The sequence below is a fragment of the Eriocheir sinensis genome, unplaced genomic scaffold (assembly GCF_024679095.1).
Source record: "Eriocheir sinensis breed Jianghai 21 unplaced genomic scaffold, ASM2467909v1 Scaffold379, whole genome shotgun sequence".
Lineage (NCBI taxonomy): Eukaryota > Metazoa > Arthropoda > Malacostraca > Decapoda > Varunidae > Eriocheir > Eriocheir sinensis.
In genome coordinates this window covers 70,087-142,175 of record NW_026111697.1, presented here as the reverse complement: position 1 = coordinate 142,175, position 72,089 = coordinate 70,087, and the positions used below count along the sequence as shown (strand labels likewise).

The 72,089-nt window shown below is 41.5% G+C and overlaps 2 long non-coding RNA genes across 2 annotated transcripts; both read left to right on the top strand.

Annotated features, from left to right (window-relative positions):
* The first annotated feature begins 11,674 nt into the window (after positions 1 to 11,674).
* On the top strand, positions 11,675 to 45,526 carry LOC126991989 (uncharacterized). Its single transcript, XR_007746018.1, has 3 exons — positions 11,675 to 11,694; positions 44,268 to 44,331; positions 45,068 to 45,526. It is a non-coding gene; the product is annotated as an uncharacterized LOC126991989 (long non-coding RNA).
* A 19,582-nt stretch (positions 45,527 to 65,108) lies between these two features.
* On the top strand, positions 65,109 to 68,385 carry LOC126991984 (uncharacterized). The gene is made up of 3 exons (XR_007746014.1): positions 65,109 to 65,379; positions 66,748 to 66,863; positions 67,351 to 68,385. It is a non-coding gene; the product is annotated as an uncharacterized LOC126991984 (long non-coding RNA).
* The last annotated feature ends 3,704 nt before the right edge of the window (positions 68,386 to 72,089 follow it).

Genomic DNA, 72,089 nt, shown 5'->3' with positions numbered 1-72,089 from the left:
GAAGAATTAGATTAAAGCAAGGTTTTGGCATTTTCTATCAATGAAGGAGTTTTTGGTAAGTCGGAGAATAGATTTGGCACGATTACGGGCAGAAAAGTAAAGTTCATAATAAGCATTAGTTTGAAGGCTCTGGTACCTTTTGTGAGCTGTCCCTCTATCATTGACAGCGCGAGAACAAGCGTGATTAAACCAAGGCTTTTTAGCGTGAGGAGTAGGGAAAGAACGTGGAATGTATGCCTCCATTCCAGAGACAATCACCTCTGTGATGCGCTGAGCACACACAGACGGGTCTCTATCCTGGAAGCAATAATCATTCCACAGGAAATCGGAAAAGTACATCCTCAGATCGTCCCACCGAGCTGAAGCAAAATGCCAGAAGCATCGCCTCTTCGGTGGGTCCAGAGAGTGTACAGGAGTGATAGGACAGGATGCAGAAATAAGATTGTGATCGGAGGAGCCCAACGGAGAGAACAGTTTGACAGAGTAAGCAGAAGGGTTTGAAGTAAGGAAGAGGTCTAGAATGTTGGGCCGGTCTCCAAGACGGTCGGGAATACGTGTAGGGTGCTGGACCAACTGCTCTAGATCGTTGAGGATAGCAAAGTTGTAGGCTTGTTCACCAGGCTGGTCAGTGAAAGAGGATGAAAGCCAAAGCTGGTGGTGAACATTGAAATCTCCCAAGATGGATATTTCAGCGAAGGGAGAGTGGGTCCAGATGTGTTCCACTTTAAAGTTCAAATAGTCAAAGAATTTTACATAGTTAGTAGAGTTAGGTGAGAGATAAACATCACAGATGTATTTAGTAATAGAATGACAATGAATTCTTAGCCAGATGGTGGAAAATTCTGAAGAATCAAGGTTGCGGGCACGAGAGCAAGTGATGTCGTTGCGCACGTAGGCGCAACATCTAGCTTTGGATTGAAATTTAGGATAGAGATAGTAGGAGGGAACAGAGTAGAGATTGCTGTCAGTAAGCTCAGAAACCTGTGTTTCGGTGAGGAAGAGAAGGTGAGGTTTAGAGGAAGAGAGATGGTGTTCCACAGAATGAAAATTAAAACGAAGACCGCGAATGTTGCAGAAATTGAGAAGAAAGAGGTTCGAGGAGTTATCAAGACACCTCTCGGGTCGGCAGCCAGAAGGGAAGTCCTCCCTGGGGGAATTTGTGGTCCCCCCCCCCCAGGCGGGGACTCCGAGGCATGATGTAGTTGTGCCATTTAGAAATTTGAATTTTGGGAAAAGGTGTATATGTTGTGTGAATGTAGTGTGGTGTGGATAGAGAGAGGATCTGTCTTTAGAGAGCATGCTGAACTACTCCCCGGTGTTGGTGAGACAACAGGAAACGGTTAGTGAGGACATGGGAAGGGTCTTTGGAGGGCTTCAGCTCCCTTCTCACCTCCCATATATACCTCACCGGGAGTGGCTTGCGCCCGTTCGGTAGGTGTCTTCCTACCTACTCCAGACAAGACGAAATCAAATAATGTTCTCATTTCAGGTGTTCTCCCCAGAATGTCGGCTGCTTCGTCCTTTTACAGTAAGGCCTTTAGTCTAAATAACAGACTTCAAACTCTTTGCAGGGAAAGGGACGCCGGCTACGTAAACTTTTGGGATCATTTTTTATGGCATTAGGAGTTTATTTCAGAAAGATGGACTCCATTTGTCTGCAGTCGGATCGGCAAGAGTTGGGAGGCTGCTTCACGGCGCTGTTCGAGACTTTAGAGCAAAAAACGAGTCGCACGTTCACACCCCGTATATATAGATGGTTGCCATGCGGCCATTACTTCACTAAATCGTAAAACAACTAACAACTCCGTTTCTCGAGTCATAACAAAAGACAATTTAAGGGTTCTTAGCTTTAACTCTCGAAGCTTAAGAAATAAGATCGATAAATTGCAGTGCCTAATTTAAACAGAAGACTTTCATGTAATTGCCGTAACTGAAACATTTATTGACACCGCTAATAATGACTTAATATCTGGATATAATATAGATAACTTTATATTTTTCAATAAAGACCGAGTTAATCGTAGTGGTGGGGGAGTGGCTCTTTACGTCAAAAATGGCTTACAGCCCACTGATAAAACACCAAAGGACAGTACTGTAGAACACGTGAGCGTGAGTACAAATACCGATCAATTAAAAATCAACATACCCGTCACTTATAGCCCTCCAGGCCAGTCACGCGAGGATGATGAAATAATGTATAACGTTTTGCAAAGAACTCTCCGAAACAGTGACGCATTGATTTTGGGCGATTTTAATCTACCGCATATAGCCTGGCAGACATTCACGGGATCCGAGGGGAATCGCACAGGATGTTAGACTTCGTTGAAGATAACTGCCTCAGCCAAATGGTTAGTGAACCAACGCGCGATAATAATACTCTTGATCTTGTAATAGTAACCCAAGAGAACGTTGGCGAACACCTCGGATCATGCGATCATAGACTGGTGCATCTCGACATAAGAGCTCAAACAAGGATTGCAGAGAATAAGGTATTGGTTCCCAATTTTAAAAGAGCGGATTTTGAAAGAATAAGACAGTAATTAACGAACTTTCAATTAGTATCCAACATCGACGTTGAAGAATCTTGGCAAGACTTTAAAGCTCGATTACTAACTGAACAAAATAAAACCGTGCAATCTTGTGAAAAGCGCCGAAAAGTTAAAAATCCTTCATGGCTTAATAATGAAATCAAACTTGCTCTCCAAAAGAGGAACTTGTTATATAGGCAAAAAAAAGTCGATAACTCTACCGAAAATAGTACACGGTACTACGAAGCAAGACGACAAGTCAAAAGTTTAATCAAACAGGTGAAACGGAGGTACGAAGTAAACATTGCGGTAAATTGCAAGTCGGATCCTAATTTTTTTTTTAGATATATAAACAACAAAAAAGAGATTCGAAGTGAGATTGGCCCATTAACAGATAATTCGGGCAATATCGTGACAGACAGCCAACGCATAGCGAACACGTTAAATTTTTATTTCGCCCCGGTTTTTAATAGTAATTCTACCGATACTGCTGCTGTTCCTAACACTATTGAAAATCCCAGCCATACCCTCCCTGACTTTGAAATCAGTACAGATGAGGTTCTCAAAGCGTTGCAGTCACTTGAAACTAACAAAAGTCCAGGACCTGATAAAATATATCCAAAATTACTTAAAGAAATATCAAGAGAGATACTCAGACCTTTAACAATGCTCTTTAATATGTCTTTGCACCATGGTATCGTTCCTAGTGATTGGAAAATGGCTAACGTAACACCCATTTTCAAAAAAGGCGACCGAAAATTACCGGATAATTACAGGCCAATCAGCTTAACTTCAATTATTGGTAAATTATTTGAGACAATCATTCGAGATAAAGTAGTTAACTACCTATAGTGTAATTCGCTAATCCTGGACTCGCAACATGGTTTCCGTAACAACAGATCTTGTTTGTCGAATCTATTAACGTTCTATAACGAGTTTTTGGCAGTCTATGATGTTTCTAAATCACTTGATATTATTTATTTGGACTTCCAGAAGGCGTTTGATAGAGTCCCACACCACAAGTTGCATCATAAAATCAAGGAAAGAGGTATCAGGGGTAAGCTTCACGAATGGATCAAGCACTGGCTAAGCAATAGAAAGCAAAGAGTTGTAATAAATGGAGTGACCTCTGAGTGGATTCCAGTCACTAGTGGTGTCCCCCAAGGCTCTGTCCTGGGACCCGTTCTCTTCGTCATTTACATCAACGACATTGACCTTGGTCTCAATAATTTCATTAGTAAATTTGCGACGACACGAAAATCGGTAATGCGGTACTTACGGAATGTGGCAGGCGGAGCCTATATGAAGATTTACGTAAAATATAAGATGCTCAGTAAAATGGGAAATGCCTTTTAATATAAACAAGTCCCAGATTCTGCAGGTTGGATCTAGAAATATAAAGAAGGACTATGAAATGTGCGGCGTTAAAGTTAAAGGCGTTCACTCGGTCAAAGATCTTGGCGTCACAGTCGCGCCTAACCTCAAGTTTTCCCAGCAGTTCAACGAGTCCGTTAAAAAAGCAAACAGGATGATGGGTTTGATTAAGAGAAATTTTTCGTTCACGAATAAAGATGTTATACTACCTTTGTATAATTGTCTCGTCAAACCTCATTTGGAATATGCCGTGCAGTTTTGGTCTCCCCACCATGCGAAAAACATTGCTAAATTAGAAGGTGTTCAGCGTAGAGGAATCAAGATGATGCCTTCATTACGAAACAAACCCTACGAAGAAAGGAAAGAGGAAAGAAAACCTGTTTTCTTTTGAAAACGCCGCCTCAGAGGAAAACTGATCGAGTGTTTTAAAATGCTCAACAGTTTTACCAACGTAGATCCGACCAAGCTGTTTGTGATGGATGATTCGACGCGAACGCGAAATAATGGCGCTAAACTCAAATGTAGACAAGTTCATTCAGAGTGCACAAAATTCTTCTTCACTAATGCTGTCGTTCGAGATTGAAACAGATTACCACCATCAGTGGTGCAGTGTAACTCGATTGCATCGTTTAAGAATAATCTTGACCGCTATCTCCTCCATCTTAATGTTCACTAGGTCAGTTTCAGCACCATGGTGGCCGCATAACAACTGCCACTTAGGTTTTGGACATACCACCTAGTTTGGGCCTTAGGGCCTGTGTGGTCTGGTTATCTATGTAATTTTTTTTTTCTCTCTCTCTCTCTCTCTCTCTCTCTCTCTCTCTCTCTCTCTCTCTCTCTCTCTCTCTCTCTCTCTCTCTCTCTCTCTCTCTCTGCGCATGTCGTTTGCTTATCTAATTTGTATGTTTCTTTTGTGTGTGTGTGTTTGTGTGTGTTATTATTATTATTATTATTATTATTATTATTATTATTATTATTATTATTATTATTATTATTATTATTATTACTATTATTATTATTATTATTATTATTATTATTATTATTATTATTATTATTATTATTATTATTATTATTAATACTATTATTATTATTATTATTATTATTATTATTATTATTATTATTATTATTATTATTATTATTATTATTATTATTATTATTATTATTATTATTATTATTATTATTATTATTATTATTATTATTATTATTATTATTATATTTATTATTATTATTATTATTATTATTATTATTATTATTATTATTATTATTATTATTATTTCTATCATCATCATTATCACCACCACCACCATAACTCCCTCCCACCCCCCATCGCAACCACCACCACCAGCCTCCCCATACCGCCATTAAAACAACTAAATAAATAAATATGTAACTGAGAACGAATCATCTACTTCAAATAACTCACTCACCTGGTCTCTCTCTTTCCTCCAGGTGTGGCGCTCATCCTTCGATCTCCAGGTAAGTCTCGATCTGGTGTTATAATGGGGTATTATTATTATTATTTTTTTTGGCCATCAGCCCTGGCTGGGCTATTAGGCCTATATTATTTGCTTTTTTGTATGTTCAGCTCATTTTGTTGTTTAGTTGTTTATTTTATAATCATCATTCACACAGTAATTTTTATTATCACCAAGCACACAGTCATGTTTATAAGCATCATTTACAGTCATTTTTTATAATCATCATTCACACAGTCATTTTTATAATCATCATTCACACAGTCATTTTATAATCATTCACACAATCATTTTATAAAAATCATCATTCACAGTCATTTTATAAGCATCATTCCATTCACACAGTCATTTTATAATCATCATTCACACAGTCATTTTATAATCATCATTCACACAGTCATTTTATAATCATCATTCACACAGTCATTTTATAATCATCATTCACACAGTCATTTTATTTTATAATCATCATTCACACAGTCATTTTATTTTAATCATCATTCACGCCTCATTTTATAATCACCATTCACACAGTCATTTTATAATCATCATTCACTGATATTTTTATAATCATCATTCACAATCATTTTATAATCACCATTCCACACAGTCATTTTTATAATCATCATTCACACACAGTCATTTTATAATCATCATTCACACAGTCATTTTTATAATCACCATTCACAGTCATTTTTATAATCACCATTCACGCAGTCATTTTTATAATCATCATTCACACAATCATTTTATAATCACCATTCACAGTCATTTTATAATCACATCATTCACGCAGTCATTTTTATAATCACCATTCTTGCAGTCATTTTATAATCATCATTCACACAATCATTTTATAATCACCATTCACGCAGTCATTTTTATAATCATCATTCCACAGTCATTTTATTATCATCATTCACACAGTCATTTTATAATCATCATTCACAGTCATTTTATAATCATCATTCACAGTCATTTTATTATCATCATTCACTGAGTCATTTATATAATCATCATTCCACAGTCATTTTATAATCATCATTCTCACAGTCATTTTTATTATCATCATTCCACAGTCATTTATATAATCATCATTCACACAGTCATTTTATAATCATCATTCACGCAGTCATTTTATAATCATCATTCACACAGTCATTTTTATAATCATCATTCACACAGTCATTTTATAATCATCATTCGTCATTTTATTATCACCATTCACTATCTATTTTATAATCAACATTCACATGGTCATTTTATAATCATCATTCACACAGTCATTTTTATAATCATCATTCACACAATCATTTTATAATCATCATTTACACAGTCATTTTATTATCATCATTCACACAGTCATTTTATAATCATCATTCACACAGTCATTTTATAATCATCATTCACGCAGTCATTTTATAATCATCATTTTTATAATCATCATTCACACAGTCATTTTATAAGCATCATTCACACAGTCATTTTATAATCATCATTCACGCAGTCATTTTTATAATCATCATTGATCATTTTATAATCATCATTCACGCAGTCATTTTATAATCATCATTCACACAGTCATTTTATAATCACCATTCACGCAGTCATTTTATAATCATCATTCACACAGTCATTTTTTATAATCACCATTCCTCACATCATTTTATAATCATCATTCACACAGTCATTTTATAAGCATCATTCACACAGTCATTTTATAATCATCATTCACCATCATTTTTATAATAATCACCATTCACACAGTCATTTTATAATCACCATTCACGCAGTCATTTTATAATCATCATTCACAGTCATTTTATTATCACCATTCACATCATTTTTATAATCATCATTCTCACAGTCATTTTTATTATCACCATTCACAGTCATTTATATAATCATCATTCACACATCATTTATATAATCATCATTCACGCAGTCATTTTATAATCATCATTCACAGTCATTTTATAATCATCATTCACGCAGTCATTTTATAATCATCATTCACAGTCATATATATATATATATATATATATATATATATATATATATATATATATATATATATATATATATATATATATATATATATATATATATATATATATATATATATATATATATATATATATATATATATATATATATATATATATATATATATATATATATATATATATATATATATATATATATATATATATATATATATATATATATATATATATATATATATATATATATATATATATATATATATATATATATATATATATATATATATATATATATATATATATATATATATATATATATATATATATATATATTTATATATATATATATATATATATATATATATATATATAGACTATTTTGTTTTATATCTACATTGTTTTTCTATATTATTTTCTTGGTAGACTATTTTGTTTTATATCTACATTGTTTTTCTATATTATTTTCTTGGTAGACTAATTTGTTTTATATCTACATTGTTTTTCTATATTATTTTCTTGGTAGAGTAATTTGTTTTATATTTACATTGTTTTTCTATATTATTTTCTTGGTAGACTATTTTGTTTTATATCTACATTGTTTTTCTATATTATCTTCTTGGTAGACTATTTTGTTTTATATCTACATTGTTTTTCTATATTATCTTCTTGGTAGACTATTTTCAGAGTGACCTTTTCTTCGCGCTTCGTTTCGTTTAAAAAAATTCTCTCCCTGTTTTGCCTTCGCTATACAAGGAGCGAATGCGCGTACAACGATATTGATAATCTTCCCATTTACTCGAGGAAGGTTTCAATTCTATCTATGGAATTTAATTATTTAAATGACACTAATCTTTTGTATGGTGGAGTAGACTTTTTCCACATTTATTTATTTTTTCTGGGTAACCAATTTTCAGGGGAATTTTGAATATATGTAGTTCAAATGTATATGTATGTATATGTATGTATATGTATGGAAGGTTTAGAGTTTATACGCCTAAGGCGTTAAATATTTTCACGACACTCTTATCTCTTTTATGGTGGAGTTGCCTTTTTGGCCACATCTATTTTTCCAGGTGAGTCATTTTCAGGGGAATTTCGAGTATATGTACCTGTGTATATATATAGTTAAATATTTTCATGGCATCTCTTTCATGGACGTTTCATCTTTTTCCTACATTTTATTTGAAATGAATATAAAGTGTTCTTCGTTCTAGGTTAATAGCTCACTTATTCCCCTCCATTACATTTTATTATCTTTTTATGATGGACTCAACATTTCAACTATGTTTTTCTCCCTGTCCTTGCATATTAATAAGTTATTTTGGGGGTGGAATTTGAAACTTTTTGACTTCAGGATCGAGCATTGGATTTTCTCTCTCATCTGGGGAATAACTAGATTTTTGACATGCCTCTTTTTCCTTGTAGTGTGTATATATATATATATATATATATATATATATATATATATATATATATATATATATATATATATATATATATATATATATATATATATATATATATATATATATATCTATATATATATATATATATATATATGTTATTTTGGAATCCATATGTAGACTTCCTGAACATGATGAACGAGTACTAATTTTTATTACTCGTCGGATGAATAATAATTAGACTCTTTACATGTATTTATTATATATTTATACAGCGAGAAATCGAAATCGTGCCTGCTGCCAGAATAATTAAGACCTGCTTGACACCTGGGTGACACGTGTAGGGTGACAGAGAACGCCACGTCAGCTTATCGTCATCATTATCAAGAAAGAACCGGTTAGGACCCGTGTAGGACATAGGCAGGCCCGGATTAAACTTGCATTGGCCCCCACGCCACCCACACTTTTGGGCCTCCCTCCCTCTTGAATAAATCAGGCAAGATCTAGACAGTTTCATATTTTATTGAACCATCAGAATGAATTAATGATACAATATATTTAATACATATTGTCATCATCTTCATTTTCTTTATATTCTGTATTAGCAGCATACATACCATACATATGAACATAGATTACTATAGCAGCTACACCAATGCCCGTTTTCTTGATTTCTCTTGTGAAAACCGTTCAATTATGGTTTCAAATGTCATTGAGGAGGTGACATCATTTTCAACTGACATAACAGACAAAGCATTCAGTCATTTTTTAGTCATTGTTGAACGAAATCTGTTTTTGATCAAAGACAGTTTGGAAAATGAACGTTCCCCTTCGCAGACTGTGACTGGTAATGTTAAGAACACTCGCAGAGCAGTTGAAACATTGGCAAATGTTGTCTACAACTGGATTCTTCCTTAAGTATTTTAAAAGGACATGAGGATCACGATCCAACTTCAAATGGGCTACAAATTCTGAGAATGTTACAAATTCATCCTCGCAGCGGGGTTCCAAGTCATTGATGTATTTTTTCACCAAGCTGGATACATCAACTCTCAGGTCTGCAGTATCATTCTCCCTCAATGACTTGATAGAGGCAAAGTCGTCAGATATCTTGTGATAAGCCTGGCGACGTTGAGCTAAACTTGCATGTAACTTGTCAATGACGACAACAAAACTCTGTACAGGGAATTTTTGTGCATCTTGAAGATCTGCATCAGGTTCAGCAGAATCATCAGCTTGACGCCGCCGTTTTCTCTTCCGTACCTTTTCTGATACATATACTTGCTGAACATTTTCCACGAGATTTTTTGCATCATTCTCCAGTTCATCAAATTGACCACGAATCTCAGCAACAAAACTTTCAAGTGATAGAAACAATGATACAGCCATGTTGATATCAATATTTGTGCTTTGGAGAAGAGTACTAGCTTTCTGAAAGCGCTGGAGGATCTTGTTCCAAAGAACACACATAAATGCTTTTTCAAGAAGGCACATTTTCTCTGCAAAAACTGATGCAGCTAGTCACGCATCTCCTCTTACTTCCTCTTTGTCTGCAATTTCATTCAACATACCATAGATGCTAGAGTAGTGTAAGTGCAGTGCTTTCACTGATTCATAATGGAAATGCCAACGTGCGGAAGATAATGTTTTTAGGGTTAAAATTCTACCATTTTCATTAGGTGACAATCCCTTTGTTAGTGAATTCCAGCGCTTTGTTGATCCGACTGAATATCCATATAATTCCTGCACAAGTTCAAAGAAATTGCAAGCACTGTTGACTTGTGTTGCCAACACAAACAAGTTTTCGCCATTTTATTTTATCTTTATTTTTTTTTTCGATCAGTAGTCCAATGAAGCATACTCATCTCCCTGAGGTTACAGGCATTTTCGGTATTTCCATTATGTGGGGGCCCAATTATGGGTCGGGTTTATCAGGTTTTGTGGGCCCCTCAGTGCTGGGGGCCTACGCCATGGCGTACTTGGCGTATAGGATAATCCGGCCCTGGACATAGGCAAAAATTGGTTTACTAACAGAGTGGTGGATGAGTGGAATAGGCTTAGCTTAGCAGTCACGTGGTGAGTGCCAATACAATTGTCACATTCAAAAATAGATTAGATAAATTAATGGACAGCGATACTAGGTGGGGTTAGATACACGGGAGCGTAGGTTCAAAGGAGCTGTCTTGTACAGGCCTACCGGCTTCTTGCAGACTCCTGCGTTCTTATGGTCTTATCATCATCATCATCATCATCATCGTACCTGTTGCATTACACGGTACAGCGCAGTGATTAGGGAGAGGAGAGTCAGTCACCTGGGTAGAGTATAGGTGGGGAGGAAGATGATGGGGAGGGAGAGGGGGAGGGGAGGTGGGGGTGAGGTGTTAGAGAGAAGGATAAGAGGGGAAGGTGAGGGTTGTGTTGGGGAGAGGATGGGAGGGGGAAGAGGTGCTGGGGAAGTGGAGGACAAGGGGAGGTGGTAGGGAAGGGGCAGGGGAGGAAGGAGGTGGTAGGCAACCTGCTTGGTAGGAGAGTGGAAAAAGGAGGTATGAGACGTGGTACTGGGAAGAGGGAAAGGTAGGGGAGATAGTAGGTGAGGAGCTGGGAAGGGGGAGAGAAGATGGGAAGGGAAGGGGAGAAAAAGATGGAGGTGATGGATAAGATGCTGGGGAGGGGAGAGGAAAAAAAAAGGAAGTAGCAGGCGTGGAACTGGGGAAAGAGGGAAGGGGAAAAGTAAGGACCGTAGTTGGGAGGGGAAGAGAAGGAGGTGATGGATGTCCTCTCTCTGTGTGTGTTTGTGTGTGTGTGGGTGGGTGGGGGTGGGGGGGGGAGGAGCTACCTCGTGCACTCTGCTTGAGTCCGTCGGAACGAGCGCGTCACCCACTCGCTCTCCTGCCCTCACCCAGGAAAGGTAAGAACCCCAAATTCCCCTTTTCAAGTGTTATATATATGATTCCCTTTCCTGTAATTATCTATGGATACATACATACAATCTTAAGTGTGTCATTACCAACTCAATCAAGGAAGATAGCAATACAAAATCCCTCTGGGAAGAAACAATAGGTAGGAAGGAGAAGCTTGTCATCGGAGTACTTTACAGACCGCCCAACCCCTTTTACAAGAAATTAGTAGGGCGTCAAGATATAGAAATGTGTGTGTAATTGGGGATTTCAATTATAGGAACATAGAGTGGGATACTTTATCCGGAGACCTAGAGGCACAGGATTTGTTAGATGTGATACAGGATAGTTTCCTTAAGCAGTTAATTATAACACCAACGAGGGAAGAAAATAATTTGGATTTGTTGTTAACAAATAGAGAGGACATAATAAGCAACATAGAGGTTGGGGATCCCTTAGGTAACAGTGATCATAAGGAAATCAGATTTAATATTAAATGGGAGGACAGAGTCAGCAGTAACAGCACATTAATACCTGAATGAAGAATAAAGAATGAAGATGCTGGTTAACTCTTGCATAAGGGATTTGGACAGTCTTGGGATGAAAAAATGAAGATGCTGGTTAACTCTTGCATACGGGATGTAGATAGTATACGGATGAAAGAATGAAGATCCTGGTTAACTCTTGCATAAGGGATTTGGACAGTATAGGGATGAATTAAAGTATGAAGCTGCTGGTTAACTCTTGCATAAGGGATTTGGACAGTATAGGGATGAATGAGTGAAAATGCTGGTTAACTCTTGCATAAGGGATTTGGACAGTATAGGGATGAATTAAAGAATGAAGATGCTGGTTAACTCTTGCATAAGGAATTTGGACAACATAGGGATAAATGAGTGATGTTGGTTAACTATTGTGTTAGTATTTCCATGGGTAGTGTTATGAGCCTGGTGATAGTTTGTCAAGGCTTCTGCATCATGAACGTGACAAAAACACGCCTGGGAACCCGACTCTTCTGTGGGCTTGGGAAACAGTGGTTGTGGGAGCCCAAAGCGGCTGAAAATATGGGTCTGTTACCTCACATCCTCTTCCTCCTATCCACCAAGAGTACTATTCAGGAAACCATAAACTCCACTCCTTTTTTATTTTTGTTCACACAGTGGAAAATTTCTCTCTATCACACATTCTTTTACTCTTCTTTTTCTTCTTTTTTCTTTGTTTTCTTCTTTTTCTTTATTTTGGTTCTTCTTCTTCTTCTTGTATGTACTCACCTATTTCATCCCTCCTCCTTCCTCTTCCTCTTCCTCCTCCTCCTCCTCCTGCCCCTCCTTCCTCTTCCTCCTCCTCTTTCATATAATCCTGCTCTTTTTCCCTCACCTCCTCCTCTTCCATATCATCCTGCTCTTTTTCCTTCTCCTCCTCCTCCTCCTCCTCCTCCTCCTCTTCCATTCATCCTGCTCTTTTTCCTTCTCCTCCTCCAGGTATGCGGGTGAATTGTTTTCACCTCAGGGAGCTAGACGTCCCTGCCCTGCATAGTCTCAGGTCACTCTTGGACAAGGTGTAATACCTGATCTGTCTCCCGTGCCAGGGTCACGGTGAAGCCTCTGGGCAGCAGCAGTGGTGGATTGGACTGCAGGCAGAGGATCTCTTTATGAGACAATGGCTGGAGTTCCAGGGTTCTAGTCAGCTGGACCGTGCCTAATTATTTAGGCCTGCGGTGTAGAGGAGTGTGGCGACTTCTACACTAAAAAAAGCCTCCCTGGGAACCAGTTGTCGGTGTGAGCTCCCCGTCCCTCCCCTCTATCGACGGTACTCCCATCCCTATTCTGCATAACAGCTGGTTCTTGTTTTCTCCTGAAAGAGATGTCTTCCGTGGGCCATTTGAGGTTGCACCTCCCGGCTTCTAGTTGGAGTTTCTGAGGGTTTTTCTTATACTCAAGGAATATTTCAGTTTTTTGGTCTCTCAGGAAGGGCGTCTGATACTCTCTAGAGTTGGTGGAGAACACCTGGTGACAGGTACCACTGGCCAGGCCTCGAAAGGGTCGCAGAGTTGGGTAAGACGTTTCGGAAAGTGGGAACGAATTGCTGGTTCCTCTCCTTGCCAGCTCTGCTCTGTGTGACTACGCCATTCTGTTCTATGGGACAAAACTGAGGACAATAGCTGAAAAGCGCCGGGTTGTGAAAGTCTCTCTCGTGACCGAGGCTCAGGACAAGCGATTGGTCTTTGAGGCGTTTTCAAGACCCTGTGGGAGCGAACTCCCAGTGTTGGAGGCATCTAACACAGCAGTATCTAATTTCCATGCACAATTTTTATACAATTCAATTTATGGTCACAATTTAAGTTATTTCGAAAGCGCTTTTAATATTTGCCCAAACTGTTAACTCGCTTCAATTTCTAACAATGCCTTCGAACCTTAAGTGTGACGTGTGTCCCGGACGTTTTGCAGCTCAGTTCTTCCAGCTGAGTAAAACTTGCCGCCTCTGCGTTCAAAGATTACATCTTCAGAAGGCTGTGACTGAATGGAAAGTCAAGCACAATGATCTTGAAAAGAAATTTGTAGCCCTTCAGGAATTTGTTTTAACTAATGTGGCAGTGACTCCACCATCGATGGTGGAGAGGCCCTCCACCGAGACTGTGCCCTCTCCAGACGACCCTCCTGCTTCACGGGAGGACGTGTTACCTGCCTCACAGGTTGACTCCCAGCCTGCCTCACAGGATAACCCCCAGCCTGCCTCACAAGTTAACCCCCAGCCTGCCTCACAGGCTAACCCCCGGCCTGCCTCACAGAAAAACCGCCAGCCTGCCTCACAGGCTGACCCCCAGCCTGCCTCACAGGCTAACCCCCAGCCTGCTTCACAGGCTAACTCCCAGCCTGCCTCACAGGACAACTTCCAGCCTGCCCCACTTAACGCTTCTCCTCCTGCTTCACAGGATGTCGGGTTCCAACCTGTAAGGAATGGAGCCAAACCGAAGCAGGCAACCAAGGATTTACTGACCTCCACTACCTTCAATAGGTTCCAGGTGCTGGCAGACACCATGGAGGATGAGTTTGAGACTCGCCTAGTTGGGGACTCCATGATGCGTGGCCAGCTGGTTGAGTTCTGTGGTCGTTCATCAAACAGCCGCAGAAAACGTTACTGCTATCCAGGTGCCAGACTGGACGACATCACCGCAGCGTGCGATGATGTCACGAGAAATGCCGACCGAAACACCCTCTTTGTCATTCACGCGGGGACAAATGACGTAAAGACAACCCTTTCTGAGGAACTGCTTGAGAAATACCGCCGCATGATCAAACAGTATAAACGTAAAACGGATGCCAGTAACATCATAATCTCAGGAATCCTCCCGAGGGTCGGTGCCGAATCTAACTTTTACAATACGGCCTTCAGCACAAACAACAGACTTCAGTCCCTTTGCTCACAAGAAAACGTCCAGTTCGCTAACTTGTGGAACAATTTTTACTACGATTCAGACTTGTTCCTTCCTGATGGCATTCACTTAAACCCTGTTGGAGCAGCCCGTTTCGGGAGGCTGCTCTGTGACCAAGTGGCTCTTCGAAAGCCAAAAAACGCGGAGGCGAGAACACCAGCAGCTCCACCGTAAGGGTGCACTCAACCCGCAAAACTCCCGACTCGAATCACATTAAAGCTTGCTATGTAAACGCTCGTAGCCTACGTAACAAATTTGAAGACTTAGAAGTCCTCGCAGCTACAAATCATTATCACATCATCGGAGTCACAGAATCTTGGATAGACACTTCAAATAGAGATTTCATTGCGGAATATTGATTACCGGGTTATACCATCTTTAGTCATGAAAGAGAGAACAGACAGGGTGGAGGCGTTATCTTTTATATCCACAACTCTCTCCATCCAGTATCCGTGAAAACAGATATAATAACCAATATAGACACGGTCTTCATTGAAATTAAAAATAAATCTCGTAAAATAGTAATTGGACTTATCTACAGACCGCCAAGGCAGGCTCTTGATATCGACCATGCATTAAGTGAATTATTATTAGAAACAAGTAGCAGTTGCGAGGCAGTAGTTGTTGGGGACTTTAACTTGGCAGTGAAAAGATGGGGTGAACCGTTGAACTGTCATACAGGGCTCGACCTGTACACAAATTTACTAGAAAGTGATTTGCATCATCACGTTCAAGAACCGACTCGGGAAAATAATATACTTGACCTTATCTTTTCAACGACAGCTGATCTAGTTAACGAAGTAAATGTTGGTCCAATTTTTAGTTCTAGCGATCACCGAACAATCACATTCAGCATCAATATGAAAGAAAGTAAAGTAACTCCTAGTAAAGAAAAGGTGCCTGATTATCAGAGAGCGAATTTCGTAGGACTCCGATCAATTCTAAATAATTCTGACTGGACTGAAATCACGGCGGAAACAGATATTAATAAATCTTGGGGGGCCTTCACCACAATATTGAACAATGCCATAAGCATATGCGTACCCTATCGTAACAGACGTTCAGCTTCTAAGAAGAAACCCAAATGGTGGAATAACGAAATTCAAAATAGCCTATCTCTTAAAAAATGCGTATACAATAAATACATATCAACTCTGAGCGAGGCTGACAAACTAGAGTTGGACAGAATTCGCCGCGAAACCAAGAAATTAATAAAACGAAGCAAGAAAAATCTTGAAGAATATATAGTGGAAACAAGTAAATATAATCCTAAAGAATTTTTCAGCTATGTAAATAATAAAAAGTCACTCACTTGTGGTATCGGACCGCTTGCTAATGAAAATGGAAACCACACGAACGATGAAAATGAAATGGCTACAATCCTAAATAACTTTTTCGCATCCGTATTTACCGACGAAGATTGTTTATCACCTCAACCGCCGGAGGTTAGAAGGGCCGAAAAGATGTTAAGTGGCGTGCTCATCGTAGAAAGTGACATTTTACGCACAATTGAAAAGATTAAAGTAAGCAAAGCTCCTGGTCCAGACAAAATTACCCCTAGGGTCTTAAAAGAAATCAAACATCAAATTTGTAAACCGCTCTCCATCATATTCAATAAATCTTTAACAGCTGGAAAAGTTCCGTCGGATTGGAAACTTGCAAATGTCACACCAATTTTCAGGAAACTATCGACCAATTAGCCTGACATCTATTGTTTGTAAGTTAATGGAGACTATCATTCGCGACAATATGGTGAAATTCTTCGAAGAAAATAATATAATAAATAATTCGCAACATGGCTTCCGTAGTAAACGTTCGTGTTTGACTAACTTACTTGATTTTTTTCACTATATTTTGAGGTGTTCGATGAAAGCAGATCAGTAGATATCATATATCTGGATTTTCAAAAGGCATTTGATAAGGTCCCCCACCAACGATTCCTCAGCAAACTATTGGCGCACGGTATCTCGGGTAACATTCACAATTGGCTTGTGGACTGGCTCTCTGAGCGGAAACAGAGAGTAGTTCTAAACGGTGTTACATCTAACTGGCTCGATGTCAAAAGCGGCGTACCTCAAGGATCAGTGCTTGGCCCCATGCTCTTCTTAATTTATGTTAATGATATCGATGATGGGCTCACTTGCAAAGTATCAAAATTTGCTGATGACACAAAAATTGCTAGTAAAGTAACTGCGACACTCGACGAAGAAGCTTTACAATCAGATCTAGATCGACTTGCACGTTGGGCCAATCAATGGCAAATGAAATTTAACGTTGACAAATGTAAAGTGTTGCACATCAGAAAAAATAACAATCGGTTCGATACGTAATGAATGGCCAACAACTTTCTGCAGTAAGTAAAGAAAAGGATCTTGGAATCACTATATCAAGCGATTTAAAGCCCGGTCAGCATTGTTCAGAGGTAGTTAAAGCTGCAAACAAATTGGTTGGCTTCATCGGACGAGTCTTTAATAATAAATCGGAAAAAGTAATATTAAAACTGTATAATTCGTTGGTTCGACCCCGTCTAGAGTACTGTGTACAGTTTTGGTCTCCCTACTACAGAAAAGACAGAAAAGTTGGAACGAGTCCACCGAAGAGTAACAAAGATGATTCCTTGGTTGAGAAATTTGTCATATGAACAAAGGCTTAAAGAAGTAAATTTATTCAGCCTATCAAAACGAAGAATGCGAGGCGATCTAATAGAAGTGTTTAAAATGTTCAAAGGATTCAGTGATATTAATGCGGAAGATTACTTTACAACTGATCGATCAAATAGAACAAGAAGAAATCACAATTTGAAGATAAGTGGTAAAAGATTCTCGTCGCACGAAGCTAAACACTTCTTCTTCAATCGAGTTGTTAATGTTTGGAACTCTCTACCTTGTGATGTCGTTGATAGTACAACAGTTACGGCCTTCAAGAATAGATTAGACAAGTGTTTTGAATCCAACCAGCAACTAAGATATTACTCATTGTCATAATAACGTTAAGTTCTTTCGAATACTGGTGTCCTTGTCCGCTTTTATCGCCCGGTTAGTGGTAGCAGTAATGGTAGTTCTTTCCTCTTTCCTACATAAATTCCATGCAGTTTTTCCATGCTGCATGGTTCTTTTTCCTTTCCTGCCAGCTTTAGCTGGAGGGACGGGGGGGTGGGGAGGAGCCTTCGCCTTTGCTGTTCTTCATCTTCCACCTTTGATTAGATAGTTAGTGTAGCTTGTCACAAACAGCCTCGTAAGGACCAGCAGGTCTGCTGTTGTTTGTTCTTCCTTTGTGTTCCTTTGTGTGACTTCAGGAAGGCGGACTACGAGGGGTTGAGACAGCAGCTGCAAAGGCTTAGGGGAGTGAGATCAGAAGTAGGTCAGGACCCAGAGCAGGGAGGGGCTTTAATCTCTGGTGAGGTCACTATTCAGGTCAGTAGCTTGGAGGATGAGTACAATAGTCTGGTCAGGGAGATTAAACTAGGGCAGAAACACTTTATACCTCACAGGGAAGTCAGGTCAACAGGTAATTACCCGCGATGGATGACAGACAGGTTAAAAACTGAAATAGGAAGGAAAAGAGGACTATATGTTAGAATCAAAAGGGGGGAAACTCACCTAAGGGACAGTTACAACGATTTAGCTAGAACAGTAAAGGAGAACACACGTATGGCAAAACGTAAATATGAGATTAGAATTGCCAGGGAAGCAAAGACCAATCCAAAGGGATTCTTTCAGCTTTATAAGACCAAAGTTAGGGATAAAATAGGGCCGCTTAAAGAATCACTGATTGATTGAGATGAGGAAATGAGCGAGGCGTTAAATAGATATTTCTTATCAAAGAAAGATTAGATGATATACCCCAGGGAGAACAGATCTACAGGGGAGAAGAGGTAGAAGGATTAACCGACATCATCATAAGTAGGGAGCTCGTGATTAGACAGATAAATAGACTTAAAGTCACTAAGGCGCCAGGGCCAGATGAGCTTTTCCTCAGGGTAATAAAGGAATGTGAAACTGAAATAAGTGGGCAGTTAACATAAGTATTTAGGAAGTCGCTAGACACAGGGGTGGTGCCTGTTTCATGGAGGCAGGCACACGTTATTCCAGTATTTAAGAAGGAAGACAAATCTTCTTTGGAGAACTATAGGCCGATTAGTTTGACGTCAGTTATAGGTAAAATGACTGAGTCAATAATAGCTGATAGTATTAGGGACCATATTGACAGACATACTTTAATTCACGACTCACAGCATGGGTTTATAAAAGGAAAGTCGTGCCTCACTGATCTTTTATTCTTTTACCATAAAGTATACGAGGCAGCTGACAATGATGAGAGCTATGATGTAGTTTATCATGATTTTAGTAAGGCCTTCGATAAGGTACTTCACCAGAGACTGTTAAATAAAGTCAGGGCTCATGGTATAAGAGGGAAGGTATTTGATTGGATTAGGGCGTGGATTAGCGACAGGAAACAGAGGGTTCCCATTAACGGTAAAAAATCCTAATGGGTAATGTTACCAGTGGGGTTCCTCAAGGTTCAGTTTTAGGCCCGCTTTTATTCATTATCTACATCAATGACATAGACAATGGGATAGCTAGTGACAAAGGTAAATTTGCAGATGACACCAAAATAGGACGCACTATTAGGACAGGGGAGGATGCTAGAGCACTGCAGGAGGATCTCAACAAACTGTCACCTTGGTCAGAGAAATGTCAGATGAATTTTAACATCACCAAGTGTAGCGTACTTAGTGTAGGAACTCGCAACCCATTACACGGGTATAGTTTAGACTCCACAGCGATAGGAAGGTCTGAGTGTGAAAGGGATTTGGGAGTGTTAGTGAATTCTGACCTAAAACTAAGGAAGCAATGTATTAGTGCATGGAATAGGGCTAACAAGGTAATAGGCTTTATTAACAGGACGGTAACCAACAAGAGTGCAGAGGTCATCCTCAGACTCTATTTAGCGTTAGTTAGGCCACACTTAGATTATGCTGTCCAGTTTTGGTGCCCACACTACAGAATGGACATCAACTTGCTAGAATCAGTTCAGAGTAGGATGACCAAGATGATTCAGGGGCTGAGGAACCTCTCATATCAAAATAGGCTGAAACATCTAAACTTACATTCACTAGAAGACGAAGAGTGCGGGGAGATCTGATAGAAGTATTCAAATGGGTCAAGGGGTACAACAAAGGCGATATAAGTAAAGTACTGAGAATTAGCCAACAGGATAGAACTCGCAGTAATGGATTTAAATTAGAAAAGTATAGATTTAGGAGAGATATTGGCAAGCATTGGTTTAGTAATGGGGTGGTGGGGGAATGGAATAGACTCAGCAATCACAGTTAGTGCAGGGACGATAGCTTGTTTTTTAAGGGGGAGATCCCCCTATGTTTAAGAAATAGCGCGAGTTTCTTCTAATTCACACAGTACATGCATAGCATTATGCTAATCATCATATCCATATTTGGTGTGGATATGACTGAAAAAAAAAATTATGAATTTTTTTGTGTTTTTTCAAAAATTTTGGAATTCGTTTGGAATCGCCAATTCTTCACCAATTTTAATGTGATTTTTACAGTAATATCACATCATCTATGTTACCATATATCCGAACCGAAATTTTTGAAAATCTTCTTTTTTTATTTATTTTTATTTTTTTAATTTTTTTACTAGTCTAGACGTGAAAAAATCACTGAAAAAAATGTTTTTACCTATTTTCAAATTTTGGAATCGGATTCATTTTCTACAACCATTCAATGCTTTTGTCCCAAAATTTCGGCCAAATCGGACAAAAACTAAAGGAGGAGATAGCATTTGTGTGTGAAAATCCATGGTTTTGAGAAAACAGCGATCAAAGTTTGCCTTCCGATTTTTCATGTTCCAAGTGAAGTGAAACTATAATAAGAGATTCCAGTTATATTTGTTTATGCATATGGATACATATGGTGTTTATACCTAATAATCTGGCACCTGGTCCCCCCATAATAAAAATTTATTAGGTATTACATGCTCGAAGGCAAGGGTATCATGATGCGCCACATCACTCATTGTAGCCAGGTTTGATTAGAACGCCCCAGCCTGATATTGTTTGCTAGGGCTGCCTGGTGTTTTCTTTTTCTGACGTCTCTTCCTCTTTCTAGGTGTTAGTCTTCTTTCCTCCTTTCGTTTCAGTATTTTTTCCATTGCAGGGTTCGATCCAAACATACTTGTGAGAAGATGATATTTCTCGTAGGTAACCAAAGTTGTGGTCTAGGATGGTCACTTGGCTGGCACACTTCACCCTAAAATATCCTGCATGCTTTATTTTCAAACACTTCTGCCACACTTTAGAATGCAGTGATTCGTTAGGGTTTTGTGACCTCCCTTTCAAGCATTTTTCCAGTAGTGTTGGGGCAGTCAGGTCCCTGTAAACTTGCTTTATATATTCCAGGCTCTCGTACTCTATCTTAGCAAGGTACAAGTTCTTGGTGGAGTGTGCAGGTGGGACTTCATTTCTTGCTTTGGCTCTGTTGTAAAAAATTCCAAGACTCTTCTCCCTTCGGACATAATGCATGTCCTGGTTTCTCATCAGTCGATGTTAGATGGAAGTAGCTCGACCACACTGCCTCCCTCATGGTCTTCAAGTCACTTCCAGTGTTGTCTCTGATGGCTTTTCCATAGTAAAATTGAAGATGATCTACTATTTCATCAGTCAATTTTCCTTTTCCACCAAGCAAACTCATTTTCCTGGTCTTTCCTGTTTTTGTTTTTGTGATGACACTGGCCTCCTGCTTCATTTTTCGTAAGCGTGTCCCCATGCGTTTGCATACGTGGTTGACGCATTCTTCTTTCTTGACCTTCACGTTTTCGTAGGGTCCCTTTCCGTTGTCCAGTTCAGTCACAGCCGTAAATGCACTCGAGTCACCATCTCCAACAAAGGTAACGTAACGGAGCTTGTGACTTAGGGATCGGCTCCACAATCTTCTTGCTGCCTCTGCCTCCATCGCACCACTTTTTCCATCGAAGTTTTTATGGCACTTGTGGGTTTTGTTTGATGGTTTCATCCTCCTCTTCTCACAAGCAATGCAATAGTTGCAGAGGACTTCAAAATCAAGCACGATTCCTGTGTACACATCAATCACAAACCCAATACCAATGTGTGATTTGTGACCTCGAGTCATCCATGTCCCGTCGTAGGACACCTCCACGTCAAGGATGCCGTCTTCATCAGGTTCTGCCATCTCTCTGAGGTGTAAAATTCCTTGACGGATTCATAGACGATCTCCATCCCTTTCTCGTAGTGACCTTGCATTTTGTTGTAAAGGAAGTGGCAGTGCCTCACGTACGAAGCAGCGGTGAGTTCACGATCAGTACCTAAGAAAGCAGACCTACTTTCAAGGTCTGCTCGACCCTCACCCGTCACAAGGCTGTGGTATACTTGTTGGAGGTTTACTTCAGTATACTTGTTTTCCTCCCCACCTGCTAGCTTGAATGTTCTAGGTGGTGCATGGCAATAATTAGTTCCACATTCCTCGCAATCAACACTGATGGTGGTGTCCCATCTGTTAGCAGCAGGTGTTACTACTACGTTCTTCCTGCATCCTCGCTTCTTGCATTGGAGCTCAGCAACCATAGCACGTAACTGGCTTCCAGTTCCGATATATCTCGTCATACTCTTCAGTAACAGCAGGCAAACGGCTGGATGTAAGGTGAGTCCTTGTCAATGCACGTGGCACGCGAAGCGTGGCAGCAGCAGGTGTTGAAGATGACGATGCAGCAGGTGTGGAAGCAGCAGATGACGATGCAGCTGTTGATGCAGCAGATGATGATCCAGCAGGTGTGGAAGCAGCAGATGATGATGCAGCAGGTGTGGTTGGTGATGGAGGCGGGGGTGGAAGTACCGTGGCAGGCAGCATGTGTGGTGGTGGTGGTGGCTGCAGGCCAGCATCCTCACTCTCACGTTCAGCAGCGATGTTTTCCTTCCTCTCCCTGCCCAATACCCAGGCTCTTCTACTCTGTAGTATTCTCCTCTTCAACTTAGGCATGTCTGTGTTCAGAATTCGGAAGCAGATCTTAAAATAAGGCACGGATCAGTACAAGATAAGCAGGAGGAGCGGCGGCATGTCATACCCCTCTGGCATCTCTTCTCTCTCTGATCGGCGTGATCGCTATACGCGCTGCTGGCTGCTGGCTGGGAGGGTTGGGAAGGATGGTTCAGGATGCCAGAGGTATGAGAATGTGTTTTCACTTCATTATTTCTTCATAAAATAGTTATTTCAAGCGTAAAAAAAAACAAAAAAAACATGCATACTCCTCCCTTACTTGCGCGTCACGGACATTTAATAGACATTTAAAGGGCTGCTCGCTAGGCCCTTTAAAATTGCGGTAGAGAAAAAAGAACTTCACCATTTGATACTAGAGGGATACTAGGTGTTGCCTGGCTGTAGAACAGAAAACCGATATTTTTCACCCGCATCTACAAAAATTAAGGCGAATCTCCCCCTTAAGAGTAGACTGGATAGCTACATGGACGAGGATGACAGGTGGTAGTGAGGTGTGGGTGTAGTAAGGAGACAGGGTACTGGAGGATACGCCCGTACCGAAGGTAAACGAGGATCAAGCCTCTACCTGTAACCCCTGAAACTACACCTCACCCATCGTGAGTAGTGGGGGGGATTCTGGAGCTGCCCTGTGTAGGCCACTCGGCCTCTTGCAGTTTCCCTATGTTCTTATGATTCTCTCTCTCTCTCTCTCTCTCTCTCTCTCTCTCTCTCTCTCTCTCTCTCTCTCTCTCTCTCTCTTGAAATGTACAACGTTCTAAGGCAGTCACTTAATAACAACGACTCACTGATATTAGGAGACTTTAATCTCCCACATATCGACTAGGTGACACTATCAGGTACAGAAGGCGAGTCGCATAGAATGATCGAATTTCTAGAAGAAAATTATCTAAGCCAAATGGTTTCTGAACCCACTCGACAAAATAACATACTCGACCTTGTTATAACGACCCAAGATAACCTAGTCAGTAATGTCACGGTAGGAGAACACCTCGGTTCCTGCGATCATAAATTAGTGCGCGTCGACATTAGAGCTCAAACATCAGTGACAGGGAGGGGAGGGTCGCACTGGGGAGGGGAGAAAAAGGGGAGAGAGAGAGATTGCTGGGGAGTTTGTAGTGTGGCGTAAGCTTATCACGGCACGAAGAGAGGACTCAAGTAATCAGTAAGGGGATGTCGTTATCTTGTTTTTGCTATCAAGTGTTTATTTTTAGCATCCTCCATAACAACACAAAGCAAGGGATATAAATAGATAAAACAGCATCCACCTGTTGTTGACCTCCACCCGAAGTTGACCTCCACCCGAAATTGACCTCCACCCGAAGTTGATCCTCCACCCGAAATTGACCTCCACCCGAAGTTGACCTCCACCCGAGATTGAGTTCCACCCGAAACTGACCTCCGCCCTAAATTGACCTCCACCCGAAATTGAGTTCCACCTGAAATTGACCCCGCCTTTCTCCTTTGCGGAGAGGGGAAAAAATATCTGAGGAATTTAAAAGAACTGCTAGTACGGCTGGGAGGACTCAAATGAAAAAAGAGGGCTTTATTTTGTACAATTTTTATTCCTTTTTTTTAAGAAGAACACCATAGATACCATGCATTAGCTTAGCCAGTATACTATTTGTGCTGCCTTGGAGAATCTTGGAACCATTTGCTGAACTGAGTACAAACCAACTAGTTACGTGGCTCACATGAAGCACTTACGAGACTTGGCAACAGAAAACTCCTCAGTTACCCTCGACGTGTTAATTTCCCTCAGTAACTCGTGCTCAATACTCACTAGAGAGAGATGGTTCAATCTTGTTTGACCCATACTGACTCTTACTTCATTCTTGATTCTATTTAATTTTGAAATGGAGCGTTCGCCACTGCAGTTGGTAACCATAGAGTTAAATAAATCTTCAACGCGATCTCGACATTAGGAGAACAAGACCCAAAAGAATGATCATCTGTCAGACGATACAATGTCAGTTCGTAAAGGTCTTGTTGAGATCCAGCAACAGTACAGCTGGATCAGACCGCAACAGCATTGATCCAATATTTCCCAAAATATTATAAGGTACGTCAAGTTTGCAGTTTATTCACAGGCCAACATTCGCTGCAGATTTATCTTTATTTAATGTTATGATAATCCCTCGAGCGTTGGTCTGTAAATGTGTTGGCAACTTAACGTACACCTATTGAATATACACCAGCACAGCGATCGCTTCTGAAGAAGAAAAAAAAAAAAACTATTTTACCCCTTTGGCTCATCGCATGTCATCACGATATATTATTATACTCAATACCCTACCAACGTACTCCTGGCTTACTCATGAATACGGATACTGTTGATAAGAGGCCCAAAACTACCATTTGACATGTTAAAAACAACAAAACACACGCTAAGATTCAGCCGTGCACCTGTGCCTGTGCCTCGACCGCCATTAAACCGCGTCTTTAGCGTCACTTCACTGATCCACGATCTCAATATTTCTCATCAATATCACCACCCAGCTGATTTGTCCTTTTTTTCTGTTATTGATAATTATTATAAACTATACTAAACTATTATCTGCATTAATAGGTTAAGTATATTATGTATAACACACCCCTAACTTACCCTACAGACAGTCAAGGAAATACACATTTTAAAAGAATCCATCGCCAGGACCTTCATGCTATACATTTTACATGATGTTTATTTCTGCTGGAGCCTTGAGTCCAGCTGCAACACCCACAAGTCCGGATTTGGACCGCGGGCCGCCAGTTGAGTTGAGAAACCCTGTACGCCGTATACGGTGTACTATAACGCCAGACTTACTATACAATGTCTAGTGAAGTTTTCAATATTTTCTTATATATAGTAATATCATAGATAATAATAATATAAAAAATCAGGAAAATTCATAATTATTTTGTCTCGGCCTTCTGTGCCTAAGGGCAAAAACTTTAGTTACTATTTTTTACATCCCCGCGGGGCCCCCTGAAGCGCTGGGCCCGTAGTACGTACGTGCTACATGTGCTACTACTAACGGTTTCAGGGGCCGTGTTCCCCTGTTTTTCGCAAATAAAACTTTAACAAAGAACATAAGAACATAAGAACGCAGGAGTCTACAAGAGGCCGGTAGGCCTGTACGAGGCAGCTCCTTTGACCCTAAGCTCCCGCGCATCTAACCCCACCTAATATCGCTGTCCATGAATTTATCTAGTCTATTTTTGAATGTGACAATTGTATTGGCACTCACCACATGACTGCTAAGCCTATTCCACTCATCCACCACCCTGTTAGTAAACCAATTTTTGCCTATGTCCCTGTTGAATCTGAATTTATCCAGTTTAAACCCGTTACTTCGTGTCCTACCCGGTTCTCTTACCAACAAAACCTTATGAATGTCTCTCTTATTAAAGCCCTTCATCCATTTTTAAACCTCGATCATGTCTCCACGCACCCTTCGCCTTTCTAGAGAATGCAAGTTTAACTGTTTGAGTCTTTCCTCGTATGGCAAGTTTCTCAACCCCTGAATCATCTTAGTCATCCTCCTCTGCACCGATTCTAACATTTTGATATCCATTCTATAGTAAGGTGACCAGAACTGAACCGCATAGTCAAGATGAGGTCTAACTAATGCTAAATATAGTTTGAGGAAGACTTCGGGGCTTCTGTTGCTTACGCTCCTTGAAATAAATCCCAGTAGGTACCCTATTAGCTCGATTTCTAGCTTGAATGCATTGTGCCCTTGGACGGAGATCAGAGCTCACTAAGACCCCTAAATCCCTCTCGCACCCAGACCTGCTTATGAGAGTGTCATTTAAGCAATAGTTATGTGAGGGGTTGTTCTTACCTACACTCAGAATACTGCACTTCCCTACATTGAACTCCATCTGCCATTTATCCGCCCAGTCATACAATCTGTTGAATTCACCTTGGAGAATACTAGCGTCCCGATCCGACTCAATTACTCTACCGATCTTGGTATCATCTGCAAATTTACTAACATCACTACTAATCGTCAAATACTAATCAAAGCGTTGGACAAGGATGTTATTTTGGCAGTGGATATTTGAGTCCCCGACCTAATGGGCAAAAATATGATTTGGTGTCACATGTGGATAATGAAGCACTTATAAAAGTAAATTTAGGGTAAACTTGGCTGAAAGTTAAAGGAACTGTGAGCGAGGCTAGCCCCGTCCCGCTCATCTCGTGACGCCGATGTGACGTTTAGCTCTGACGTATGAGTAATCATCCATCCAACCAGCAATTATGTCTTACTGCTTCACACACACACACACACACACACACCGTAGCAATATTCAATCTACTGTAAATATGGATGTTCCTTATATGGACTATCAATTTAGGAGAAACAGTTTTACTCGAAGGAAATTACTTATCCTTTACATAAAAAATGTGACTCTTGGTAGTACATGCTGCATGTATGTAAGCGAGCAGTAGTTTCTGGTTTCATCCCCATACCCAACCTTTCCTTCCTCACACAATCATTCCCACCCAACTACCCAACAACAATGTCGTTGGCGGGGCTAGCCTCGCTCACAGTTCCTTTAACTTTTAGCCAAGTTTACCCTAAATTTACTCCTATAAGTGCTTCATTATCCACATGTGACACCAAATCATATTTTTTCCCATTAGGTCGGGGTCTCAAACATCCACTGCCAAAATAACATCCTTGTCCGACGCTTTGTTAAAGTTTTATTTGCGAAAAACAGGGGAACACGGCCCCTGAAACCGTTAGTAGGTTAAACCGGCCCTGTCTGTGGGTGCGAATATAGGCAGAGCAAGCCGGCATGGAGACAATGTTGAGGTGTGTGGGTTTCGCGCGTTCAGCCAGTCGGGCAATGTTTTGGGTGGAATTCAGAGCCACGGCCACTTTTTTTTTCTCCCCTCTTACCCTCCCATTTCATTCCTTCCCTTTCCTTTCTATTCTTTCCCATCCCTTTCCTTCCCTTCCCTTCTCTTGCCTTCCCTTCACCTCTCATCCCCTTCGTCTCCTTGCCTTGCCTTCCCATCACTTTCCTTCCCTTCCCATTCCCATACTTTCCTTCTCATTCCATCCCATACTTTCCTTCCTTTCCTATTCCATAATTCCATTCCATCCTACACTTTATTTCCCTTCCAATCTCATCCCATCCCATCCTATCCCTTTCCTTTTCCCTTTCATTGCCTTCTTTTCCCTTCCCTTTCCTTTCCATTCTTTTCTATCCCTTTCCTTCCCTTCCTTTCTCTTCCCATCCCATACCACCCTTTCCTTTCCTTTAGTTCTGTTTCGTTTCCTTCCTCTACCCTTCCCATCCCATCCCATCCCATGCTTCCTTTCCCTTTCCCTTCCTTTAATTTAGCTTCCTTTCCTAACCTTCCCTTCCCTTCCCTTCCCATTCCGTTCCTTCGCTTACTCTCCCTTCACTTCCCTTTCGTTTCTCTTCCGTTCTTTTCCCTATAAACACTGAATCAGTAGCTCGAGGAATCCAGTTATCTTTCGTTTGAACATGTCAATGATAAGTAAAAGTAATGATTTGTCTTTAAATTGACGGTATGCCACTTCCTTATGATCACAGGTAGGTTGACTAATTGATACATACACACTTGGGTAGAACGATAGACAAGTAGAAAGGTAAACGAACCATCGATACCCAGAAAGGAGCTTCGAAAGTTAAAAACCGCCGTTAGTGACCCACATGCCTTTAGACGGTGAGGGTGGGCTGTCTCTCATTAGTACTGTTGCATTTTCACGCTCATTTCACTCACTAATCACCTGTCACGTCTACCAGGTAACTTGTAACCCTTTGACTTTATTGTGAGAGTGGAAGGAAGAGCGAGTGAGACTGGAAAACCGTTTAAAATTGATAAGAATTGCGACCTGCGAGAGGAAGAGAGTGGATGGGAGGTATAGGAAGAAATGGTGAATCTCATTTTTAGTTATTTTTCCGTGTGTTTACGTGTTTTACGGCGCGTGTTTGTGGCCCACGGGTGTCTTTGGGTACAGGAACACATCTCACTGCCCCTGAGTACCCAGTAACAGCCTGGCATTGAGATGAAGACGAAGGCCCGTACCTACAATACAATCCTAGGGTTGGCTCCTGCGGGTCCTTTCCTCCCCTCTGCTCTTCTTCTTCTTTTAACCTGTAACGCTTTGTATCGCTTCTTAGGTCCTCCTCCTCTCGTTCCTCCTTTCTTATTCACACACCTTCCTTTTCAGTGTTAGGTAATTTTCTAAACTGAAATAAAGTCACTTATCTTCACTTATTCAGACATTCTGCCACACAGCTCCAAAACCTCTCTTCCCCTCATATGTCTGCTCTAGGTAACGTAGGAGAGGAAAAAATAGGCGTTGGGGGACTGTGGCAGAAGGGAAGGGAAGGAAAGGAAAGGGAAAGGAAAGGGAAAGGAGAGGAAGCAATGGGAAGGAATGGGATAGGAAAGGATGAGGAAGGAAACAAAACGAAACTAAAGGAAGGGAAGAATTAATGGACCCACGGGAGTCAGCGCCAAAATGGACTCGCCAATCTAGGACCTATATGATCAAATTTAGTTAACTTATGAAATGGGTTTGGCCTAGGATACGGCCTAGGAACTCCTAAGTGCAAGCAATGGCCGACCTCCAGCAGCACCACAGACACCAGCCCAGGAATTATCGCCCCTAGAAAGATACTCACAGATGATGTTCTGGAAGAGGCCTAAGCCTGTGGCTCCAGTGCAAAAGCCTGGTTCTCAATGTGTTGGCTGCGTGTGGGGGTTATGTGTGCTCTATAGTTAAACTTTAGTTCCTGGCCCTCCCACACTTTATCAAGGTTTGATTCAAATTTCAACACTGTTTCGGCATTTACCGCCCACCCTGGCAAATCATTCCAGGTGTTGACGACCCTGTTTGAAAAAGCATACTTCCTGATGTTGAGTCTAGATCTCGTCTTAAATATCTTCTTGGTGTTTCCTCTGGTTATATCATCCTCCCTCATCTTGAAAATCCCTCTTGTGCATTCCTGATCGTATTTCTGTGTTATAATCTTGTATGCTTCAATCAGGTCGCCCCTGGATCTCCTGTAGGCCAGGGTAGGCAGGTCCAGCTTCTTCAGCTGTTCTTCGTAGGGAAGGTCTTTTAAATGTGGTACCATTTTGGTGGCTCGACGCTGAACATTCTCTAAGGCCTCTATATCCTTTATCAAGTAAGGACACCAAATCTGGTTAGCATACTCTAGATGTGGCCTTACCAGAGCAGTGTACAAAGCCTTGAAGATGGTAGGGTCCAGATGTAAAAATGTTCTCCTAATTAGTCCCACAATTCTGTTGGCCTTGTTAGTCTTCTCGGCTAAATGGTCAGAGAATGTCAGCTTGTTGTCTATTAGTACACCAATATCCTTCTCAGTGTTTGTGGTAGTGATCCTATCAACCATGGTGTACTCCCGATCCCCCGTGTCTGTCCTGCCCAGTCTCATGTGCTTGCTTTTTTCTGGATGGAAACTGAGCATCCATTTTTCAGACCGTGGCATAGTTGATCTATATCTTCTTGGAGCTTGTCACAGTCTTCAGCGCCACCAATCCTCCTGAATATCTTAGTATCGTCTGCATACAGATATGCCTCACTGCCATTGTTTATGGACTCTGGGAGATCATTAATAAACAGGACAAACAACAAGGGACCAAGCACTGAGCCTTGAGGAACCCCGCTCGTTACCTCCCTCCATTCTGAAGCCTCTCCGTTGACCATCACGCATTGTCGTCTACTAGTGAGAAAACTTTTAATCCATCTCAGGATGTTTCCTTCAATTCTGCATCCTTCCACCTTTGACAGTAGTCTCTTGTGAGATACTTTGTCAAAGGCCTTCATGAAGTCACAGTAGACGACATCAACAGCTTCCCCTTCGTCAATGGCCTCAGTCCACTTGACCAGAACCTGAATCAGTTGGAGCACTGTTGATCTGCCAGTGATGAACCCATACTGTTTGTTGCTAATTAAGTTGTGCCTCTTCATGTGGGCCATTATTGCCTCTCTCAAGATTGACTCCATTATTTTACTAAATACACTTGTTAGGCTCACAGGTCTGTAGTTTCCAGGGTCGCTCTTGTTCCCTTTCTTAAAAATTGGTGTGATGTGTGCAATCTTCCAATCTTCTGGGACTATTCCCTCTTCTAACGAGCTGTTGAATATTATTCTCAGTGGAGCAAGTAGCTCCTCGCTCACCTCTTTGATAACTCTCGGGTTTTTATTTTTTATTTTTTTTATTACAGCAAAGGAGACAGCTCAAGGGCACAAAAAAGTAAACATTAATAAAAAAAAGCCCGCTACTCGCTGCTCCTAAAAAGAATCCAAAGAGGTGGCCGAAAGATAGGTCAGTTTCGGGAGGAGAGGTGTCCTGATACCCTCCTCTTGAAAGAGTTCAAGTCGTAGGCAGGAGGAAATACAGATGAAGGAAGATTGTTCCAGAGTTTACCAGCGTGAGGGATGAAAGAGTGAAGATGCTGGTTAACTCTTGCATAAGGGGTTTGGACAGTATAGGGATGAGCATGAGTAGAAAGTCGAGTGCAAGGGGGCTGGGAGGGGAGGCATGCAGTTAGCAAGTTCAGAAGAGCAGTCATGTGGAAATATCGATAGAAGAGAGAACGAGAGGCAACATTGCGGCGGAATTTAAGAGGTAGAAGACTATCAGTATGAGGAGGAGAGCTGATGAGACGAAGAGCCTTTGCCTCCACTCTGTCCAGAAGAGCTGTGTGAGTGGAGCCCCCCCACACATGAGATGCATACTCCATACGAGGGCGGACAAGGCCCTGTATATGGACAGCAACTGTGCAGGGGAGAAGAACTGGCGGAGACGGTACAGAACGCCCAGCCTCGAGGAAGCTGATTTAGTAAGAGATGAGATATGAAGTTTCCAGTTGAGATTTTGAGTTAAGGATAGACCGAGGATGTTTAGTGTTGAGGAAGGTGATAGCTGGGTGTTGTCAAAGAATAGGGGATAGTTGTTTGGAAGATTGTGTCGAGTGGATAGGTGGAGAAACTGTGTTTTTGAGGCGTTGAAGGACACCAGGTTCTTCTTGCCCCAATCGGAAATAATAGTAAGGGCTGAGGCTAAGCGTTCTGCAGCCTCCAGCCTTGAGTCGTTAAGTTCCTGAAGGGTGGGTCTTCTATTAAAGAAGTTGAATAATGCAGAGTGGAATCATCGGCGTAGGAATGGATAGGACAGTTCGTTTTGGAAAGAAGATCATCAATGAACAACATAAAAAGAGTGAGAGATAAGACAGAACCCTGTGGGACACCACTGTTAATAGATTTAGGGGAAGAACAGTGACCGTCTACCACGGCAGAAATAGAACGGTCAGAAAGGAAACTGGAGATAAAGGTACAGAGAGAAGGATAGAAACCGTAGGAGGGTAGTTTAGAAAGCAAAGATTTGTGCCAGACCCTATCAAAAGCTTTTGATATGTCCAGCGCAATAGCAAAAGTTTCACCGAAACGGCTAAGAGAGGATGACCAAGAGTCAGTTAAGAAGGTTAGGAGATCACCAGTAGAACGCCCCTTGCGGAACCCATACTGGCGATCAGATAGAAGGTCAGAAGTGGAAAGGTGCTTTTGAATCTTCCGGTTAAGGATTGATTCAAAAGCTTTAGATAGACAAGAAAGTAAAGCAATAGGACGGTAGTTTGAGGGATTGGAGCGGTCACCCTTCTTAGGTACAGGCTGTATGAAGGCATACTTCCAGCAAGAAGGAAAGGTAGATGTTGACAGGCAGAGGCGAAAGAGTTTGACCAGGCAGGGTGACAGCACGGAGGCACAGTTTTTAAGGACAATAGGAGGCACTCCATCAGGTCCATAAGCCTTCTGAGGATTGAGGCCAGAGAGGGCATAGAAAACATCATTTTGAAGAATCTTTATAACAGGCATAAAGGAGTCAGAGGGGGGATGAGTAGGAGGAATATGCCCAGAATCGTCCAGAGTGGAGTTTTTAGAAAAAGTTTGAGAGAAGAGTTCAGCCTTAGAGATAGATGAGACGGCAGTGTTGCCGTCAGGACTGAGGAGTGGAGAAGTGAAGTTGGAGGAGATGTTTTTGGCTAGATGCCAGAAGTCACGGGAAGAGTTAGAGAAAGCAAGGTTTTGACATTTTCTATTAATGAAAGAATTTTGGTTAGTCGGAGAATAGATTTGGCACGATTTCGGGCAGAAATGTAAAGTTCATAATTAGCATTAGTTTGAAGGCTCTGGTATCTTTTGTGAGCTACCTCTCTATCATTGACAGCACGAGAACAAGCGTGATTAAACCAAGGCTTTTTAGCGTGAGGAGTAGAGAAAGAACGAGGAATGTATGCCTCCATTCCAGAGACAATCACCTCTGTGATGCGCTGAGCACACACAGAGGGGTCTCTATCCTGGAAGCAATAATCATTCCACGGGAAATCGGAAAAGTACATCCTCAGGTCGTCCCACCGAGCTGAAGCAAAATGCCAGAAGCATCGCCTCTTCGGTGGGTCCAGAGGGTGTACAGGAGCGATAGGACAGGATGCAGAAATAAGATTGTGATCGGAGGAGCCCAACGGAGAGAACAGTTTGACAGAATAAGCAGAAAGGTTTGAGGTAAGGAAGAGGTCTAGAATGTTGGGCCGATCTCCAAGACGGTCAGGAATACGTGTAGGGTGCTGGACCAACTGCTCTAGGTCGTTGAGGATAGCAAAGTTGTAGGCTTGTTCACCAGGATGGTCAGTGAAAGAGGATGAAAGCCAAAGCTGGTGGTGAACATTGAAATCTCCTAGGATGGAGATTTCAGCGACGGGAGAGTGGGTCAAGATGTGCTCCACTTTAGAATTCAAATAGTCAAAGAATTTTACATAGTTGGTAGAGTTAGGTGAGAGATAAACAGCACAGATGTATTTATTAATAGAATGACAGTGAAGTCTTAACCAGATGGTGGAAAATTCAGAAGAGTCAAGGTCGTGGGCACGAGAGCAAGTGATGTCGTTGCGCACGTAGGCGCAACATCCAGCTTTGGATTAAAATTTAGGATAGAGATAGTAGGAGGGAACAGAGTAGAGATTGCTGTCAGTAGCCTCAGAAACCTGTGTTTCGGTAAGGAAGAGAAGGTGAGGTTTAGAGGAGGAGAGATGATGTTCCACAGAATGAAAATTAGAGCGAAGACCGCGAATGTTGCAGAAATTGAGAAGAAAGAGGTTCGAAGAGTTATCAAGACACCTCTCGGGTCGGCAGCCAGAAGGAGTCCTCCTGGGGAATTTGTGGTCCCCCCCCCAGACGGGGACTCCGAGGCTTGGTGTATGTGCGCCATTTTGAAATTTTAATTTTGGGAAAAGGTGTATATGTTGTGAGAATGTAGTGTGGTGTGGATAAAGAGAGGATCTGTGGGGTGCACCCCATCCGGGCCCGGAGACTTGTTTCTCTTCAATTTCTGCAAAACCTTCCTTATCATTTCATCGGTGACTTCTGTATGTGTCAAACTTGGTATCTCGTTTGATTCAGTGCTCGGCAGTTCCCCTTCTGGCTCAGTGTCAAAGACTGAAGAAATTGTCAGACAGAACCTTTGCTTTCTCCTTATCATTTGATATTTTTGCCAGCCTGTTGTTATCCATGTAGAGGTCTGCTATTCTTGATTTTGTTCTTGTTTTAGACAACACATACTTCCAGAAGACTTTTTGGTTTTCTTTCACACACCTGGTGATATTTTTCTTTAATCTTGGTGACATTTCGCTTTTCCCACCTTATCTGGTTGTTGAGCCTCCTGTATTGGGTTTCTACTTCTGAATACTCTCCATCACGACCTGCCCCGCCATTTCTCCTCAGCTCTGTCAATCTTCCCCAGAGTTTCTGTTTCTTTTTGATTTTTGCCCAGAGTTTCCTAGTCATTGGTAAACTGTCATTGGTTCTCTTGTGTGGATTTTGCCTCCCTGTAAATTTCCCTTTCGGCACACATTCGTCGATAACCTCTTTAAATTTGTGGGCAAATTTCTCCTACTTTCTCTCAAGGGATAGGTCTGCTGACAAGTACTGGTCCCAGTCAGTGTCAAGACTCCTCTTCATGCGTTGGTAATCAGCCTTCTCGTACTTGTAGTTAGTACTTTTACCCCTGGCTTCCATGTCCCTGAAATCACACAGGCATGGTCGCTTCTTCCTAATGGGCTGCATAAATTTACTTCATCAATAATTGTTTCATCATTACTGAACAGGAGGTCCAAAGTGTTGCCCCTGTTGTCCCCTCTCTGCCTCGTAACTTCCTTTATGTGTTGGCTGAAGAAAGTCTCGTATTTTTTCAATAAACTGGGTAGAAAATCCCTGCGGATCTTCCTCTGTGGTGTATTTTTCCCAATTAATGAGTGGCAGGTTAAAATCTCCAAGCACTATTTTATAGGTGAAGTTTGTTTCACTTACCTATTGCAAAAGCTGTAATAGTCTTAAATTGTTGTCCACATTACTGCTTGGGCTCCTGTACACAGATGTGATGATCAAGCTTTTCCCGCTGCCACATTTCACCTCAACACTGCTGTGCTCACAATAGTTTGTTCTTAGTTCTACAGTATTGCACTTTATATCATCTCTTACATGTAATAGTAATCCTCTTCCTTCTTTGGCACTAAGGTTGTATTCTATAATATCATATCCATCTAATTTGTTCTCTTCTATGGATTTATCATATCTACAATTCTTTGGTTTCACTTCCTGTAATGCAATGATTTGTGGTGTATGCTCCATCAACTTAAGTCTTTCCTTAAGTTCTAGCTGTTTATCTGTGCTAAATGTATCCACATTACTGAACAAAATAAATAGATTATTGCAACCTCCAATATGTACATCATTATTTACATGGCTTCCATTCCTATTACTGTCTACAATGTTGCCTCTTGCTTTGGCCTTGCCTCATTTGCTGGTTCCTCTGCTCTTGGCAGTGTGCTCACCCCTTGCTGTGTTGGTTGTTGAGCCTGCATCCCCTCTCGCTCTGTTGGTTGTTGTTCCATTCTCACTCTGGCTGCTGCCACTTTGGTAACCCTCCTTTTCCATGGGGGGCCCGTCACTCTGTGCTTTCCCTTCCCATTCTCCTCCAGGTTTTTGCCTGCTTCCACAGAGCAGCTTCCAGATCTTTTTCCTTTTTTGTTAAATCATTTGCTACCCTTACATTTGTGTAAGTCTCTATGCCTTGGAGCTTCCTTAGGTTTCTGAAAATTTCTGGTTTAGTATGTGTGTCAGTGAACCTCAAAAGCAAAGGTCTGTGTTTGTTATCTCTTTTCTTACCAAGCCTGAGTACTTTATGAATCATGTCTTGGGCTGAAATACCACATGCCTGCATCAGATGCTCTTGAAGAATACGACGACGACGAACTCATCAGAAAGTTTCGCCTGGACCGTGCGGGAATTCTTTTTGTCACCGATATGGCGCGAGACGTCCTGCAGAGCCCCACGAGGAGGAGCCATGCCCTCACGCCAGAGATGAGTCTTCCATCCAGAAAAATGCAAACAAATGATGAACGGGAGAACTCATGTAGAGGAGCAAGTGTACACCATGAACAACATATTAACTAAGACTGAAAAAGAGAAAGATATAGGTGTGGTAATTGACAATAGGTTAAGTTTTTCTGATCATCTGGCTGAAAAGGTTAATAAGGCAAATAGAATAGTGGGCATTATCAGAACATTAGTTTATCTGGATCTGGATATGTTCAAGACCTTGTATACGGCCCTTGTCAGACCACATCTTGAATACGCCAACCAGATATTGTGTCCATACTTGATTAAAGACATTGACATAATAGAAAAGTTCAAAGAAGAGCCACCAAGCTGGTGCCAGAAATAAAGGATTTGATCTACGAGGAACGACTGAAGAAACTGGATTTACCCACTCTGGCATATCGAAGATCTCGAAGGGACATGACAGAAACATTTTAAATTTTGTGTGGAAAGTATGACGAAGATTGTACGGAAGGACTGTTTACGATGCGAGAGAGTGACACAAGAGGAAACACTAGAAAGATATTCAAGAACCGTGCACGACTAAACATCAGAAAATATGCATTCCCCAACAGAGTTGTAAACAGCTGGAGCAGTATGCCAAAGAGTGTCATTAGTTCAGGAACAGTGGAGACATTTGAGAGAAGATTAGATAAGTTTTGGAAAAATTAAGAACAGAAATTTAGCTATAAGGCTCCACTAGTGTCCATCACCACATATGACCACAACATAAAATAAGTTATGGCCAATGAACTGGAATTACAGGCATAAGCCTCTTCCAGAATCTCATCTGTGAGTATCTGTGAGTAATGGTAGTGAGTGAGTCGTGGTTAAGGGCGGATATGTGTCGCGTTTAGCTCCACATGAAAACTCCTGCGTCGACATGGCTGGCAGGGTGAAAGGGATCTGTGCTACATATGTGAGAATTTCACCGGCGAGAAGTGGATTGGATGCTGTTTGTGTCTTAGGTGGTGTCATGTGGAGTGTGCTACTTTGGCTGGAATCAAGCAGGATAGTATACCTAAAATAAATTGGATATGCACCCCATGCCTCCATAAAGCATCTCTGGCTACCAGCATTGTGGAAAAATTGGATGAATTCAAACAAGAATTATCTAAAGAAATATGAGATTGAATCAAGGGCTGAGAAGGTGCAGGAGGAGCTGGGATCAGTTGTTGACGCGCTGCGTGCTGAAAATGCAAAATCCAGTTGGGTTGAGGAGGTGAAGAGAGGCAGGAAAGTGAAGGAGAATCTCCTAGTTGTGAAAGCTTCTAACCAGGAAAAGAAGGCAACAGATATGAAGGATGAAGTTTTCTAGGCATTGAATGGCATTCACATAACTCACTGAAGATTCACAAATGGAGGTAATACTGTCATGAACTTGATAATGAGAACACAATGGCTGAGGCAACTCAAAAATTGGAGTTTGTTGAGCAAATTAGTACCAAGAGTGTTGGAAAGATGAAACCAAAGATCATGATATGCAATATGCATAAAGAGGAGAGCAAGAAAAAAATAAGGGAGACCATTTTGGACCACAATGAGTTCTTACACACAATTCAGGGTGTTGAGATTAAGATTGAGCTGATTTTTAGTAAGCCTGCAGCTGGCGGTACGATGCAGTACATTTTGAGGTGCGACCCAACTGTGAAAGAGCTGATTTACAAGAATCATGACAGGTTGAAATTAGAATGGGGAATATACACAGTGATGGACAGATATCATGCAATTATATACTATCATTGTCAGAGATACGGCCATCTTGAGGCCAACTGTACTGCCAAGAACAGTAGAGATCTTGAGACCCTAAAGTGTTACAAATACGCTGGCGATCATAAATCAGAGGATTGCTCTATGGCTGTGAAGAAATGCATAAAATTGTATGAGGTACAAGAAGCCTGAAATCTATCACTCAGCGAATGAAAGAATTCGTAACAACTGATCATGGCTATTAATTAGTGTTTGTACTTAGAGATAAATTGTGTGTGATAAGTGTTAAGTGAATTGGAAATAATCATTGGATATTTAATTGTGATACTATTAAGAAAATATCAGACATGAAAACTAAACCAATGGTTATTTGTGATACCATAATAAGGAAAAATATTGTGTTTAGTATGAACCATCAGTAAGCTGTTTATGAAATAAATTAAGACACTCACCACGACGTCTGCGAATAAGTGCATCGAGGATTATTATCGAGGCTAACATTGTAATTGTTGACGGCCCTCGTAGAGCGCTGCACTAGCAGTGGGGCGGGGCTTGAAACCTCATCAACAGTAAGCCATAAACGGTAAACCCTGCTTAAGTTAAACTAATTGGGGGAAGACCAATCTGAGATAACTGAAAATCTACGTTATCCAAAGTTCAAAATACTGTGCCTTCGGTAGTTATTTTTGTCACCCTTGTATCACTAATAAATAATATTGTACAGTACAGTAAACCCGATGAAACTTGAATGCTTGATAAACATGTTGAAAGAAATCTGGGTAGATGGTAAAGATGTGAGGCTAATTGCCAACTTGTAATGGGACCAAAAGGCGGTGGTGAGAGTTGGCTGGGAGAAGACAGACTGGATACAGATAAGAAGAGGAGTCAGACAGGGGTGTGTCCTGTTGCCAGACTTGTTTTCTCTATATGGTCAACGAGTGATAGAAGATTTGGAAGATATGGATGGAATTTTAATTGGAGGTAGAAATGTTAATAATATTAGGTAGGCTATGCAGATGACACTGTGCTTTTGGCTAACTCACAAGAGAAACTACAAGCACTGGTGAACAGGATACAGGAGAGTTGTGAGAGAAAAGGGCTAAAAATCAATGCTAGTAAAACAGAGGCTATGGTGGTTACATAGAAAAAGCAGCGTGTGCGATTGTGGATTCGGATTGGGGAAAGGCTTATTGGTCCGTCCAGTGTCCTGGGGCAGAACAAGACACTCACCGCCTTTCTGATGGTATCTTGCTGAGGCAGAGTGATGGTTTCAAAAGTATTTTACAACATGAAGCACATGTTGTTCTATGTTGCCAATTTCCAAACCATGAGCCAATACATCTAGAATGTATGCAACCATATGGGTTAGCAACTTCAGTTCATTTGCTTGTTGTAACTGTTTTCTCATCTTGTTGACATTGGCTACATTAGATGCTTAAGTCTGTCCTCATATAGCAAATTTTTCACCCCTTCTATCTTTTTTTTTTTATGCCCCCATGGTCTAGTGGTTAGCGTGCCTTGCTACGAACCCGCGCCCCGGGTTTAAATCCCGACCTGGGCAGTCAGCGTGCCACTCACCCAGCTGCTCATCCTCCCTTTCGGGCTGGTCAATGAATGGGTACTGGGGAATTCTACGGAAGGTAAACTGTGGTAAACCGGATGTCACGCTAACCCTATCCTGGGGTGATGGGTTCTTCCCACCAATGGCTCAAGGGCCAGCGCCACAGAGATGAGCATTGCGGCCACACTCAGCTGTAGCGTATGCCCCCCTCTTTTTTTTTTTTTTTTTTTTTTTTTTTACAACAAAGGAGGCAGCTCAAGGGCACACACAAAAAAGAAAACAATAATAAAAAAAGCCTGCTGCTCGCTGCTCCTAAAAAAAGAAACAAAAGAGGTGGCCGAAAGCAAGATCAAATACGGGAGGAGAGGTGTCCTGATACCCTCCTCTTGAAAGAGTTCAAGTCGTAGGCAGGAGGAAATACAGATGAAGGAAGATTGTTCCAGAGTTTACCAGCGTGAGGGATGAAAGAGTGAAGATGCTGGTTAACTCTTGCATAAGGGGTTTGGACAGTATAGGGATGAGCATGAGTAGAAAGTCGAGTGCAGCGGGGCCGCGGGAGGGGGGGAGGCATGCAGTTAGCAAGTTCAGAAGAGCAGTCAGCTTGGAAATATCGATAGAAGATAGAAATAGAGGCAACATTGCGGCGGAATTTAAGAGGTAGAAGACTATCAGTATGAGGAGGAGAGCTGATGAGACGAAGAGCCTTAGCCTCCACTCTGTCCAGAAGAGCTGTGTGAGTGGAGCCCCCCCACACATGAGATGCATACTCCATACGAGGGCGGACAAGGCCCCTGTATATGGACAGCAACTGTGCAGGGGAGAAGAACTGGCGGAGACGGTACAGAACGATCAGCCTCGAGGAAGCTGATTTAGTAAGAGATGAGATATGAAGTTTCCAGTTGAGATTTTGAGTTAAGGATAGACCGAGGATGTTTAGTGTTGAGGAAGGTGATAGCTGGGTGTTGTCAAAGAATAGGGGATAGTTGTTTGGAAGATTGTGTCGAGTGGATAGGTGGAGAAACTGTGTTTTTGAGGCGTTGAAGGACACCAGGTTCTTCTTGCCCCAATCGGAAATAATAGTAAGTTCTACATAAGAACATAAGAACGCAGGAGTCTGCAAGAGGCCGGTAGGCCTGTACGAGGCAGCTCCTTTTTTTTTTTTTTTTTTTTTTACTTATCACTAAATAGCCTTAAGCAAAACTAGCTAGCTTTCCCACACTTAAAAGCGACGTTCAAAACCAGATACGTCACTTCCACAAGCTCATGTATCATCAGGAAACACTTTAACACAATTTTCTAACAAAAGAACATACAAATAATTGAAACAACTACTACAAGCATCTCAAGACTAAACATCCAACATCCTAGTAACTCCAAAACTCAAGCAACGGTGGTCGTCCACTAAGATCTACTTCTACTGACTTTCTCTCCCCCCTTTACCTTCCTCTAAATCCTTCCTTCCTTCACCCCCTCTCAAAAAAAAAAAAAAAAAAAAAATCACTCATTCCTTCTCCTACATCTGCGAAGAGATCATCTCCTGAAGATGGCCGAAAGGCGTCTTGAGATATGGATCTACTGAGATATGGATCTACAAGCTAAGGCTAAGCGTTCTGCAGCCTCCAGCCTTGAGTCGTTAAGTTCCTGTAGGGTGGGTCTTCTATTAAAAGAAGTTGAGTAACGCAGAGTGGAATCATCGGCGTAGGAATGGATAGGACAGTTCGTTTTGGAAAGAAGATCATCAATGAACAACAGAAAAAGAGTGGGAGATAGGACAGAACCCTGTGGAACACCACTGTTAATAGATTTAGGGGAAGAACAGTGACCGTCTACCACGGCAGAAATAGAACGGTCAGAAAGGAAACTGGAGATAAAGGTACAGAGAGAAGGATAGAAACCGTAGGAGGGTAGTTTGGAAAGCAAAGATTTGTGCCAGACCCTATCAAAAGCTTTTGATATGTCCAGCGCAATAGCAAAAGTTTCACCAAAACGGCTAAGAGAGGATGACCAAGAGGCAGTTAAGAAGGCTAGGAGATCACCAGTAGAACGCCCCTTGCGGAACCCATACTGGCGATCAGATAGAAGGTCAGAAGTGGAAAGGTGCTTTTGAATCTTCCGGTTAAGGATTGATTCAAAAGCTTTAGATAGACAAGAAAGTAAAGCTATAGGACGGTAGTTTGAGGGATTGGAGCGGTCACCCTTCTTAGGCACAGGCTGTATGAAGGCATACTTCCAGCAAGAAGGAAAGGTAGATGTTGACAGGCAGAGGCGAAAGAGTTTGACCAGGCAGGGTGACAGCACGGAGGCACAGTTTTTAAGGACAATAGGAGGCACTCCATCAGGTCCATAAGCCTTCTGAGGATTGAGGCCAGAGAGGGCATAGAAAACATCATTATGAAGAATCTTTATAACAGGCATAAAGGAGTCAGAGGGGGGATGAGTAGGAGGAATATGCCCAGAATCGTCCAGAGTGGAGTTTTTAGAAAAAAGTTTGAGAGAAGAATTCAGCCTTAGAGATAGCAGTGTTGCCGTCAGGACTGAGGGGTGGAGGGAAAGATGAAGAAGTGAAGTTGGAGGAGATGTTTTTGGCTAGATGCCATAAGTCACGGGAAGAGTTAGAGAAAGCAAGGTTTTGGCATTTTCTATTAATGAAAGAATTTTTGGTTAGTCGGAGAATACATTTGGCACGATTTACTCTTTTGGTTGGTCCCAGCCAATTGGTAGTGCAGGCAACTGTTATATAGTGCCGCCATCTTGCTTGGCTAATCACCCCCCCCCTCTCCCCGAGCTTCACTTGGTCCTCCTTAGAGAGTTTCGTTGGAGTGCAGTTGATGGGCAATCATGAGGACAGCATATGGGTAGTCTTGGGCCCTTCCAAACACAAATGAACTAAAGAAAAACTATTAAAAGGGACAAAAAACACCAACTTTAGGAAGTGGCAGTAAAGGAAATATTTGAAATATATTCCCTTATTTATCAAAGAGCCACTTCACATACATACATGGATCATCCACAGCCTTTTCTGATACTTTCATTGGAAACTGCATTCATCTTTCTTTGTGCAATTTCAGTGAGGACATGTCCAAAACATGACATGATCAGGTTAGACTGTTAAGAGACTAGAGAGAGTTGTGGTGTGGTGCTGGCCAGTGGCTGCGGGTGGTCAGTCTTAGGACTGCCTCAAACAACCAGCCAGGTTACTTATCATGATGGAATATGATACAAGAATACTCCAACAAGTATTTTAAAGTAATGTAGAGAATATAGAGGTTTACATTCATTTCATTATTTTCACTAATAATAATAAAAAAAATCGATTTAGATGAAAAAATCTGATTTAGCTAAATAAAAAAAAATGTTATTTTTTATTAAAAAAAAAATCAACAACCCCACCTTTGGAGCATGATTAGTGAAGACAGAGGAAGTGAGAAGGAAATAGGCAGGAGAATATGTATAGCATAGACGGCATTCAGAAAAATGAGGAAACTGTTGAATAATTTGAGTATGAGTATGGAGATGTGATCGAGATTACTTAAATGTTTTGCATGGTCAACTTTACTATATGGTTGCAAAACATGGACAATTAAAATAAATACAAAGAAAAGGAAAGAAGCAGCAGAAAATTAATGTGGTTTTAAAGGAGAATGTTGGGAATTCCCTGGACAGATAGAGTAACAAACCAGGAAGTTCTGTGAAGAGCAGCAGTAGATAGGCAATTGATGAAAAGTATAAGAAGGTGACAACTGAAGTTTCTGGGTCATGTGCTGAGAAGGAGAGGACTAGAAAGTAACTGCTTGCTTGGAAGAGTGGAAGGAAGAAGAGCAAGAGGACGTCAAGGAATTAAGTTTATGGACAGCCTGCTACAAGGCATGGATGGAAGACACAGTGTGGCAGAAGTTGTGAGAATGGCTGATGATAGGGAGAGATGGAGGTCCATGATCACCATCACAAAACTGGCACCTCGGTAAAAAAAAACAGTAAACCCAGCGTAAGTCAAGCTAATTTGGGGAAGACCAATCTGAGATAACCGAAAATCCTAGTTATCATAAGTTAAAAATTCCATGCAGATGGTAGTTACTTTGGTCACCCCATACACTTACAATACGTTCGAGATATATGAAATTCGGCCTATATCATTCTGACTTAGGGAGGGTTTACTTTAATGAAGTTGGGATTTATTTGTTTATTGCATTTTGGCAGTGGGACAAAGGTCAGGTTAGCTTAGGTTAGGTTTAGTTGGTAGGTCAGGTCAAGTTAGGTTAATGAGTTGTTGATTGTAGTCATTGTCAGTTACCATTATCTAGTGTCAATAGGTCTGTTTCATTTTTGTTGTTTGGTAGTCAAAGTACTGTAGGTGGTTAGTTTGGCTGAACTGAGCTGGGTCATCACTTATCATCCTATAATTTTTTTTCCTGTTTCAGGTATTTGGCAACAGGCAAAATGCAACTCTGCAGCAGTGAAGAGCTGGGACCATCACAGCAGACAGTTAGTAGAGTTATCTCTGAAACACTGGCAGCCTTCAACACGCCACACATCATGAGAAGATATCTTACCTTCCCAACAGAGAATGAAGTGGTGCAACAGAACAAAGCAGAATTTATAGAAATTCCAAACTTTCCGGGTTTGGTGGGTGTGATAGACTGCACTCACATAAGAATAACTGCACCATAAGAGTTTCCAGACGAGTATATCAACCGGAAGGGATATCACAGCATCAATGTACAGATTGTCTTCAATGCAAGCTGTGAAGTCATCAGCTGTTTGGCTGAGTGGCCAGGATCCGTACATGATTCAGGGATCCTCAATGAAAGTGGGTTAAGCAGTGTTTTGACGCTGGTATAATCCCACGTGGATGCTCACTGCTAGGAGACCATGGGTATCCCTGTAAACCTTGGCTGCTGACACCTTATCTTAATCCCTAGCCAGGACCACAAGGAAATTACAATATGTAAGTTTACACACACTTGCTTGCTATGCAGAATCAACATACTTGTGGGAATGTTGCAAGGTGAAGCAGGGATAGCGTAACTGTGCACTCCATGGCCTGGGTATGATTTCATTATCTCATTAATATTTTGGGGGGTTAGGGAACAGGTAACTGCAAGTGTTGATTGAAACAGTTCAGTGTAGGATATATGCTTTGACCACACAAAAGTGTCACTTAGAAATGTTTGAGTATCCTAATAACCTGACAATGTGGCTTCCATTTCCTTAATTACAGAGCACACTCAAAGACCAGGAATGTTGTGGAGAGGAGAATTGACCAGCTGAAACAAAGATTTCCAGTTCTCCACGCTGAAATAAGGGTCAGTCCACCCCTGAACGTGTGCCAGATTGTCTATATATGTGCACTGCTGCACAACATTTGCAAGAGGCGCAATATTCCTCTTGATGATGAGCATCTGGATAATCAAAATGCTGCCCCAGATCATGATGTTGGGGCAATAGCACCAGCAGCTTGGGGACAAGACAATGGACGAACCTTCAGGGACCACTTTGCTGCAACTCACTTCAGGAACTTTGTTCATTTAATATTCACTGATGTCAGTAACTTTTTCACACTCAAACTTTTCAGTTAATCAATTACCATGATCAAAGTTTTTCACCCTTGAAATGTATTGTCTTTATACGCCATTTGTCTTCATTGTATCTTTATACCTACACCATCATGTCAAGCAAAAATTCCCATTATATTAATAATACTTAGGAAGTTTTCATAATTTTTATATTTATTCAATAAATAACAAGTTTCTTACTATTGTATATGTTTTATCTTACAACATAACATTATATTATAAAATATTAATTACACTAATAATGGACTAATTATTGCACTTTGGTTTTATTGTTTTTTACCCACGTTATTTATTATAACTCTTTCCAAAATAAATTATTGTTTTCATCTTTAAAAATGAATGTCATGTCCCTGTTTTCTTTATCCAGACTGCAGTAATTTTCAAAAGACATTGAAGACAGAGCTTCCAGGTCGTCCCAGAACACTGATGCTTGGGCTCTTCTAGCGTTGCTCTCCCGGCAGCAACAAGGCCAGCACCATGTGACTTCTCGGGTGATGGCCCCAACACAATGCAGGTTTCATCAGAGCTGTGACAGAGAGATAAAAATGTTGAGTGTCTTATTATGGCTATCTGTGATGTGTTAGTTAATAGATTATGCACCTTTCTTGTCACAAATTTTGCTAGTCCCTCTTACCACTATTTGGTACTTGTCTGAATGTAAGGAAAAACTCGGTAGAGTATTCCCCAGGATGAACTCAACAGATTGTATGACTGGGCGGATAAATGGCAGATGGAGTTCAATGTAGGGAAGTGCAGTATTCTGAGTGTAGGTAGGACCAACCCCTCACATAACTATTGCTTAAATGACACTCTCATAAGCAGGTCTGGGTGCGAGAGAGATTTAGGGGTCTTAGTGAGCTCTGATCTCCGTCCAAGGGCACAATGCATTCAAGCTAGAAATCGAGCAAATAGGGTACTGGAATTTATTTCAAGGAGCGTAAGCAACAGAAGCCCCGAAGTCTTCCTCAAACTATATTTAGCATTAGTTAGACCTCATCTTGACTATGCGGTTCAGTTCTGGTCACCTTACTATAGAATGGATATCAAAATGTTAGAATCGGTGCAGAGGAGGATGACTAAGATGATTCAGGGGTTGAGAAACTTGCCATACGAGGAAAGACTCAAACGGTTAAGCTTGCATTCTCTAGAAAGGTGAAGAGTGCGTGGAGACATGATCGAGGTTTATAAATGGATGAAGGGCTTTAATAAGGGAGACATTCATAAGGTTTTGTTGGTAAGAGAACCGGGTAGGACACGAAGTAATGGGTTTAAACTGGATAAATTCAGATTCAACAGGGACACAGGCAAAAATTGGTTTACAAACAGGGTGGTGGATGAGTGGAATAGGCTTAGCAGTCACGTGGTGAGTGCCAATACAATTGTCACATTCAAAAATAGACTAGATAAATTTATGGACAGCAATATTAGGTGGGGTTAGATACACGGGAGCTTAGGGTCAAAGGAGCTGCCTCATACAGGCCTACCGGCCTCTTGTAGACTCCTGCGTTCTTATGTTCTTATGTTCTTATGTACACTGAGTGCTGGAAATCTCGTATGCTTGCAATGCTCATCGATTGAAAGATGCCCACTTTTCCTTATTCTTATCCAAGCTTTCTTATTTGCACCCCTCACTCCACCTCCTCCTCCTTTTTTTCACCTTTGCCACTCTGCCACATCAGTCCCAACTCTTCTCTCTCTTTGTCTCATGTCATTCATTAACTTTTGAATGCATTTCAGAATATCTGTATAGATTTAATTATCTTAAGATGATAATAGTGGTATGCATACTACAACACAACAATGAAGATCTACAGTTGCACCCTTAAGAACAATTGCTTGAACAGCCATAACCACCAACGTTAGCGGAATGACATACAGCAGCAGAGAAAGGAATGATGAGGGAGAGAGAGAGAGAGGTTAGGTAGATTATAGTAACTATGATATGTGTCACTCCCCTTTTATTTCAATGTCCATCCCGAGCAGGCTTTGCTTTGACTGCTTTTGATTGTGCTTTGAGTGGGTGTCAGGGATGGCTCTGTTGGTGGCCCGCCTCCTGGAATTAAATCATTTATGTATTAGGGTGTGTGATGTTACATTACTAACAGTGGTCACACCTAAGCTAACACAATCTGACAAATTTCCTGCTGACAAAATGCAGGGTATTGTGTAACTTACTGTGATTCCAGTTATGTATTATTATTCCAGGGTATGATTGGTATTATCAACATGGGAATATCTCATCCTTTACTCAACCAATTGCTCCTCAGTTGTCATACATTCATTAAACTAACATCTCAGACCTCCCAGAAAATTGTAGGAAAGAGTGTAAAGATCAAAACAAGTTTAGATATAGCCATGAAATGTGTGTGGGAGTCTGTACGGCCACAGGCGGCCAATGCAACAATGTGTGGAAGCATTCTTATTGGGTTTTTATTGTGGTGAGTTGTAAGTTGTGCCTGCCACAGGACGCTGTGGGTTATTAAGCCACCTAAGGACGTGCGGGTTCCCACAAACATATCATGTGTTTGTATTTGTTTGATCTTTTAACTATCTCCCAGGGATTCCCAGGAGGTTTGAAGGTAATATAATTTATGTATGACTTGTGAAAAGATTAAGTTGGGTAAGTAGGAAGAAATCTGCACGTTAATAATACCAAACTATTTATGCATCTTTGGGCCATCATCGCGGCTGTCCTGACGTACTAAAAGCTACTAAAATGAAAAAAACATATAGGTACTACAAGGACTTTAACTGCTAATATGAACTTCAAGCGTGGGATTTTATAGCACAGCAGGCCCACCTGGTTGGCCCATCCATTTAACAGCATGACAATAATTTACAGTGGAAAAGGTCAGATGGGCAAAAAAACTGCTGGCAACCTGCAAGTTGATATCCGGGAAAGCTGCAACGTGAGGCTATACGGACTGGAAGGGTGTGCCATGAGCAGTGTTCGGTACTTGTGTTCAGTCTTGAAAATTATACAGCACATCAGATAAGCGAGAGTGGAAACTATATGTATCAAAGTTTGTTCCTACTTATACTTTGTCCGGGTAATAGTGGTACAGTAGTGGCAGGTTGGCGAGCGCGTGGTGGGGTGAGGCACAGTTAGTGGTCCTTTGATTATATTATTCCTGGGCTGCCTCCTCGACCTTGAAATATATAGAAATCAATGCATAGATGTAGTGTTTTTCACTCTACATTTTCCTGGCAGGTTCGATGGCACCCCGACACCAAGTGTTCATTGCCGCGTTGTCTGTTCAGTGCCTGTCACAGGTTATGAAGGATGGCAGGATGAACCTGGCCACAGTCCTTCAAAACATCCTTGATTTTCACACCTGGCCTCAGTCCTTCAAAACATCCTTGACCTTCACACCTGGCCACAGTCCTTCAAAACATCATCAACCTTCACACCTGACCACAGTCCTTCAAAACATCATCGACCTTCACACCTGGCCACTGTCCTTCAAAACATCATCAATCTTCACACCTGGCCACTGTCCTTCAAAACATCCTCAACCTTCACACCTGGCCACAGTCCTTCAAAATATCATCAACCTTCACACCTGGCCACAGTCCTCCAAAGCATCCTCAACCTTCACACCTGGCCACTGTCCTTCAAAACATCCTCAACCTTCACACCTGGCCACAGTCCCTCAAAACATCATCAACCTTCACACCTGGCCACAGTCCTTCAAAACATCATCGACCTTCACACCTGGCCACTGTCCTTCAAAACATCCTCAACCTTCACACCTGGCCACAGTCCTTCAAAACATCCTTGATTTTCACACCTGGCCACAGTCCTTCAAAACATCCTCGCCCTTCACATCTGGCCACAGTCCTTCAAAGCATCCTCGACCTTCACACCTGGCCACAGTCCTTCAAAACATCCTCGCCCTTCACATCTGGCCACAGTCCTTCAAATCATCCTCGACCTTCACACCTGGCCACAGTCCTTCAAAACATCCTCAACCTTCACACCTGGCCACAGTCCTTCAAAACATCCTTGATTTTCACACCTGGCCACAGTCCTTCAAAACATCCTCAACCTTCACACCTGGCCACAGTCCTTCAAAACATCCTTGACCTTCACACCTGGCCACAGTCCTTCAAAACATCCTCAACCTTCACACCTGGCCACAGTCCTTCAAAACATCCTCAACCTTCACACCTGGCCACAGTCCTTCAAAACATCCTCAACCTTCACACCTGGCCACAGTCCTTCAAAACATCCTTGACCTTCACACCTGGCCACAGTCCTTCAAAACATCCTCGATCTTCACACCTGGCCACTGTCCTTCAAAACATCCTCAACCTTCACACCTGGCCACTGTCCTTCAAAACATCCTCGACCCTCACACCTGGCCACAGTCCTTCAAAACATCCTTGATTTTCACACCTGGCCACAGCCCTTCAAAACATCCTTGATTTGCACACCTGGCCACTGTCCTTCAAAACATCTTCGACCTTCACACCTGGCCCACAGTCCTTCAAAACATCCTTGATTTTCACACCTGGCCACAGTCCTTCAAAACATCCTCGACCCTCACACCTGGCCACTGTCCTTCAAAACATCCTCGACCTTCACACCTGGCCACTGTCCTTCAAAACATCCTCGACCTTCACACCTGGCCACTGTCCTTCAAAACATCCTCGACCTTCACACCTGGACACTGTCCTTCAAAACATCCTTGATTTTCACACCTGGACACTGTCCTTCAAAACATCCTTGATTTTTACACCTGGCCACAGTCCTTCAAAATATATTTGACCTTCACACCTGGCCACAGTCCTTCAAAATATCTTTGACCTTCACACCTGGCTACAGTCCTTCAAAACATCCTTGATTTTCACACCTGGCCACAGTCCTTCAAAACATCCTTGATTTTCATACTTGGCCACTGTCCTTCAAAACATCCTTGACCTTCACACCTGGCCACTGTCCTTCAAAACATCCTCGACCTTCACACCTGGCCACAGTCCTTCAAAACATCCTCGACCTTCACACCTGGCCACTGTCCTTCAAAACATCCTCGACTTTCACACCTGGCCACTGTCCTTCAAAACATCCTTGACCTTCACACCTGGCCACTGTCCTTCAAAACATCCTTGACCTTCACACCTGGCCACTGTCCTTCAAAACATCCTCGACCTTCACACCTGGCCACAGTCCTTCAAAACATCCTCGATCTTCACACCTGGCCACTGTCCTTTAAAACATCATCGACCTTCACACCTGGCCACTGTCCTTCAAAACATCCTTGACCTTCACACCTGGCCACTGTCCTTCAAAACATCCTCGACCTTCACACCTGGCCACTGTCCTTCAAAACATCCTCGACCTTCACACCTGGCCACAGTCCTTCAAAACATCCTCGACCTTCACACCTGGCCGCTGTCCTTCAAAACATCCCCGACCTTCACACCTGGCCACTGTCCTTCAAAACATCCTCGACCTTCATACCTGGCCACTGTCCTTCAAAACATCCTTGACCTTCACACCTGGCCACTGTCCTTCAAAGCATCCTTGACCTTCACACCTGGCCACTGTCCTTCAAAACATCCTCAACCTTCACACCTGGCCACAGTCCTTCAAAACATCCTCGACCTTCACACCTGGCCACTGTCCTTTAAAACATCCTCGACCTTCACACCTGGCCACTGTCCTTCAAAACATCCTTGACCTTCACACCTGGCCACTGTCCTTCAAAACATCCTCGACCTTCACACCTGGCCACTGTCCTTCAAAACATCCTCGACCTTCACACCTGGCCACAGTCCTTCAAAACATCCTCGACCTTCACACCTGGCCACTGTCCTTCAAAACATCCTTGATTTTCATACCTGGACACTGTCCTTCAAAACATCCTTGATTTTTACACCTGGCCACAGTCCTTCAAAATATCTTTGACCTTCACACCTGGCCACAGTCCTTCAAAATATCTTTGACCTTCACACCTGGCTACAGTCCTTCAAAACATCCTTGATTTTCACACCTGGCCACAGTCCTTCAAAACATCCTTGATTTTCATACTTGGCCACTGTCCTTCAAAACATCCTTGACCTTCACACCTGGCCACTGTCCTTCAAAACATCCTCGACCTTCACACCTGGCCACAGTCCTTCAAAACATCCCCGACCTTCACACCTGGCCACTGTCCTTCAAAACATCCTTGACCTTCACACCTGGCCACTGTCCTTCAAAACATCCTCGACCTTCACACCTGGCCACAGTCCTTCAAAACAAACATAAGTAAGTTGAATCATGAGACATTCGTGACATTGTACTGCTCAGAATTCAGCTTTCCTGTACATACACACAACCTCTGCGTGTCACAAGCTGCACGAGAAATTTATCCAGACCTGAAAAGGGAGAAACAAATTTTCCAGCACCAGGGATTGAACCCACGACCAGCTATAGACGGGGAAACACTCTTCCACTAAGTTCGTCAAAGAGGTATCTACCCTGCTGACTAAGTGGGTTTGGGAGGCTTTCCACATCAGGCGGGTCACTACACGGCTCCCTTTCCATTAGACCAATTTGTGTGTTGCCTGCTAAAACTTCTGTTTGCCAGGAACCCTTTGGAGAGAGTGGGCATCCATCATCCTGTTCCCAACACAGGGGAGGCACAACAGAACACAGGAGAGGCTTTCACTGCTTTAGCCACCACTTGTATTGGCCAGAATTCCACTTTCCTGTATATCCACACGACCTCGCATGTCACGAAACACACAAGAAATTGATACAAACCCAGAAAGGGGGAAACACAGGGCCATATTTTATGTTGGGGCTAGGGGGGCTATAGCCACCCAATGTTTCCCTAGAAATGCTTAATTTTTCAAAAAATTCACCCAGCTGTGCATGCTCGCTTTGCTCACCCCCCTACCCCCCTACACTCATGAACCTATGATGCCTTTTTGTTCCTCTCTATAATTAACCATAATTACGGCCCTGAAACGAATGGTTCTGGGGCCAGGCATCAAACCTGCAATAGGCCAGATGGGAAACAACCCTTCTACTAAGTCTGCCAATGAGGTGCAGTACTACACTTGCTAGGTGGGTTTGGAGGGCTTTCCACACCAGGCAGCTGAGCACTACACAATAGGTGCAAGAAACCTATAAATTTACAAAATAGTATTCAGATTAGAGACTGTTAAAGGCAATACTAAAATGCAGAAATTTTGGGTTACCTTTCCACTAGTGAGGGACCAGAAAAGGGAACATTTTGGATAATGGTACTCTTCACCCTCTTGTGAATCCACTACAGCTTCAACTCAGCTTAGTTTATGAAGCGGCTGCTTTGTGGTGGGTGATGGCTCAGTTGGGTGCACTCAGGATTTTGTAGAGGGAGCAGTGACCTTTTTCCTCTATATTTTTGTTATTTATTTCATGTAATGTTGACCATTACTGCTCACATAAAGTTGCATTGCATTCAAACTTACCAAACCTGTCAACAGCATATGTTTTGTGATCAGAAAAATTCCAGTTTGTACCAATAATTTTTTATTTTCATTATTCAAAGAGGTATTTTGGCTATACTTTAAATAAGTTTTACAGAAAAATTGCATTGCTACGTCATTCAGTTCAAACTAGAATAATAACCACACATTTACACTTGATGTGCATTTCATATGTATAAACCTTAGTCATCACAGCCTAAGTATGTAACAATATAATCACAAGTTATGCCATCAGTGATGCCCGGGTTCATGGCTCACCGCATAACAGTATTAAGTGTTGAGTTATGCTTTACTTATCTTACATTATTCCCCACTGGTGTGTGGAACTGTGTGAAGAGACAAAAAGTGAAAAACGAAGTCCATGATAGTGAGGGCAAAATTTACTGATGTATCAAGGTGTGGCTCAGCGACAGGCTGCAGAGTTCAGGTAAATGGTAAAAAATGTGTCAAATTTTGTACAAAAAGCAGTGCCCTTCATGGATCAGTTAAGAGCCCATTTTTAAGTTGATCTGTTACATAGAAATATATTCAGATGTGGCATGAATATACGGCTACCCTCTGACTGGGAAGGTAGCCTACCCCATCCTTACCTTCACGTGGTGCGCACCGTTAGTATACCCTGCGGGGTAGAACCAACGGGGAGGGGGGCAGTGACCATCAGCTGCTTTGTTTTTATCCTTTTAGCCTTGACAAGGAGCAAGTCTCCATAACACTACATGGACTGGCCACCCATTGGTGGCCTCTAATACTTTTATTGAGTTTTTAGAGGCAGGAGCGATGGCCAGAGGGCGGCAGAAGAGAAAGGAATGTCTGAGACTGGTGTCTATTAATGTGAATGGTTTAGGTGGTGAGGAAAAGAGGAGAGTGATGACTGAAAATTTTGTAAATGGTAGAGTGGATGTGTTGGGAGTGAGCGAAACACATATTCGAGGAACTGGTGTGAGTAATGGTAGAGGGTACGTGGGAGGGTGTGCCTGGGGGTGTTGTATGGACGGGGATTGATGAGAAGTATGGAGGCAGGAGTAAGGAAGGATGTGCTATTGTGATGTCTGAAAGTGTGGCATGGTGTGACTGATTATGGTTGGAGGGGATCAAGAATTGTGTGGGTGAAAGGAAAAGTAGGCATGGGTGTGTATTTATGCTTCAGTAAATGTGAAAGAGTAAAAAAGGACTGAGAGAAAGGGAAGCTTTTTGGGAGGAAGTGAATGCATGTTTGAAGAGTTTTGAGAAAGAAATTAAACTTATTATGATGGGAGATATGAATGCTAAAGTGGGTGATGAATGTGTGATGGATGTGGTGGGAAAATGGGGGATACCTGGGAAGAATGAAAATGGAGAGTGCCTGGTGGATGTCTGTGCTGAGAGGGGAATGTTCCTAGTGAACACCTTCTTTCAGCACAAGAATATCCACCGATACATATGGAGGAGGGGAGAAGATAATGAGCAAAATGGATTGATTGATTATGTGGCAGTAGATGAGAGGCTTAGAAAAGAAATTTGTGACGCAAAGGTAGTAAGAGGAATGTTCGATGGATCTGACCATCTTGCAGTGCTGGCAAAGTTAAAGATGAAAGAAAAGTGGGTGTTTGAAGAGAAAGGTGAAGTAAAAAAGGAAATACTGAAGATAGAAAAGCTACAGGAAAAAGAAATAAAAGATGAGTATAACCGTGAAATGGCAGAGGCCTTGAGTGAAAAATGGGAAAGTGTAAAAGATAATACAAATATTGAAAAAAGTTTTTGTAACATTTAAAGAAATAATGGTAACTACAACAAAAAAAGTGTTAGGGATGAAAGTGGTGAGAGATGGAAAAAGAAATGGAAATTCATGGTGGACAGAAGAGATAAGGAGGATAGTAAAAGAGAAAAGGGAACTTTTTAAGAAAACTCAAGTAAGAAATGTGGCTGAACAAGTAAAAAGGGAAAGGAAAAAGAAATATAGATAATGCAAAATTAAATTAAAACAAACAATAAAAGAAAGTAAGAAGAGAGTTGATGAAGACATTGGAAAAAGACTAAGTGAAAATTATAAAGAAAACAGGAAATCGTATTGGAAAAAAAGTAAAAAAACGAAAGAAATGCAGAAAAAAAATATCCTCAAGTAAAATAAATGAAGCTGTGGATGAGAATGGAAAGATGTTGAAAGACGGGGAAGCTGTGAAAGAGAGATGGAGAGAATATTTCAAAAACTTAATGAATTTTGAGGGTGGACGTCCAGCAGCTGTAACAGCAGCAGTTTTGAGTAGAGGTAGAGGAGGAGTATATGAAGAAAGAAGTATAACATATGAAGAAGTAAATCAGGCAATAAAAAGATTAAAAAATGGAAAGGCAGCAGGAATTGATGGAATCACAGCAGAAATGTTGAAGTGTGGAGGAAATGAAGTCGTGAAATGGATGGTCAAGATATGTGAAGTAGCATGGGGGGGGGGCAGCAGACTGGACGAAAGCCATCATTGTCCCAGTTTACAAGGGTAAGGGCAGGAGAGGGGAATGTTGGAGCTATAGAGGTATAAGTCTCCTGAGTATACCCGGAAAGGTATATGGAAAAGTCATAATAGAGAGGGTGCAAAGACTTACAGAAGAGAAAATCAGTGAAGAGCAAGGAGGCTTCAGGAAGGGAAGGGGATGTGTGGATCAGATATTTGCCTTCAGGATGGTAGTAGAAAAAATAATAGCAAAAGAAACTATACGCTGCCTTCATGGATTTGGAAAAAGCTTATGACAGAGTCGATTGGATTGCATTGTGGGATGTTTTAAAGATTTATGGTGTGGGAGGAAAACTGCTTAGTGCAATAAAGTCTTTCTATGAGGATGCATCTGCATGTGTCAAAATTACTGGAGAAACAAGTAAACATTTTGAGATAAAAGTGGGCTTAAGACAAGGGTGCGTCATGTCACCATGGTTATTCAATATTTATATGGATGGTGTCATTAGAGAAATGAAGGGCATAGTTGGAAAAGTTGGAGTAAGACTGTTCGATGAGGGAAGGAAGTGGGTACTGAATTCGATACTGTTTGCTGATGACACGGTGCTCATTGCAGAAAATGAAAGTGACCTTCAAAATTTGGTCATTGTTTTTTATAGTGTCTGTAACAGGAGAAAGCTGAAAGTAAATGTCAACAAAAGTAAAGTGATGGTTTGTGAGCGAAGTAGAAGTGAGGTTGTAGATTTTGTATGCCCATATAGAGTGGTAATTGAATGTGAAAAAGAATGCAAAATAATTTGAAAGGTGAAGAAATGGAGGAGGTCAATGAGATTAAGTACCTTGGATCAGTTATGTGTAAACATGGTGGTATGGAGGGAGAGATAAGAGAAAGGGCATTGCAAGGAAGGGTGGTAGGGTCTTTGGGACGAATCATGAATGGCAGAAGTGTGAGAATGGAGGTAAAGAGGGATTTGAGAAATACAATAATAGTACCAACCCTCACATATGCAAGTGAAAAGTGGGCCTGGAATGAAAGTCAGAGGTCTAGAGTGCAGGCAGTGGAAATGAGTTATTTGAGGAGTGCTTGTGGTGTGAGTAGAATGGATGGAATGAGTAATGAAAGTGTGTACGAGCGTTTTGGAATGTGTCACAGGGGTGAAGGGAAGAAGTGTGGAGTGGTGGAAGAAGTGAAGCGACAGACTTTAAAGTGGTTTGGCCACATGGAGCGAATGGAGGAGAGTAAGATGACCAGAAGGGTGTATGTGAGTGAGATAGAGGGAGGGAATGCTAGAGGACGACCTCCAGTGAAATGGAGGGATAGGGTGCAAGAGTACGTTGGGGAGAAGGGGGAAAGATCTTTGATAAACTTTGAGCAGGCAAGGAGGGAGTGTCTGGATAGAGAAAGTTGGAAGCTCTTCGGCCGTGGCCATCCCCTGGTGGGAGCTCCTAGGAGCAGGTGTCGATGAAATGATGGTGATGACACACACACACACACACACACACACACACTCATGTCAAGGGGAGGGCACTATCAGTCTACTAAGTTTTCAAGCCCTGTTATGATGTTATGAATATAAATATAATTTTCTTCCTCCTTTGATGACCCTTAATTCACGTTTAAGATAAATATTTCAGTTTTTTTTTATTATTCCATGTGTGTGTGTGTGTGTGTGTGTGTGTGTGTGTGTTTGTGTGTGTGTGTGTGTGTGTGTGTGTAGGGAGGGCAAGGTAAGGTTTGGGGCGTATATAATTGTTCTGCGCGTTACCTCGGTGCTCACCTCCGTCACGTTGGTCCCTGAGCCGGTGGTTGGTGAGAATCCAGTACCCACAAAAAGTGACGACACAAATCAACAACGAATAAATAATAGGAGCAAAACAGTTTCATCCTCACACTACTAAGAAACGAGGAAAAGGAATATGAGCAAGTGTGGCACATAAGCGTCCCGTTGAAAAAACACAAACATTGGCAGCAGCGACTCTGCCAGCACCGCCGCGCGAGTACCCGGGGCAAGACTACTGTCCACTGTTTGCTGCGTGTGGCCTGGCGGAGACACACGACAGGCAGTGTGTGTGTGTGTGTGTGTGTGTGTGTGTGTGTGTGTGTGTCATCTCCGTGCAGGGTCGGGCGGCAGACTCACCGCCACACACCCACAGCCTCCTGCCAGACACTCACCACCATGACAGCCTGAACAAGGCCTAGCGGGGCATGCCTAAGCCTAGGTCATAGACTTCACAATCTCTTGACGGGAAACGGGGCGCGGGGCCGATTCGCAGGGGGCCGATTTTCAAAAAATTAAAATTTAAATATTTTCAAAACCAAAGCAGCTAGCGACCTGAAACTAAAACAGGCACCTCCCTTAGGCATATATGAGTCTCCATGAGCAGCGGTATCAAAAAATTCAAAGTCTTTCCCTAATAAAATCCCGATTAATTGTTTTTTATATAAGTATAACAAAACTTAAAAAGGCTATAAAATCCTCAGATTTTACGCTAGATGCACAAACATCACCAAATGCAGAGATAATCACTTATATTTTCAGAATCAATAGCAATATTTAGCATATCTTATAAGTTTTTTCACGAAATAGATACTTATTTTTTTTTTATTTATTTCAATTTTTTACGTAATTTATTAACATCTAATAAATCACTTAATTTTCACATTAGAAACTTAATACTTGAGGAAAGCATGCAGAAACATCTTAATTTTACTCAACAAAAGCAAAATATTCATTTTTCTATATACAATCACAACTTATTTTGGTTGAATTCCGATGTCACTATTGCCGCAGCACGTCTTGCCGGCTATCTGGCCCTCGTCCCTGAACAATCACTTTAGCCTTTTGGCCTATGACTTGTGGGCCCCGGTCAGTTTCCTGGACTTGTACACGTCCCTGTTCCTCGCCGTCTCCTTCCTGCCCTCCTCGATACTGCTCCTCTTCCTGCCGGTCGGCTGCTTCAAGGCCTTGTTCTTCCTCGCTTCTGAGGTCACGTCCTTGGAGAAATTAGCACCGAAACAGTTGAAGAGGGACCTGCTGATGTGCGGCAAGATGGTGTTGGCCAGGTTGTGCCGCTCCTGGCACCTGTACCCCTGCAAGGTCGGGTCTGAGGCCGCCAGGAACTCCAGGAGGTGCCTGAACCCGTCCCTGTGGCGCATGGCAAGGGAGAGGAACCTCAACCTGCGCTCCTTCTTGTCCTCCCTGCACATCAGGGAGTCCCACAGCGACATCCCGAAGGACGCCATGTGGGCCATTGGGAGAGATGGCCGCTTCAGGACCGCCCGGCCCGTCTCCAGCTCTCCCCTGTCGACCAGCTCGACCAGGGCGTCGAACATCACAGAGGGCGGGTCGCCCCTCTCGAGCTCCACGGTAATCTTCATCTCCTCCTGCTGGGCAAGCTCCTGCTTGCAGCACTCGGCCACAGAGGAGTTGGCCTGGACCTTCCTGGCCAGGTAGCCGGCGTAGTTGCCGACCGCGGCGAGGAGCAACTCGTCCGTCGGCGGGTCCGGCTGGTCGTCGGCCAGCTCCCTGGCAAGCTGGGCCAAGATCACCTCGTCGTCCTCCTTCTCCTCTGCCTTGGCCCGGTCCAGGTCGGCCTGCACGTCCCCGGGGAAGAACCCGACGAGCTTGAGCAAATGCAGGCGACGCGGGAACTGAGCTGAGTTGCCATGTAGGCACTAACTAAACGTACATTTCTTGTTTCCTAATACGTAAAACTGTGGACTTCACTATCCTACAGTTATCATTCATTTTACGTAAAGATTTCAACCTAAAGTTACGCAAATTTGCCATTTTTTACACAACGTTTTCAAAGTGCACGCATGGTGCTATTTTATATAAGTTACCTTGAATCCTCAACCAAATCACTCTAGAGACACTCCTGCCTGCTTGTATGCACTAAAACTTGAAGATTTCGTCCTGTTTCCACTTAAATTCGGAGTAAGAACGCAGAGTGTGTTTGAGTTGTCGCAGTGAAAGTCGCCATAACAATCGGCCCCTTACGCGAAGCCAGCGCGCCAAGACTGAAGAGATTTCCCGTCAACTAGTTGTGAAGTCTATGCCTAGGTGAAGCTGATCCCACGAGGGGAAGGTAATGGTGGAGTGTGTGACCGGCATGGCCAAGACGCCCCCGGCCCTTGGTGTTCCTCCAGTATCACACCCGCCGCCCCGCGCGGCTGCTGGGCACCTTACTGAGGTGTCTTGATATTCCCCTCATGAAAGAGTTCAAGTCATGGGCAGGAGGAAGCACAGACAAAGGAAGCTTGTTTATTCCAGAGTGTACCAGCAAAAGGGATAAAGGAATGAAGACGGTGGTTTACTCCTGCACAAGGGATTTGTATAGCATAGGAATGAGACAGAGTAGAAAGTTGTGTGCAGCTTAGTGTGAATTTTTTCCCTTCATTACTAGGCGGCGTTAGATGTCCAGGCTTGAGGGACAGGAAAAGCAAGATCCCTACAATGCAGTACAGTTTACGTGGCATACCATATTGAAATTGCTACATTTGACACACATTTTGTCAGTAAGATACAATCTGATTGACCGATTAGGACCCCAACACACACACACACACACACACACACACACACACACACACACACACACACACACACACACACACACACACACACACACACACACACTAATAACATCGATGATACGTCCAAGACTGGCATATGCAGCATTAGTGTGGTCACCTAGATTGAAGAAATACATTAGAAAGCTGGAAAGAATACAAACAGCAGCGACCAAACTACCGGAAACTCTGATAGAACATACTTATGAAGAAAGACTGGAAAAATTGGGACTAACAACACTGGAGAGAAGAAGAAAGATCTGGGACCTAATAGCATTGTACAGGATACAAGAGGATTGGAAAAATTGGACAGGGAAGACCTAGTGGTACGTGACAGTAGTGTGACAAGAGGCAATGGTAAAAAATTGAAGATGAGCGACTGGAGGAGAGACCTCAAGAAATACAGTTTTCCATACAGAAGCATAACAACATGGAACGGACTGACAAGTAGACTGTGTGCAAAAACGATTCATGAATCTAAAGCCAAACTGGATAATAAGCGTTTTGGAGACGGGACAGCACGGGCCGAGTATAGCTCTTTTCCTGTATTTCACAACTAGGTAAATCCAACTAGGTAAATACACACACACACAGGCCAGGGATCATCATTTTGCAGATCTGAAGAGAGAGATTATAGGCTGGGAGAGGGATGATATATGATGAGAGAGAGAGAGAGAGAGAGAGAGAGAGAGAGAGAGAGAGAGAGAGAGAGAGAGAGAGAGAGAGAGAGAGAGAGAATTACATAGAATTACATAGAAAATCAGACCACACAAACCCCATGGTCCAGACTAGGTGATCTGTCCTTAAACCTAAGTGATTCTACATTAATCAGATGGCTCCAAAACATTGCTTTTCTACTCTAGTTAATATTAAGTTCAAGGAAGTGACGGTTGAGCTTGTTTTTAAAGGAGTCAATCGTGTTACACTGGGCCACTGACGGTGGGAGCCTTTTCCATTCTCGCACTACAACGTTGGTGAAGAAATATTTGGTGCAGTCTGAATTTACTTGTCTACGTTTGAGTTTTACGTCATTGTTCCTCGTTCGCAAAGTGTCATCAATCATAAACAATTTTGTTCCGTCTAAATTCGTGAAACCATTAAGTACGTATTATAAAACATTCGATCAGTTTTCCTCGGAGGCGACGTTTCTCAAGAGAGAACATGTTAAGGATGGAAAGCCTTTCTTCGTAGGATTTGTTGCACAAGGAAGGGATAATTTTTGTTGCCCGACGCTGAACACCTTCTAATTTAGCAATGTCCTTTGCATGGTGGGGAGACCAAAACCGTACCGCATATTCCAAATGGGGTCTGACTAAACTATTGTAGAGAGGAAGTATTACATCTTTATTCTTGAATAAAAAGTTTCTTTTAATGAAGCCCAACATTCATTTCGCTTTATTTGCTGCATCGATGCATTGATGTAAGAATTTGAGGTTTGACGCAATTTTGACCCCCAGGTCCTTAAAGCATTGAATGCTTGTGAGTTTTACGCCGCGCATCTCGTAATCGAACTTCTTATTTTTTGTTCCAACTTGCAGTACCTGGCACTTGTCTACATTAAAGGGCATCTCCCATTTATCTGACCAAGCTGAAATTTTGTGCAAATTCTCTTGGAGGCTTTGCCTGTCTTCGTCAGTGAGAACCGAGTTACCAATCTTTGTGTCGTCTGCAAATTTACTAATGCGATTATTGAGTCCAACATCCACATCGTTGATGTAAATAATGAAGAGCACTGGGCCAAGAACCGAGCCCTGAGGGACGCCACTAGTGACCGGCGCCCACTCTGAGTTAAATCCGTCAATCACAACTCTTTGTTGTCTGTTGCTCAACCAATTCGCTATCCATTGGTTTACTTGACCGTCAATGCCTATTTGCTTTAATTTATAAAGTAATTTATGATGTGGGACTTTATCAAACGCTTTCTGGAAATCAAGATAGACTACGTCCAATGATTTGGTTACGTCATAAACTGAGAAGAGGTCGTTATAAAAGGTCAATAGGTTTAACAGGCAGGATCTTTTGTTACGGAAGCCATGTTGTGAATCCCCAATTAATGAGTGGCTTTCGAGGTAACTCACAATTTTATCTCTAATTATGCTCTCAAGTAGCTTACCTACAATTGAAGTTAGACTAATGGGTCGGTAGTTACCTGGTATTTTTTGTTTCCTTTCTTAAAAATCGGTGTCACGTTAGCCTTTTTCCAATCCGAAGGGACGATGCCTTGTCGCAAGGATATATTGAATACGGTTGTGAGGGAGGAGAGTAGAGTCGAATGGGGGAAGAAATTTGCTAAATTAAAAAGAGAGATCTGCTGTACATGATATTTTATTCAGAAAGTTTTGGATACATCAGTGTGATACTTAGACATCTTCTACACTCCATGATAACATAATATTTCATCTAATTCATAACAGAGAAAGTTATATAAAGAAAATAGGGAAAAATTTTTACCCGTATTTTTGGGGAAGAAGTTTGCCCACACTGGGTAATACACTTCCATGCAAACTTATTGCCCCAAATTGTAAAAATTTATGCCACAAACTCTGGGGAAGATATTTCCCTATAAGGGGGAAAACTTTTCCACTCCTTAAATGCATTCTAGAAAATAGCTAGGCCTGTTGTGACATACATAAATATAAAGGTGACCTTTTATAACTAATCAAACTTGTACGAACAAAGTTTCCTTCATTCTTTTTTTTTTCAAGTCAATGAAAAGTACATGAATATCAGCAGAAAGCATCAATCAGCAGGAAACAGCATTCAGCAGTATGCATTATTCAGCAATAAGCACCATTCAGCAGTAAGCATGATTCAGCAGTAAGCATGATTCAGCAGTAAGCATCATTCAGCAGTAAACTTCATTCAGCAGTAAACATCATTCGGCAGTAAACATCATTCAGCAGTAAACATCATTCAGCAGTAAACATCATCCAGCAGTAAACATCATTCAGCAGTAAACATCATCCAGCAGTAAACATCATTCAGCAGTAAACATCATTCGGCAGTAAACATCATTCAGCAGTAAACATCATTCAGCAGTAAACATCATTCGGCAGTAAACATCATTCAGCAGTAAGCATCATTCAGCAGTAAACATCATCCAGCAGTAAACATCATTCAGCAGTAAACATCATTCAGCAGTAAACATCATTCAGCAGTAAACATCATTCAGCAGTAAGCATCATTCACCAGTAAACATCATTCAGCAGTAAGCATCATTCAGCAGTAAACATCATTCACCAGTAAGCATCATTCAGCAGTAAGCATCATTGAGCAGTAAGCATCATTGAGCATTGATGCATGCTTACTGCTACCGATGAGCAGTATAAGCATCATTGAGCAGTAAGCATCATTCAGCAGTAAACATCATTGAGCAGTAAGCATCATTGAGCAGTAAGTATCATTGAGCAGTAAGCATCATTGAGCAGTAAGCATCATTCAGCAGTAAACATCATTCAGCAGTAAGCATCATTCAGCAGTAAGCATCATTGAGCAGTAAGCATCATTCAGCAGTAAGCATCATTCAGCAGTAAACATCATTCAGCAGTAAGCATCATTGAGCAGTAAGCATCATTGAGCAGTAAGCATCATTGAGCAGTAAGCATCATTCAGCAGTAAACATCATTCAGCAGTAAGCATCATTCAGCAGTAAACATCATTCAGCAGTAAGCATCATTCAGCAGTAAGCATCATTGAGCAGTAAGCATCATTGAGCAGTAAGCATCATTGAGCAGTAAGTATCATTCAGCAGTAAGCATCATTAAGCAGTAAGCATCATTCAGCAGTAAGCATCATTCAGCAGTAAGCATCATTCAGCAGTAAGCATCATTCAGCAGTAAACATCATTCACCAGTAAGCATCATTGAGCAGTAAGCATCATTCAGCAGTCAGCATCATTGAGCAGTAAGCATCATTCAGCAGTCAGCATCATTGAGCAGCAAGCATCATTCAGCAGTAAGCATCATTCAGCAGTAAACATCATTCACCAGTAAGCATCATTGAGCAGTAAGCATCATTCAGCAGTCAGCATCATTGAGCAGTAAGCATCATTCAGCAGTCAGCATCATTGAGCAGCAAGCATCATTCAGCAGTAAGCATCATTCAGCAGTCATACATCAATAAACATGATTCAGCAGTAAACACTAATGCTATACAGATTCAATTTTCTTACGTCATAGCTACACCTTCTTCATGAGTTCATTTGTCTTTACATCGTCAAATTTGTCGGCAGCATTCTTCAACAAGTTAGGGGAACCAGGCCCCATGAAGATGTACTCAGTGTCTATCATGTGTTTATCCTCCACTGGTGGCCACTGCCATGTTATCTTTCTGGCATGGAGGAGAGGGTCTTGCAATGTAGAAACTTAATTTCAACTTTGTTTACTGGCAATTCTTCATTATCACTGAAAACTTTCGTTACTTTTCTCCAGTAATAGCTACTGTTTGTTTTGTTCAGTATAAATCACAGCAAAATATTTATTTATGGAATCATCATCAATTTTCACTGATGTTGCTACATCTCTGTCTTCAGTGGATTTTGACCTTTCTACCTCTGTCTCTCTAGGAGCCTCATCTCCATCTTCATTGTCACTCACTGGCGAGATCCCGTCCAAGCTCACATCCAGAGATGAGCCACGAGAATCTACTGAACAATAGCTCCCACCTGATATGCTTGATGAATCATTATCATCAGCAGCAGCATTCTTTCTGCCCCTTTTCTGAACTGTGGCCTTCTTTTTTCCCTGTTGTTTCTTCTTATCTGCTTCTCTGCTTTCTGTTTCTTCTGATCTTCTTTTTCCTTCTGTGCCTTCTCTCTTTCCTCAATGCTGCTTATGAATTCCTCATGTGTTAGAACTGTGGCTCCTTCTCCTAACACTCTGCGAGCACCAGGGCCCGTATCCTCGAGAGCTATTAACTTTTACTCTTAAAGTTACTATCAAAGTTAATAGTTTCAAATTATTAAGAGTAAAAGCTATCCTCGTCAACTTTGAGTGTAGGTATTAGCAAATCCCTGGCTACTATTATCTTCTTCTTCTTCTTCTTTATGGCGGGCTCGTTGCTAAGGACGCCTCCGTGCAAAACGTAAACATCCGACATGAATTAAGTATATATTTCAAAAGAAAAATAAAGAAAAGATGTATAAATGTACAACAGAAACATAATAAATGGCAAACACAAGAAAATACTGAGTTTTGTGGCAGATAGAAGCAGCCACAAAGGCTGTTTTTACTCCGTCACTCGTCAATACCCGTATCTCCCCGCCTGCGTCACGACTTGCTCTGCTGAAATTACCGCACCATAACCACGTCATCTGCCCCAATGATCTACGGGCCGGAGAACCAGCGCAGAAAAGGAGTAAGTTTAATTGGTCGCCAGATGAAACGGTCTTCTTACATCAAATTCAAGAAAAAATACGTATAATCAGAGGGTGTTATGGGAAGAGTATCACCCCTGAGGATAAGAAGAGAGCGTGGACTGAAGTGGCAGAAGCTGTAACAAGGTTGGTAATCACATATCCATGGTTCAATCAGCTTACAAACTAACCTAACCTAATCAGTTGGGTATTTTTTGCATAATAACACAACCACTGACCTTCCAAACAGAACATACCTTTTCATTCTGTATCTGAATAGTTTCATTATGACCATTTCTGCCACAACCCCCTCTCCCTCAACAACCTAACATAACTAAACCTAACCATGCCAAACCTGCCCCGTCCTACCGAACACATCCTAACTTAACATGCCAAGTTTGTTGGGGGGGAAGAGGGGGTTGGTATAGATAGTTATGGCATATTTGCCCTGTTTTCATTCTTTATTTATTTTTATTTGTTTATTATTTTTTTTATTGGGGGGGGGATGCTAGGCATGCCAGACTATGGACACTTTTACAAGTACTTTATGTCAAGACTATATGGGAATGGGTAGGCTTTGTGAGAATGGTAAAGTAAGATTAAAATAGTATATTTATAGCATTGGCCAAACAGATTATGGTGATATAATGTTAGATTGGAATGTACTCAAGATAATGAAATTAAGGTTAACGCTTTTATTTTTTTTGTTACATATTCACATATCCATGATTCAAGTAACTTGCAAACTAACCTAACCTCGTCAAATGGGTATTTTTGTATACAAACACAACCACAGAGTTTCCAAACAGGACATACTTATTCCTACTGCTCCATGTGAATAGCATCATCATGACCATTTCTGCTGCAACCCCCACTCCCTCAACAATCTAACATAACTAAACCAACTCCTGCTAAACATGTCCTAACAAACACGTCCTAACCTAACATGGTAGGTCCCCAAGTTTGTTAGGGTGGAAAGGGGGTTAGTATAAGAGAGTCAAGTCATATTTACCTGTTATTTTATTTATTCCTTATTTAGATTTTTTTTGGGGGGTGGGTGGGTTGGGCATGCCAGGCTCTCAACACTTTTACAAATATTTTATGTTAAGACTATATCGGAATAGGTAGATTTGATGAGAATGGTAAAGTAAGATTAAAATATTATTTTGATAGCATTGGTCAAACAGTTTCTGGTGATATAATGTTAGGTTAGAAGTACTCAAAAGAATGGAATTAAGATTAATGCTTTGAATTTTTTTGTATAGCTGTATTGTGTAATATCCTCCTACTTAGAGCATAGAGCATTTTAGAAAAGTAGGTAATGAAAAGTAGTATTTATGGCCATGTTCATAACAACTAAAAAGTTAATGTCTTATGATGCATGTAAATAAAATATTGGTACTGATAGCTTTCCATCACAGCATGTATTAAATGTTATTGGAGAAGTTATGGGAAATAAAAAGCATGCCATAGTGAAACGATTAAGAAACTTGCTTCACATTTATACCCTGACAGTGCCTTCCCTGGGAGTGGACCCCGTACGCAGGATGACTGTGAGAGGCGTTGGTACAACGTACAACAAAAATCAAAGCCTTGCATTGCCAAGTGCAAGAATGAGCAGCAGCAGACTGGTAATTTTTTTAGTTGTTATGTCTTTAAATGTAAAACATATATTAGTTAGTTTTTTTATGTGCTCACAGAATGCACCTATACTGGCCACAATGCCTTTATTTCAGCTTAAAGTTAATAAGTTCATAGCAGTGAACTGCATATTTGATATATAATGTTCATCTGTCAATGACTATCAATCTATCTAAATACCTTGGCTGTCTTCCTCCACTGAAGGGTTTTATCCAAGACAGGCACACACTCACTCACACATTAACACTCATGTACACCACTCTCTCAGCTGCACAGCTCTTGAGGAGTAAAAAAGGCCCTCACTGTATGGGGGATTAGCTGCACAGTTCAGACAGGGTACTTCCACACCACGGCCTCACAGCATACACTGGTTTACCCCTGCCCCATCATAACAATGACATTTTTATATTCTTTATATTCTTTTATATTCTTATTAAAACAATTTATTAATTACCCTTAAATTCATATTCTTTGTAGATACACACTTTATCAGTATTGCTAGAGACCATCCCAGCACATTGTTCATTACTTGTGGAAAAGATACCATTAGCTGCTCCGGCAACAGCCACTGCTTCAATATCTGCTGGCCCTATGACACCAGCCACTGTTTCATAATCTGCTGGCCCTATGACACCAGCCACTGCTTCATCATCTGCTGGCCCTATGACACCAGCCACTGTTTCATCATCTGCTGGCCCTATGACACCAGCCACTGCTTCATCATCTGCTGGCCCAATGACACCTGCCACTGCAAGGGATGACAATGAAGCTGCTCCACCAGTCACCACCTACTTCATCGGAGTTAAGAGATGCCTTTCATAGGGCAGCAGTATAATTTTTTGATGCTGGGGCTGAATATTACTGCCTCAAGGCTATGATTTTGTCACTTTTTTTATTATTACTGAGGAGGTTAGGGTGGAAGGGGTGAAAAATAATTTGTGCTGTTTTTCGACAGAAATGATTAGCAAATTCATTCAAAGCACAAAATTTACCGGAAAAAAAATTGTGTGCCATTGTGAGTGGGTTCACTTGAGATTGGGCTCCAATACGCCTCCGTGGTCTAGCGATCAGCATGCCTGGCTTCTACGCGGGCCCGGGTTCGAATCCCGGCCTGGGCAGTCGGCGTGCAGCTCACCCAGCTGATCATCCTCCCTCTCGGGCTGGTCGATAAATGACTACCTGGGGAAACTGTGGTAGCCCGGATGTCACACTGGCCCTGTGTCCCGGGGTAATGGGCTCCCTCTCACCACAGGCTCAAGGCCCAATGTTACGGAGATGAGCACCGAGGCCACGCGCTGCTATAGCGTATGCCCCAACTTTACCTTTACCTTTATTGGCTCGACTGGCAGACATGGCTTTGTATGTCGAAGGTCACTGGTTCAATCTCCACAGCCAGCACTCTCTAACTTGGATTTTTCTGAGTTCCCTAGAGCCTAGATTAATTTCTCGGTGTTAAATGAGGAGATTTGCACCGGCACCCAGTCATGGGTGTTACAAGATGCGTTGTTACAATCAGGGCGTCATTTGGCCTTCAAAAGTGGGAGGACATTAGGGCAGACAGTTTTACATATATATATATATATATATATATATATATATATATATATATATATATATATATATATATATATATATATATATATATATATATATATATATATATATATATATATATATATATATATATATATATATATATATATATATATATATATATATATATATATATATATATATATATTTATTTACAAACATTAGCTCATAACACCTTTAGGCACTGATCATATTTGCATTTCATGTAGTCTGTGATGCAGGCAGGATATTCATTAGCACCTAATTAGACTCATGCTGCTCCAGTGCTCTCTGATGAACTCACAATCAAAGATGTAGTATACCTATGGTAGCACTGAGTAATCTTAGGTCACTTGGTAAAGTGTTCACCTAAGTCCGACCCAAGCTGACAACATAAACCTAAGCGTGTTTGCAAGCTGAGTGTTTAGAATATTGGCATAGTAATAAAAGATGCTGAAAACTGGATTCCACTACTTTATTGAATATATGAATAATTATATACTGAATTTGTAATGGAGCTAAGATAAAAAAAAAGCTATGTTTTCAGCGGTCATACCATGATCTCATGAAAATAATTAGGTTGACATATATAATTAATTACTACATATTTTGGTATGATGACCATTGCACGTTAATACCATAGCTTTGCGAGCATTGAGTAATCTTAGGTCACTTGGTAAAGTGTTCACATAAGTCCGACCCAAACTGACAACATAAACCTAAGCATGTTTGCAAGCTGAGTGCTTAGAATATTGGCATAATAATAAAAGATGCTGAAAACTAGATTCCACTAATAGAGTAATTATATACTGAATTTTTAATGGAGCAAAGATAAAAAGCTATGTTTTTCAGTGGTCATACCATGATCTCATGAAAATAAATAGGTTGACATATATAATTAATTACTACGTATTTTGGTATGATGACTATTGCACATTAATACCATAGCTTTGAATCCAATGATGAATATCTTCAAGCAAGACACAAATAGCAACAGATTGGTCACCAATTCACTCAGTAAACACAATACTCCAGAAAAGTAAACACTGAATTCACAATAAAGTTGTTTTTCCACTTGGAACTTTGTAAACAGAAACCAAGTAACCTCGTTTTACTTCACTCATAAGTCATGATGTTCGCGATGTGGTCACCTCGACCTTTCGTTCCTCCTCCCTCACACTGGCAGACGTCTCTAACAAGCTTTCTTACCACCATTATCTCAATATGAATAACCGGCAGCATTAATTATAAATCATATTCTAAATGACATTTTAATGCAATTTTAATGTCATCTTTTTCATTTGCATGTGTGTACCTTTCTGCTACAAATAAAAGTTTTTTTTCCCATGTTTTGTTTTCCTTAACTCGAATATTTCACATTTTAATCAATAACAAAGGCATCAAACACTAATTGTATGTTCAAGCTGTGTTTATTTTTTTTTCTGTTGACATAAACTACATCGTTTTCCTTTGGTGCCATTATTTTCACATGGGTACAGTCTATCACTCCCACAACACCGGCAAGTTGGTAGAATTCTGCTTGCTTTACACGGATCTCCACCCTATCAAGGGGAGACTGGATAAGCCTCCCGACTACCTACGGGTCACTGAGGGCGGCCAGAGTTTCCACAATCACCCTGCTTACACTACTCTGGCTTACCCCAAACTCATCACTTGAACACTGCAGCATTTTTCCTGTAGCCAAGTACCTTTAAGTCAAAATCACTTTCAACCCCGGGGTGCGGGAATGCTCCCTTTGAACTGGATCTTGTAGCTCTCTTCTCACCAAATCAGTCACATACTCCATTCCTGCACGGTCTAATATGTATGTCTTGACAAGTTCACCATCGTTATACAGTTCCAAAGCGCCCTATCAAACTCTAAATTGCGGAGGCGGGCTGGACGAGGAAGTCCGGGGGCCATGTTGATATGGGTCTGGGTCTGGGTTTCACTATTAACTTTACTATTAAGTGTTTAGAAGTCCTCGCCAGCACTCTCAAGTTAATACCAAAGTTAATATTAGGTATTAGGCTAATAGTTGTTGAGGATACACTTTGAGAGTGAAGTTAATACCAAAGTCGAAAGTTAATACCAAGTTTAGTATTAATAGTTGTCGAGGATACGGGCCCAGGTTTCTTGGCCTGATGGGGACGTTGTCGGTCAGATAAGATTTTTTCCATGGACTTGTTGGTCTGTATAATTTCGCCAAGTGCCTCTGCAAGTTCTTGAAGACTGTGAAGGTGCAGACAGCATGACTGACTATGCTGACACACTTTTGGAGGATCTTCGGATGAAACTGTTTAATCAGACTTTTTGGATGAACTAGGGGAGGGATTTGTTACAGTGGCCAAAGGTGTACTTGTCCTCATGAGGGGTCTACTGACACTTGGCTTTGGATTAATGGGCATGATGGCCATCTCTGTGTCCTCTCCTTGAGCAGGTGGTACAATAGGAATGCCCTCCTCATTCTCAGGGCTGCCGGCACGGATCTTTGATTGTATGCTTCCACCTTTGACCTACTGAGTCGTGATTCATCAAATTTGGTCCTGTCAATTGGGAAGACTCCAGTAGAAGAAAAACTTTTGCGTACATCCTATTCAGACAAACCTTTGTTTCACACAGAGGTAAGGAGTTGAACATATTTCGCTCTAGAGACTGGCTCACGTGATGTATGCTCATACAATGCGAGTGCCTGGTCATAATAGGTCTTCAGAGGTGCTGAACACACTTTGGCTAAGGGCTGTAGCACATCAGTGTAGTGGGGAGGCAGGAGAACAATACTGATATGCTCATCTTTTGCCAGCTTGATGGTTTCAAGATCTGTGTGGCTAACGTGACCGTCAAGAATCATGAGAATCGGCGTTTTGTCCTTTGTCAGTTCTATAAATTTGACAAAAAACTCGTGAAATGCTTATGATTACTATTATTATTATCATTATTATTATCGTGATTATTTGATTATTATTATTATCTTTACTATGATTATTGCTATTATTGTTATTTCTATTTTTCCTTTTTATTTTCAATCATACTACTTTGTTCATTTGTCTCATTCATCTCATTTCATCTTCCATTGATGTATATTTTCAGCTCTAGGGCTGCCTGGTACTTCATGAAATAATGTTTATTATTATTATTATTATTATTTATTTACAGAGTAAATAGTTTGATTTGGGGTTGTTCCTGAATCCCCAATCCACTGCTGTATGAGCCGTTTTAGCCTAAAAACAATGCAGGGAGTCAAAGCAGAGCCATCAGCACAGATAATTGCTAATACAGTTATATTCTGCCTTCCAGAGCTGGGAGTCACTCTAATTGTTTGCTGTCATGCCTCCCTTCACATCTTCAATTACTTGCTCAACTGGGTCAGAGAGCTTAAAGTCCTTTTTTACATACTTACTAACCATCTTTGCTATAATTGATACCACATGCAAAAACTCAATTACTCAGTCAGCCTGAAAGAGAACACAAACTGAAACCATGTAAACTTACTCAGTCAGCCTGAAATAGAAACAAAATCAAAACCGTGTGAATCAAGTGTAATTGTTAGTGTTGGTGTGTTGTGGTGACAAGTGAGTGTGTATTTGCTTTCTGAATGAGTCTATTGTACCGCAGTCTAAAATCTGTTGAGGGAGGCTGTTCCA